Source organism: Daphnia pulicaria, chromosome 6 (genome assembly GCF_021234035.1).
Source record: "Daphnia pulicaria isolate SC F1-1A chromosome 6, SC_F0-13Bv2, whole genome shotgun sequence".
NCBI lineage: Eukaryota > Metazoa > Arthropoda > Branchiopoda > Diplostraca > Daphniidae > Daphnia > Daphnia pulicaria.
The window spans coordinates 19,507,566-19,565,199 of record NC_060918.1 but is presented as its reverse complement, the minus strand read 5'-3'; the positions used below and the strand labels follow the sequence as shown (position 1 = coordinate 19,565,199).

At 40.2% G+C, this 57,634-nt stretch overlaps 3 protein-coding genes and 1 long non-coding RNA gene across 12 annotated transcripts; 1 reads left to right on the top strand and 3 right to left on the bottom strand.

Moving 5' to 3' along the window:
• Positions 1–35,302: 35,302 nt before the first annotated feature.
• Positions 35,303–39,102, bottom strand: LOC124344586 (polycomb group protein Psc-like). Its single transcript, XM_046798183.1, has 4 exons — positions 38,777–39,102; positions 38,590–38,713; positions 38,377–38,529; positions 35,303–38,271 (listed from the first exon to the last, which is right to left on the bottom strand). The coding sequence occupies exons 2-4, from the start codon at positions 38,699–38,701 to the stop codon at positions 35,720–35,722; spliced, it is 2,817 nt and encodes a 938-aa protein (XP_046654139.1). The 5' UTR covers positions 38,702–38,713; positions 38,777–39,102; the 3' UTR covers positions 35,303–35,719.
• A 318-nt stretch (positions 39,103–39,420) lies between these two features.
• LOC124344453 (EF-hand domain-containing protein D2 homolog) lies at positions 39,421–43,443 on the bottom strand. Of its 9 annotated transcripts, none has more exons than XM_046797998.1 (9): positions 43,253–43,443; positions 43,160–43,175; positions 42,876–43,006; positions 42,596–42,761; positions 41,503–41,739; positions 41,343–41,388; positions 41,160–41,261; positions 40,683–40,817; positions 39,421–39,949 (listed from the first exon to the last, which is right to left on the bottom strand). In XM_046797998.1, the coding sequence occupies exons 5-9, from the start codon at positions 41,676–41,678 to the stop codon at positions 39,809–39,811; spliced, it is 600 nt and encodes a 199-aa protein (XP_046653954.1). In that variant the 5' UTR covers positions 41,679–41,739; positions 42,596–42,761; positions 42,876–43,006; positions 43,160–43,175; positions 43,253–43,443; the 3' UTR covers positions 39,421–39,808. The 9 variants fall into 9 exon arrangements, with proteins under 9 accessions (XP_046653954.1, XP_046653959.1, XP_046653956.1 ...); XM_046798003.1 differs by having other exon boundaries at positions 42,596–42,736; XM_046798000.1 differs by having other exon boundaries at positions 42,908–43,006.
• A 175-nt stretch (positions 43,444–43,618) lies between these two features.
• On the top strand, positions 43,619–44,716 carry LOC124344455. Its single transcript, XR_006919744.1, has 2 exons — positions 43,619–44,019; positions 44,118–44,716. It is a non-coding gene; the product is annotated as an uncharacterized LOC124344455 (long non-coding RNA).
• LOC124344452 (enhancer of split m7 protein-like) lies at positions 44,632–46,066 on the bottom strand. Its single transcript, XM_046797996.1, has 2 exons — positions 45,844–46,066; positions 44,632–45,727 (listed from the first exon to the last, which is right to left on the bottom strand). Exons 1-2 carry the CDS (start codon positions 45,910–45,912, stop codon positions 45,134–45,136), a joined length of 663 nt encoding a protein of 220 aa, XP_046653952.1. The 5' UTR covers positions 45,913–46,066; the 3' UTR covers positions 44,632–45,133.
• Positions 46,067–57,634: the final 11,568 nt, after the last annotated feature.

Below are 57,634 nucleotides of genomic sequence, written 5' to 3'. Positions count from 1 at the left end.
CGTGATTATCGTCAAATTTTGGTTTAATTTCATTTCTCGGTTGAAAATTATGAAAATGGTCCAAAATCCAGTTTTTTTCCATAACGTTTTTGTGTACGAAAATTCTTGAATTGAACCAAATTTTAAATTTCGTTTAAATTACACGTAATCGACCCTAAATTTCACGAATGTTACGTTTATTTCGACAAGAGATTTATGTTTATAGCACTATTGCTAACTTTCGTGAATCTTCCGGTAAATTGTCATTACTTCCATAAATAATGCAACCTACCACTTACATAAATAACCTAATCTTGTATTGTTACTCTGGAATAAGTTATTCTACAGGGAGTTACAGTGAAAAAGACCTTCATATATAATAGGAAAGGTCTCCAGTACGATTTTGACTTTTTGCACTATACATTATGGCAGTATTTTTGGGTTTCTTTTCAACACCAATACAATCTATCTCATAAAAATTGTAATCTTGTATCATTTATTATCTAATATATTATATTATCAATATATTCGATCGATCCAGCAATTTCACTGAAATTATGTTTGGTCAATAATGCTTAAACTTAGAATTTAAACCCATAAATTTTGCATATCAATCGATTTGCCTTGAAATTCAGCGTCGATTGATATACAGACATTGTGAAATAACGAAAAATGTTTTCTTAATTTTTCAAATTTGTTGTTCCAATACGCGTCTGCTGTTCCAAAATTCGCATTTTTCTTCCATTTCCTGGTAACAAAATATTTCAAAAAATACTCAAAATATTGAGAAAACAATATGTAATATTGTAGAACTTTTTGTTCCTTATCTTTTGGTATAATTATTTATAGCATTAGTTAACTTTTTCTCTAGATATTCTTTACAGCGCGATTTTTTCTTACAGCTAGCACAGGGTCCTAATAACCTTTTCGTAAGGGTCCAAAATTGAGTTCGTATAAGTTTAAGTCTCCAAAATAACTAGATATTCGTGATCCTAGTCACATTTTTGTTTAATTTAATGTGTTGGTTTAATTTCTTTGCGGCGCTATTTTTTCTTACAGCTTGTATACAGGGTCCAAATTTCTTTTCCGTAAGGGATATTGCGAGATTTGTAACAATTGTAATTGCAATTGTAACAAACCTCGTAAGTTATGTGCATCTCAAAACAACGGAAAAAAGTTTCATTCTGGTACAAAAAGAAGACCTTGGATCATGCCGTCTTGCCAGTCACCATTTACTTGAGACCGGATTCAAACATATCCAATACCTAAAACAGATAAAGGCGAGTTTTTTGTCTATGACTTTGATGGTTCTAGTGCCTGGGGCATCGGTCATGAGTTTGGTACAACCTGAGTCAGCATGCCAATATTTTTATGGAGGAATTGAGACACTTGAAGGGAAAGCATAATCGTCTTCACAGTCGTCTTGCTTTCGCTGTTGTTGTTGTTACTGGAAGATTTAACGGTAAAGGCTGATTCTGCTGCAGCATCTTTTTTTCCCTCTAGATATGCTTCTTTTCTCCAGCATACGTCTTCCCCATGGGTTGATTTGAATCTTCGGTGCATACAGAAGTTGTATTGAGGTCGTTTTGTATTCTCGTTATTCATTTTGAATCGAACCATTGAAATTTGTTGACGATGGGTCCCATTTCGTTGATTTCTGTTTTGAGGAAAAAAACGCTGAGTTTGACTGAAATCCGATTGCAATCCACGCAATTTTTGTCATATTTTCTTCACACAAATGGCGTGTGGTCAATAGGGCAATGGTCTTCTTACTTTCTTCAATATTATCCCAAAAGCCGATAGAAAAGATCTATAACTTGACGGCAGAGTCATCGTGTTCTTTGTGATTATTTGCCCGTCTGATACTAGTGTTCCGAGATCACTGAGCTGGGTAGCAAGTTCTTCTATAGCCGTGATGTGGCTATTGATAATTTTTCCTTGATGGAAGATTTAAATTGAGTAGGGGCAAAGCCACTTTGTCGTCGGTCATAAGAGTCCAAGGTGATGACTGTCAACAGCCGGATGGCGCAATGCAAATCCGGAATGGTGGTATTTGGAGTGTTTGGCACGACACGACCGCCAACTGCTCGGTGACTTGGCCTCAATCGATTTTCAAAAGTCTAAACCGTCAATGGGTGGCCATTGGGTAAGGCGAAAAATTCAATATTCCTCGAATCGCTGTAGTGATCTGATAGTGGAAAATAGTGTGATCCCAAACCGGTTCGTCTAATATACTCCCAAGACATCTAAATGTTCTGTCCTGCAAGGGAACTGCTGGTTTTGTTGTTCAAACCCTACGGTTGAGCGAGTTTGAAGGTGGCCCTTGAGCATTACATTTTTAAAATGTTCCCAGTTCCCGATGAAATAGGCGGTTCTTTGGATGATATGTCAATGTCGGTTTCATCTGTCTTTCGTCAAAGGAGAGCAGCGCGTGAAAAAACTGTTGCGGCCATAAAAGAAAAATGGTTGTCGACGAAACCAAAGTGTTGTGTACTTAATTGGGATTCAAAGCTTATTACTCTTATTTCTGGTCGAAAAGAAGAGCGAGTTGCAGTACTAGTCAGTGGCTCAGTTGAAGGGTAAAAGATATTGTTTTGTACAATTTCACCGAATACGAACATAACACCTTTTTTGTTTAAAGGCCAAAGCTTATTGGTATACCACCAATGGAAAACTCTACTGGACTGAATCAATCTCAAGCCGCCCTTCAAATGGCAAAAGAATGGCAAATAGAAGATAATATTATTGGAGTCTGCTTTGACACGACTGCTGGTAATACTGGTGCTAGACAAGGCGCTGCTATTTTAATCAAATCTGAACTTAAAAGAGCACTCCTGTATTTAGCTTGTTGTCACCATCACTGCGAACTGCACATCAAACACGCATTCACTGCTCTAAGAGGCGAACGCGATCGGCCAGATGAACCAATATTCAAGAGGTTTCAAAGTGATTACTCCAGTTTCGACATCGATTATTCAAACTTGACTTTATTTGAATGGCCAGCGGACCAACTATCTCGCGTCTGGATTCAAGCAAAATCTGTCTTAACTTGGGCAGAACAATGCTTGAAAGAAAATACCTTCCCCAGAGAAGATTATCGAGAGTTGGTACAGTTGACGGTAGTATACCTTGGGGGAAAGGTGACAAGTTTTCGGTTCATGTCACAGTCGATATATCTTTTGAAAATCGAGCTGCTGTCCAATTTGTTCCACATGTTGCCGGAAGAAAGACGAATTGTACATAGAATGGCTGACTTCATTGCATTGTTTTATGCAAATTTGTTTCTTCGTTCAAGAATATCTGTTTTCGCCCCAAACGATGACTTTCACTTCTTAGCTTCGATTTTATGGTATCAAGAAGAAGATGATCAAATCGCTACCGCAGTCCTCGCTTCAATCAAGAGGCATCTGTGGTATCTCGCAGAAGAGCTGGTAGTTCTAGCCTTGTTCAATGAGAGCCTGTCTGATTTTACCAGGATGCTGATGGCAAAAAAATTGTTTGACACTCGCCGGCCTACTTCATTTAAACCTGGCAAGCCAACTTTTCCCACTATTGATTTGGGCACACCTCCATTATTTCACCAGTTCATCGGACCAAGATCCTGGCTCTTATTCTCCATACTACAGCTAAATAGGTCTCAAGATTGGCTTCAATTGCCACCAACATTTTGGCCTCTAATGAGCGATTACTGCTACGCAAGGGATTTCGTCAAGAGACTTGAAGTCACAAACGATTGCGCAGAAAGAGGAGTCAAACTGATCGGCGATTTCAAGGACTACACAGATGAAGAAACACAGCGCCAGTTTCTCTTACAAGTTGTAGAAGATCACAGAAAGAATATTCCATCTATGCTGAAAAAAAATGTAAATTCTGTCAAGAAAAAATATATCGTTAGAGGGATTTCAAATAAATTTATCGAAAATTTGAGAAGAATTTTTAAGAGTTTTAATCACGGCGACCCTTAAACTAAGTCCGATGGTTTTGAAATTTTAAACATAAGTTCTTCTCATTCTTCTTAGTTATTTCTGAAAATGCCGAAAATAAATTCTTTTAATTAAAAAAAATATATTAAATTAAGTGAGAAAAAAGGTACAAAAGCTCGTTTTTTTTAACGGCGACCCTTAAACATTATTTTAAAAAAAATCAGTAAACAATTTAAGTCAAAAGACACCTCGAATTCTATAAGCCACTTTTATTTTCCAAATTATTGCGGAAGTGAAACACCCTAGGCGCCATACACGGCAAAACTCTTACAAAGGAGGATGAAACTCTTTTTTCGCTTTTTTTTGTTCGTCTTATCACGGCATTACAGAATATTCTTGAACATAAACCAAATAAAAGTACGGAAACTATGATTTGCGTTGTCACTTAACGAACCAAGGTCTCTATGATGACGGCTTATCTCGCAACGCAGCATCTAGCCTACCCTAACCTATTAGATGTTTCCAACAGAGTAAAGAGAGGCTAACTCACTTGCGTGGTCGTCCTATGCGGCGTCTAGGGTTTGTCGTACTAAGAGCCTCCTAGCTATGGAACACCAAATTAATGACTTTTAGGTTATTTACACGAAAAAGTTTTCTTCGCCTTGCGTGATCCACTTGAGCTTCGTCTAGGTTTTGTTTAAGTAATAAGATCCTGCTCTCTGTGGGACCTAACCTAAATGGTTATTAATTGCCTAAACATAAATAGCGCCGAACACAAGGAAAGAGAACGAAAGAGAAAACGACGGAATTTGTACTTTTGTATACAAGGCAACGTCGCATAAACAAAGCTCAAGCCAAATTTAAACGATCAATTTGATTTCAGCATTATTATGACTTGGCAACTTTGCCCCTTTCTTCTTAGAGAATCAGTAGTGCAGTTGGTCTTGAATCTTTGATCAAGCAAGTACACAATTTATGTTGTTCTTAAAAGAGTTTAATCTAACTTCATTCAAAGCATTTTCCAAGCAATAAAATATGGACAGAATGGACCAGTATTTTATAAGTTCAAAATATTTTATGGAAAGGTTATAAAAATAATTAGATTAAGTTTTGGTTTATTCAAGAGAGAAATGCAATGAGGGAATTCCTCAATCTTTGAATTTCTATCTACCAAGGCGTGAGTAACATCAATCCAGTAAACACCAGCTCTTTGAATTTTCTGTTCACCTGACTGATCCATTCCGGTTTTCGCCGATTCATTGCAAGTTTTAACTTGTATGATGGCAAATGGCAATATATATTAGCGACTAGTTATTCGTGGCTATATGAATGACGAAGTATGGAATTGACAGTGAAACAAAAGTCTATTTGAAAAGAAAAATCAGTTTGTGTATTACACTTCACGTACACTACATGAAACGGAATTGGAAAAGACAAAAAGCACCTCCGGGCCAATGGCGTTGGATTGTCCCTAAAAGAAAAGACATGCATATAATTTATCATTTCAAAAAAGATCATTACTAGGCATGGATTGTTTTTTGTACGTACCACTACTTGACAAGCGGTTTGTCTGGGCATTCGCGCCGATAGTGCCCTAGCACTTTGCACCTGCTGCAGGTCGCCCTATTTCTTTTCTGGTTTTTAGTTGTCTTATTCCTCTTCTTCTTTTTCAAATCAACTGCTGCAATTCTGTCAGCCATAAACAACATGTCTTGAGTAACACCTGGCTGTGCCATCCCTTCTACATCTTCCGCCCTAGCCCCCCCCCCCCCCCGTCTCGCTGGGGGGACTGACGGCTGGATGGATTGAAATTAAAACTTTCAAGAGTGGTCCGTCGTGATCCTAGTGGTTAAACTTGTAGCCGATGGTCAACATTGAAATATTCAGCGCAAACGAGCCCTCGATCTATTTGCATTTGAAAAATTCAGGTCAAATTTGTTGTTGAATATTTGAATATTTGATGTTGAATACTGCAAATAGAATACACTTGTTTGGTATGCAAACTTGTTTATTTTGTCGACTATAACTTCTTAGTCGGCGTAAAGAACAGAACAATGGGTCAAGCCCAACATCAACGTAAAAAAGGGGTGGAATTCTTAGTTCAGGTATGACTGACTGACAGATAGATGCAAATACAAGAGAAAATATTATTTGTTGAAAATAATTCTGTCTGCGTCTTCGCAGAGTAGTTCGGCTCGAGTTGGGTGTATCTCTAGCTCGACTTGGTCGATGCCGAGTCATTATCTGAGCCAAGCTCGTTCGGAAGTTCAGCGGTGGGTACTGGGCGTACCGCTTTCCCTAGAGAAAGAAAGAATTAGGGACTCCCCAGTAGGAGAACTCCAACTTCTTACCTTCAGCTTTAGCACGAGAGGGTGAAGCCTGCTCCGATGTGGTAGCTTGGTGCTCCTCCAAAATGGCCTCTTGGGTAAGTGCAAGTGAGACGTGTCCTATCTGCACTACAGTAGGTGACTGAGATGTCGATGCTAGAGAACAACGAAATATATTATCTACCCGTTAGACGGATTTTTTTTTTACCTTAGTCGATTCTCTCCACCACTGGGTGGAGAGTTTTGCCGTCGATGGTTAACGGAGGGTTTGTTAGGTCAAATCTCCCTTGTGGCACCTGTGGACGGATGGTTCCTCTCTCGGGTACCCACAAGCTATCTATTACTGACTGGGCCGGTGGCACGACTCTGCCTGTTGATCGTGTGTGGCGTCTCTGAACGTCCAGTGTTGCCGGGAAATCTTCGACGGGCACAAGGGTGTGGCAGTGCACCCCGTAAAGTGCACCCCCACCCCGACAACTCAGTAACACTCACCGTTGGCTAACTACGATAAATCCACAGCCAACGATGCCCTAGCGGGACTACAACGGAAAGAAGAAGGAAAAAGACAGGACATGAAGAGGAAGAAGACAGACAATAAGAGGAAACCCTATTCAAGATACTTTCTTACGTAACCTTTGTGATGACGTGGAAAAACTTCAACAGCATCGTGGATCCTACGTGCCTGAAACATGTTAACCTGACGGGCTCCGCATTCCTTCAAAAACCTTGCCCCGTCTTCAGCACTCTCAAACTCCATGATGACAGTAGAAGTACCCCGATGTCTCCTGCGACGATTCGGCTTCGCCATACTGAAGTCCCTTAGAGTTCCAAAAATATTTACAAAAAAATAAACACGGCTTGCTAAAACCGCTTCTGGAATATGTTCCAGGATGAAACTCCTGTTCCGTTCCTCCTTCGTCAATATAGCATTCCTCGTTGAGGATAAGGGAAATCTCCTGACGACTTCATGCATGAATGAGGCAAATTCCTTTCTTTTACGGCGAGAGTGATAGCGCTGGTCGCGCACATTTTCCATCTCATTTCCTGTCTCGAAATTCTCCATTTGATTAAAGGGGGGTGCACGGCTTCCAGGCACATCTTCCACGTCCAAGCCAGTGATTGCCGACAATTCTATCGACACTTGTTTCAGAAGCAGGCTGATGCCCACTGGGGCTGCGAGCTGCTTTCCTTTGCTAGGGTTGGTGCCTGCTGACACCAGGCCCTGCCTCACTTTGGGAGGTTGTAAATCCTTGACGTATGCTCTGTTGATCAAATCCCGTCTGGCCGTAACCAACGGATCGGCGGGGATCTGCCGTGTAAAACCACTTACCCCTGCGTGGGCTCGTGGGATCTCATGCCGATCGGTTGCGGTGTTGAGTTGGACAGCTTCGGCCTCGGTCCTGCGGCGCTTGATGTTAAGCGCTTTGCGTTCCCGCTCAAGCTTCGCCTCTTTCTCCGCGAACTCTGCCTCCGAGTAGATCAAGAGCTTTCGTTTTGCTGCGAGCTTTACAGCCGCTTTATGAGAGTCCACTAGTTCTGAGTGCACTTTAAGCGTCTCCTCACACTTTCTCAATTCTTGTTGGGCTTCCTCAGGTAAGTCCGGGGTAAGCCTGTTTTTGTTTGACGCTTCTCTGCCTTGTCGCACTTGAAGGGTGTACGGGGCTGTGAGCTTCAACAGATCGAAAAACGGGAGCTCAAAGAGCTTTGCCAACAGGTCCCAGCACGCTTTGGTGTCCCGGGCATCCACAAAACACCTTGAGGTATCACGAATTAACTCGATGGCTGTTGCCCACTGCTCCTCCTGGCTGTTACAGGTACAGTCCGGGGGTCCCATTAGAGAATGAGAGAAAGAATGAAATGTATCAGTTTTCAATTTTAGTTCCGGAAACCGGTGTGTGAAATCATATGAAAAAAAAAAAAAAACAGAAAATACAAAACTTGCATTAATTGCATCCCGTTACAATAGATGACAAACTCACATTTGGATAGTTGAAACAATTATTTGTCAGCAATTACAATTCAGTCACAGAAAGAGTGAATGGTGAGAAAAGATTGGAAAAATATTTAGGCACAGCTGTGCGTGTCAGTGACTGAATTCCCCAACCCTTCCTTCTTTTTCAGATACTTTAATCTGTGTACATCCACTTTTGTTATTTCAGAAATTTTTGCTAGGGATAATCCTAAATCTATTAGGAATAAAACAACAAAAATTTTAATAAAAAGCATAATAAACCTATATGAAATATTCAATATGAAATAAATGCTTATTCAGACAAACATTTATTTTCTTTTTCGAAACCACATGATTGCAAAGACGAACCCGAGAACTACTTATTGCATGCAAAGTTAAATTCTGCTCGTCCTTGAATGTGTGGACCCAATTTATTGCCATCTAGCAGCTCTTTACAGCATTACATAAAGCGAAATACGCCCCCTTCTATCTGCGTACTTCAGACCTTTTTTGCTCTTTACACGAGACAGTCGCACAGGTTATTTTTTCGATGCCTAAAAGTACCAGTGCGTCAGAGACAGTTTCAGATTCTAATAGTGATTCCGACGAGAGTATACAAAAATCTTCTAGAAAACGTGAAAAATTTTCTCGAAAGCGTGTCATGGCAGACCAAGAAGATGGAGAACTACGTCTCCCAGAAGACCCCCAACACGTGGAAGAAGAAGTGCCCGATAACGATGCCCAAGACGAAATTCCAATGGCGGGCCAAGCAGGTGAGCCCAAAGAGCCCAAACGACCAAAATTAGATGTAGACGTAACTGAGTTTAGAGTGTCTAGTACATCATCTAAAAAGATCAGAAAGTGGATCTCAAAATCTTTTGCAAAATCCAAGGCTAAGAAGCTAAGAGAGCGTTTTCAACCAAAATTTTCTTCTTCGTTCGAATTGCTTAACCCCGAAATGGATGATTCTGTTTACCGCCGCCTCAAAGAGTTGAAAAATTCGGTGGCCACGAAGGAAAAGATTGACAACAAGGAAATGGAAATGAGAGCTATGCAATTTAAGATTTTGGATATTGTAAGACCGATGTTATTCATCTGGGAAACTGCACAGGAAGAGACAGTACGCGACGCAGCCAAAGTAGCAATTAAACAATGGGCTCATGCCTTTTTTGCTTGCACTGACTTTCGACGAAATAATTTGCTAAAACAAACAAATCCATCCTTTGTGGCGATGCTGAAACGTGAGAAGAATTTCGACGAGAAAGAATTTGAAATGCTCTTTGGAGACACTTTTCTTAAGGCGTTGTTGAAAACGGCCAAAGCTGACGCCGTTTTAGCGGCTATTCCGAACGGCCGCAATGGCGGGCCAAGCATTCGCCCCAGCAGTGGTGGCAGAGGAGGTAGAGGATCCCACGGTACCGGAAGCAACCAAACAAACCGATTTACTGGAGGCCAACATCAGAACGGGCGCGGAGGCTTCCAATTTTCCAACCATCAACCGTTCAGTCATCGTGGAGAGGGCCGCGGCGGATTCAACAACGGCAGGTATGTACCTGAATTTGCTTCGCCTCTCACTCTAAGTATTCCAGTAGGCGGTAGATTAAGTCATTTCTCGTCACGGTGGACGAAAATCACAAAAGACCCGTGGGTTTTGGATTCGGTCACGAACGGGTTTAAAGTCGAATTCAGTTCCCCCCCATGCAAATTTAAACCTCAAAAATCCCCAACATTAGGTAAAATGCAAGAGAATCTATGCGATCAAGAAGTAAGGGCTCTTCTTGAAAAAAATGCTATCAGGCTATCCACAACAAGCGATTATGTTAGTTCGCTATTTGTCATTCCCAAAAAATCTGGAGGATTTAGGCCCGTAGTTAACTTAAAACCTTTGAACGTAAATATTCTGTACCGCCATTTTAAAATGGAAGGAACGGCCATGCTTAAACACTTGCTTAAAAAAGGGGATTGGATGGTAAAAATCGACCTTCAAGACGCTTATTTAACGGTGCCCATCCTCCCCTCCCATTGTCGTTTTCTCCAATTCGAATGGAAAGGAAGGGTGTACGAATTTACTTGCCTACCCTTCGGGTTATCGTCAGCCCCTTGGGGCTTTACAAAGATATTGAAACCAGTCGTGGCTTTCCTTCGTAAAAATGGAATTAAATTAATTTTTTACCTCGACGATATACTTATCATTAGCTCTTCAAAAGAACAGGCGGCAAAAGACTTCAATATCGCCAAGGGGCTTTTAGAAGACCTAGGTTTTATCGTACACCAAACGAAGTCTATAGCAACTCCGAGCCAGACTATAGAATTTCTTGGATTGATCGTGAATTCTATGAATTTATCGGTGTCCCTTCCGGGTACCAAAGTAGATTCTATTATTGATTTGTGTGCCTTAGCCATCGACAAAAATCAGATTTCGTTGTACGAAATAGCACGGATCTTGGGCAAATTTACTTGGGCCACTTCCGCTTTAAATTTCGCCCAGGCACACTATCGTAGTCTTCAAAGTCAGTACATTGATAATACCAAATTCAATTCCAACTTGGAACGAAAAATATCCCTATCTCAGGAAGCAGTGCGCGATTTAAGATGGTGGGTCGAAAGTTTGAAAGAAGTCAATGGTAAACCGTTAACAGTCGCCGATCCAGATTTAATTATTTATTCAGACGCGTGCCTTTCGGGATGGGGTGGCCATTGTAACGGTGTCACAACAAGAGGGCCATGGGGCGTAGATGACCAGAATAGACACATCAACGAGCTAGAATTAAGCGCGGCTTTTAATTGCCTCAAATCATTTGCCCCGCACGCGACTACCATTTCAGTCCTGCTATACTTGGATAACGCTACAGCAGTGGCGTATGTAAATAAAAAAGGGGGCTCCAGATCCCATAGACTTAACAGAATCGCTATCGATGTAGCTAACTGGTGTGAGTCGCGATCGATAGTTTTGCATGCTATTTATCTGCCGGGTTACCTCAATATCATTGCAGATCAGGAATCCAGGGGGAAAGCGGACGCAAGCGACTGGAAATTGTCACCGAATCTATTTCTAGCGATAGCGAAGAGGTGGCCGATGACAACAGACTTATTTGCATCGACATGGAATGCCCAACTAGACAGGTTTATCAGCTGGAAACCTCAACCGAACGCTTGGCGGGTGAACGCTCTAGCGTCGAACTGGTCGAATCTTCAGGGCTACGCATTCCCCCCATTCTCGCTCATCATGGATTGTTTATACAAGATCCATCAGGAACGGACGTCGATCGTATTCGTTTGTCCGATCTGGCCGAGCCAACCATGGTACCCCCTCCTACTAGAATTGACATGCGATGTGCCACTAGTCCTACCGCAATCACAGAACCTCCTCCAATCAGCTCAGGGACTACCCCACCCTCTAGTAGCGGCCAAATCAATCTGGCTAGCCGCCTGGAGATTATCCGGGACGGCTACCAACGCCAAGGTTTTTCGAACGAAGTGGCCCGACTTTTGTTGGGAGGACTCCGTTCCTCTTCACAGTCTGCATACCAATCCTCCTGGGTCGCTTGGAGTAATTGGTGTATTCGATTCAATCTTAATCCCATGTCAAGCTCTTTAATCAATGTTCTGGAATTTTTGGCCTTTTTGGCATCAAACGGGAAAGCATACAGCACGATCAACGTGGCAAGATCGATGCTGTCAACCACTCTTGCTACCATAGACGGAATCCAAATAGGAAAGCACCCCCTTGTTACCAAACTGATGGACGGAATCTTTAATTTGAACCCTCCAAAACCAAAATACCAATCGACATGGAACGTAGACGTAGTATTAGACTATCTTAAAACAATCCCAGATAATGAAAATTTGAATTTGTCCCAAATCTCACATAAGCTCGTCATTCTCCTTGCGCTGACTACTTTATTAAGGGTTTCTGAAATTGCGTCAATCGCCCGACAATCAATCACCTTCTTTGGCGATAAAGTCACCTTCAGCTTATCCAAGCCGCGGAAAGCGCAACATGACGGTGCCCTACATTCCCTTACTCTGCAAAAATATTTGGCCGAGCCAAAATTGTGTCCGGTTTCATGTTTAGGCTACTATATCTACCTGACAGACGCGGCACGTAATGACACTAATAGTCAGTTACTGTTAATGGCCACTATCAGGCCTTTCAAACCAGTAACGGGATCGACAGTCGGTCGGTGGATAAAATCCACCCTAACGGAAGCGGGAGTCGATCCCATTTTTTCAGCTCACTCCACCAGAGGTGCCGCAGCATCGAGAGCCGAAAAGAATGGTATTCCTATTGACACTATTCTTAAAACAGCCCACTGGGCTCAAGAAAGTACCTTTACAAAATTCTACAAAAGACAAACAGTAGACCCCTTGTTTGAGAATGCGGTACTTGGAAATTGAAGGGTTTAGTCTGTATCATGAGGAAATAGGAATACTTCAGTGAAGTGCTTTAAACTCACATTCAAGGACGAGCAGAATTTAAATTTGCATGCAATTTTAAATTGCTCGAGGGTCGCGTAGCGACCCGATGAGCAATTGTGATTGCATAAGAATTTTAATTGCGAGGAATTGAACGTATAATACCTCACCCACCCACCACTAACTAATGGTTATCTTTATCATTTCATTTCAGAGCTAATAGCAGAGGAAGCAACTACCGGAACGGCTCCAACCACTTTAACAACAGGAACTAGGCAGAGGAACAAATTACAAAAAAGTCTGAAGTACGCAAATAGAAGGGGGCGTATTTCGCTTTATGTAATGCTGTAAAGAGCTGCTAGATGGCAATAAATTGGGTCCACACATTCAATTCCTCGCAATTAAAATTCTTATGCAATCACAATTGCTCATCAGGTCGCTACGCGACCCTCGAGCAATTTAAAATTCTTCTTTTTCTGCTTTTTCTTAGGTGTTTCCGGGCAATCTTTAACATGGGGTTTTTTGAGTCGCAATTATGGCATTTACCATTCCTTTTTTTCCAGTCCTTTTCTTTTTAAATCCTTGAAATGATCAAGTGAGAAGAATCCGCCATTTTTCTTTAGAAAAAAAGCTATGGACTTGTTGGAAAAGTCTGATTGCAAGAAACCTTTGGTCAAAAATACCATAAGACAGCATTAAAAACTAATTCAATAGATGGATTACTCTTTCAGGTAAATAGTTATACTAATAGTATAAATTATACCTGATGAGCCACTTTGTTGAGCGACAGAAGATATACTTGGCATGGGCAAGCCTGGCACAGAATTTTGGCATGGAATGTTAACAAACCATGATGTTAACAAATGGGAATGAAAGAAAAATAGATAACTGTATGACGCACGTGTTCAACACGTGCGTAACAGGCACATCCTACTGAAGTTTTGTCATGGCTCTGAAATAATAAGCACATAATCACAAATACAATTAAATAAACTTACTCTGTAAGTACTGTTGGAACAACAGAAACGTTCTGAAATGCTCCTTTATCGTGAAAAAGACATTTACACTGTTAAAAAGATGGGAGCGACAGTGTCATACGACTGTATGAGAGAAGTACAGCTCATTTTGGCCATTAGATCCTCCAGTGATAGTACTAGCTTTGCTTGTCAATGCCTGGATTATGGGATTATGGGAAGCAAACGATATCAGTTAAAATTTTTTGGAAAAAAAATTAGCGGCGAGCTGCAGGAATTTTGCCAGCGACGAAAAGTCTTTTTGCAAATTTATAGAAGGCCAAGTTCCTTGCTTCATCTTTTGTTGTTGCAGTTACGTCGACGCATATTTTATCTCTTCCATATGTTGGATACTGCAGGCTGCAGTTGTATCTGCCTGCTTCTCTAGTTTCAGAGGGAAAAAAAATTCTGGGGCCAAGATAGCGTTCAACTGCACAACGTGCATTATGCACGCTGTAGTGGCCCCTTCTCCCCATATCCAGGCTCTGGGCGTATGCCTGTAAATTTGAGCCTGTGGTGACCCTACGCCCGTTTTGGGTCACCACGCCTAAATCAATAAGATATGATTCATAAATATGGTGGCTGCTTCCCTTCTATTGTCAGAAACGTAGTTATCTGTAGTTGCGTAGCGGGCCACAAATGGATCACCTGGTACTCTAGCTGTAGATAAATAACCATTTTCCGTTTCAAAACTCCTTATTATGGCCGCTGTCCCAACATGTCTTGTCAGGAAGTTAGGATTATGGGAACTTTCTCTAAGGCTTTTAGCTCGTCAGCTGGCAGGTGACGGAAAATTGCGTCCATACATTCGGCGGTGGCAGATCGCGTTGTATCTTCTTGATGCGACAGCATCGACAGCAGAGTGGCATAGATGGACTTACGAATTGTCTCTCTAATCTTGTCGCCGGCCAGAGTGATGACTCCTCTTAGGGCCTGCAGCGACTTTTCTTTGATGATCGCATCATCCGTCGTCGTTATCAAGTTGATCAAGACGTTCCCTTCTTTTTCTTCTGGGAGTAATGGACAATAGGCGCGAATGGCTCCTTTTTTAAATAGGTTGACCACCATCTTCATGTGCGCTGAAACTTATCTTTACCTGCATTGGTTGTACTCAACCTTTCTTTTGAAAAAAGATTGTGTGCTCAATGAGTTGCTACCTGAACTAGAAAAACTTCAAATTTTCAGTCGAAAAGAGAATTTATGACTAAATATAGTCCAGTTTTTGCCTACATGTTCCATGTTTGCCAGAGAGAAAATTGGAGATGAAAATTTTGAAGCTGTTTTCACTGACCAGCTGAATAAGATACAGTAATTTTAAAAAATAACCCATTTTCCATAGTTTTGCGATTTTCAATTATGTGTATATCATAAAGTTAGAGAACTATTTATTAAGTATTGTAATAGAATTCCTTATTTCAATTCTAAGAAGTTTTCTTCTAGACTCCTCTGGGAAGAACCTTTGGGTTATAACCAACGCGAAAAAAAAACCCGGTTTATTGCGAGACGGATCTTTGTCGAATAAAATTGACAGCCAGGAAGGATGAGACGGTGGCGATGAAACGATAACGGTTAAGAACCCAAAAACCTGGTACTGCTTGGGCAGCCCCATCAGTTCGAGAAGTTAATTGCAGTTTTGGCCAAAATTAATTTGAAAAATTATTAGTCAAGAGCAAAATACAATCTGAAGCAGATGGCTACCATTTAGATCACGAGGGATACAGGTGCGTATAAAAATTACTAGTTTTTATCATAAAGCACGCTAATTATTCTTTATGCTTAAGGCAACGCGTCGAGCCTGAACCTCAAATTGTTTATTCCTTGGATCGCAAAAGATCTCCTGGACTAGACGTGAATCTTTTTTCAATTTGTTGTTTTTCTACGAGTGGATTCATAGTTTCCATTAGTTATTTCATAGTTCTCTGGACTACAAGCTATCATCAATAAAAATAACAAAACAATCGTTCTAACTGCATCGCGATCTGGGGAGACTCTGTACTGTGCTGATTATGTCACTTGCATTATGTCTTACAGAAAATATCGCCATAGCTACCCTTTCTACATGGCACGTGCGTTTTGCCCACGTCTACGGTAGAGAAGTTAATTGGATGGCGTCTGGAATTGGCGTGAGTGGTATGATCATCTCTCCTGGTGAGTGAAAACTACATGTCAGTTGTCATGGATACTTGTGCAACTTGGCAAATGCACAAGCAGCCGTTCTCTCGTAGCATCTACACTGCCAACAATGTTAATGAACTTATTTTTTCTTATCTTGTCGGCCCACTTCAAGTCGAGTCCGTCGGTGGGGCACGTTACTATGTGCTAATCAAGGACGTATATAGTAATTACAAATTTGTTTATTTCATGGCACGCAAGTCTGAGACCGCTGATTGTATTTTAGAGTACGCCAAGAAAATCAAAACTCAAACGGGGAATCGCGTGCAAACTCTTGGCCGTGACGGCGTCACGGTTTACCTCAATTACTTCATCGAAATAGCCTTAGCTGATCTAAAAATAAACCTTCAGATAAGTGTGCCCCACAATCCCAAACAAAACGGTATTACGGAGCGGGATCATCGTTCTACGGTACAATCGGCTGGAAGCCTAACACTAACAAGCAATTCCTTTCAACAATGTTTTTTTTTAATTTAAATGGGACGGTCTACACATATGACGTCATCAACCTTTATCAATGTTGGCTTGGCTTCAAACCGGATGTCTCCGGATTTTATATTTCTTATTTTTTATCCCGAATGTGGTACGGCAAAAACTCGGTGCTAAAGCCACAAAAGGGGATTATGTTGGAGAATGTGAAGAGGATAATGCTATTGGTGTATACGTCAAATCCACGGATCGTACTCACATCTCTTGCCATGTAAAAAATTCCGCCTGCTACTCTACCCACTCACACTTCCAAACGGGTTCTTGTTCCAAAGACAAATTTCCTGTTCGAGATGGATGACTCTCTCCCATTTGATTGACTCATGAGTTACAATGAGGATTTTGCGCTAAATCTCAGTCTTTATATAACGAACCACGTTCCTTCAAAGGCGCTATGGACGGCCCTGATTCCATTCACTGGAAAGCGGTTGCAGAGGCTGAAATTTTATCTGAGGTCAAAAACAACACTTGGATCCTCACCCCTCGTGTACTTGGAGACGTGACACTTGGAGCCTCATCACGTGTGTATTCCTAGTGGATGGTATTTTAAAGTAAAAAAGAATCAATTTCGTCGTCTCTTTCGTCGCAAGGCTAGATATTTTGCCAAAAAATATCGCCAGGAAAAAGGAGTTGGCTACCTCGAGCTTTTTTCAACTGTCGTTCAATATGACTCCCTTCACCTAATCTTGGCTATTGCTGCTATGCAGGACCTCGAGATCGTTCTCCTTGATGCTATCACGGCTTTCCTCAATGGAATTGTTGAAGACGAAATTTATATTGCCCAACTTGAAAGGTACGTGGTTGTCGGCCGTAAAACTGAGTTTTGCCGTCTCAAAAAAGGCATTGATGGCATTTGTCAGGCATCTCTTATTTGAAACCAGTTGCTCTACGCTGCTCGTGTTCGTTTTACCTTTCCCAGAGCACTGTCGATCCCTGCGTCTACCATTGCATCACTCGGGACTCCTATCTCGTGATTGCTATTAGCAATCCAACCCGCTGACACTGGGTCGAAACAAAAATGAAAATGACATTGGAGATGACCCATTTTCTTGGGTTGGGTTCATTTTCTGTTAGGTTTTTTTTTTCTTATATAATTTATGATTATATTTTTTATGCTGAATCACTTAAGAATGCTATGGAAAAACTTATAATTTCAAATAACTTGCCATTAAAATTTGTCGAATCAGAGGCACTGTTAAAGTTGGTGAAACTTTTGAATCCCACTGCATTGGGCGTTATGGTCAAGGTAGACGCAATTACTGACCACGTCATAAAAATGTATTATCATAGAAACGATCAGTTAAAGGCAAGTTTGGCCGAAGATGCAGTATCTATAAACTGCACATGCGACGTTCACGATGAAATGACGACGGCACCAACTAGAGCTCTTAATCTCAGGTGTACCGCAAATGTTTTGACAAAGCCAGTAGTAAGTAAAAAAGAGCAGCGATTTCACTTTTTATGAATCAAATAAAGATCATTTATATGAAGATTGGTTCGAAATGATTTGATCTCATACCTTTCTGAACAGAGTTACTTCCTCTAAATGTACGAAAATAAGACTCAAATTATACAATAAAATTGTCTCACAATAAACTTCACTTATGTAACCCCCCCTCCCCCCCGCCCCTTCAGTAATACAACAACTAAAAAAGCAGGGAACAACCAGATAACTGTTTTCGGATCGAAACTCGCCATTATAATACCCACTAGGAACGTCATGTAAGCCAAGAATGAATCAAATGTATATATTCCGAAAGGATATTTGTTTCTACTAAACATTGAAGTAAAAATACTTCCACTATTAGGTTGTTCTGCAGCACAAAGGGTTTATGTGTGTCTCTTCAATTGCGTGAAAAAATTCTTCCCCGGAAAAGAATGTGTTTAATGGAACGGTTGCAAATCCTTTGTTTGTCATTTACACTTCCATGGCAGAAAAAGAAAAAAACTGCTGGGAGGAACCTCGAATTTTCGGCATAAAGTACAAACATTGCCTGAATTTTTTTTTAATAAGTAGTTTTTGATTGAAATAAAATCAATTTTACATTACGAAATGGACTGGGCTTAGAGTAAAGTTATCAAATGGAACAGAATAATTTTAATCCTTGTTTCGTGGAGATATTTTCCCAGAATGCAATCAAACAGGTAAAATGTCGAGAGATTATGGGATTTTCAACGACAGCGTATCAATCCACGAATGGAGAATCTGGCATCGGCAAAAGCGTCAAATATGGAATAAACTTCTGTCGTAAATTTTTTTGTTGATTTCCCCTTTTTCTGTCATACTATACCCTAATAATTATAGCGCCATTATTCTGCTCTCAAATTACTTATCAACTAATTTTTTGCATAGACAACATTACAGACTTAACTAAGCTTTAGTGATTATTTTACCCTCAAGTTGCTTAAAATCAATTAATTTAATTAAGCTAAACCATTATTTTATCCTCTAGTTGTTTAATATCAAAATTATTATAGTGACATGAAAATTTAACATTTCAAAAAATAGGAAAACTTACAATTTGTAGTACAATCATTCGGCTCGGAAATGGTGGGCCGTGTCAGTTGCTTTACCACCAGTATGTCTTCCAACAACTAAGAGGTACTTGTTTGGAATATGATTTGGTTCATTTTGAAGTTTGGATTTTCAAATGTAATATCCTTGAACGGCACTGAAATTTATCGTTTAATTTTCATTCTACACATACAATATTTTTTTCCAAAAAAAAGTTCTTGAGATCAAACCACACACAGATTACTCCATAACTTTATCTGCATACAGTAGTTTTTTCAACAATATGTCTTGGGAATAGTCAACCACGTAATTTTTTCAGTTTTCCTGTTTTCTGGATTGAATGAAACTGACGACATACCGACATCCGAAACTGCATTGTAGTAAACCCAACATGGAGTGAGGTACTGGTTGTTGTCAGTCGACTATTCGGCCCTTTGCTGGCAAAATCTTAGAAAGTGTTCATCTACCTAACTTACGTAACAAGAAAATGGACAAAAATTTCTGTCGTGGTAAGTCTTGCCTAATTTTTTTTTGAAAGGGTCTTGTTTGTAGAAAGAGTTTAGAGCAACTTTTCAATATCATCTTATTTATTTATTCTAGTTTCAAACTCCAGGTTTTTGTATCATCCGAGAAATTGGCATTTAGGAAAAAAATTACCCCATTTGGGGAATGTCTTTGCAAAGATCCGAAATTTGCGTACTGCTAAAGGCCGTAAAATCTCTGGCATTTCCATCTACCACCAGGAATGTTGCATTATTACGTGAAGGTGATGATTGATTGATGATTTAGATGTTTGTGATGATTGCGTTATGAGGTTACGTTGTAAAAGAACAATGTAATGTCCGTTGTTGCCATTTTAATTTTCAGATATATTTTGGTAAACGGCGATCGCAAAGCATTCTGTTCTAGCAAGATCCCTACTAACACGGCCCATCCATATGTATATCGTTGCTTATGTTTAATTGCCTAAATGGTACTGCACCAAGCTATTTGACTTCCCTTGTCGCGCGCTACGAGCCACCCAGTTCTCTTCGTCGTTTGTCCTCCCGTCCTGAGCTTGTTGTACCAAGAATCAAAACAAAGAAGTATGGCTCCACCTCCTTCTCATATGCTGGCCCAGCAATCTGGAACGCATTACCGTTTTCCGTGAGATCTTCTACAACGTTGGCACAGTTCCGCTCCTCCTTGAAAACCCATCTCTGTCGTGTTGCTTTTGAAAACTGAAATTTATATGCTTCCTCTTCCCCAAGTCATTGCCGTGCCTTTGTCCATATTATTTGTAAAAGTGCACGTTAAATATGTATTACATTATTATTATTATTATTATCCACTTAATGTAAGATGTAGGTAAATATGGGATGATCCAGGTCGTAATTGGGGGGCGGTAGTATAGCGTAGGTATAAATTTATTCGGATCTAGGATGGGATCAAATAAAGAATATTCATCGTAGATCCACCAGCGTATATTCATTAATATACTGATTGTACGTCAAAGTTATATACCCTGGGGTATGATTTTGTTGTGATACCATTTTGTACATACACAGAATGTGCATCACAGTATAACCATATTAGGTACACAGTGGACGGAAAAGCTAAAAAATATCTCAATTTCCATTACTCCCACATGAAGCATTCCATGGATATGCTGTTTTTATCTCCCTTATCCTTGGGAGTACGCTGCAGTCATATCCATGGTACATCGCTGTGTTAGTAGGGATAGGTTTGGTGAGTTTTTTTTAATTAATTTTATTAAAAATCATCCAACTTAGCAGTCAAAATTCACAATTGGAAACATCGTGCAAGTTGCTTCAAAAACGGTCGACTAACTTGCCACAATTAAATCCCTTATGCCTATAATTTGACGGGTGAGGTCGATTTGAAGTGAATCGCAATTTTATTTTATTTTTGGGGATGGGGGAGGATAATCCCGTCCATATTTAGTTTTTTACTTCTGCATTCTCTAGTTTTGACCGGTCGTAACATCGCTGGGTTTCGTATGTCGTAAGTGCTGAAACCACCTCGAAGCACGTAAAGGACGATTTTCTCCGATTTTTCCAAGGCCCGTCTCATTCTTTACAAGAGAGTCTGATGGAATAAAAAATGTGTATATTCACTGTGGCTGTAAAACAAAAAAACATGTCGAATTAAAAACAAAAATATATCGAATACAACTACGACACTACTAAAAAAGGGAAAAACAAACAACCGTAATATCTATTCCATTCTCTTCAGCAGGTTGCAATTGCAGATCTCCAATCTTCAGGTTCTCCTTCTATAGTGTTCTCCATCCTCGCCTGTGTCTCTTCCATGAAATATGATTCGTGATTGACAGGAAACATGTACTAAAAGAACGGCAACTTCTCTCATCATCAACAAAGTACCTTTGAATCATATTGATGTGCCTCTACGAGTTATCGTGCTATTGCCATTCACCAGTCATGAAACGGCTAACAAAAAAGCTAAAATAGATTAAAAATTATCGAAAGCCGACTCCATTGTTGAGCCGGAGAAAATTACTGGCCTAGTTAATTTCTAAAAAATGAAAAAACCGGATATGGCACCAATCATTACCATACATTAAAAAATTCGTAGTCCAGTAAAGTATCCGCAGACGTTTTCCGAATCAAAAAGGAATACTTTCCTCAGAAAGTGGACATTGGTGGAAAGTGGTATCTCATATTAGCCTTATAGGTGGGTTCAGTTTTCCAACATCAAAATTTATTTTACTCTCAAAAAGAACCTTTCTATTTCATAAAGATCTCGAAGTTTCAAAAATCTTGTTATGTAAATTTTGCTCTTCAAAATTGCTTCAACATACAAAATATTAAAACAGATGGTAAAGAATGAAGACGATTGTGAATGAAGAAAGACTTTGAAAATTTTTATATATTCTGCTTCATCTTCATCAATCTCTGAGTATTTGTGTGCCACATTTGGCATTTTCTTTCAAAACAGCATAAATACCTTAGTGAGATGTCCCAGGTAGCATTGGATGTCATTGGGATGTCTATTTGATATTCCCATGTCATTTTGATGTTCCTGTCAATTAGTTGACATGAATTTGAAATGAATTTGTTATAAATTATTTGACATCCCATGTATGATACGAAATGGATAGGTATGTGACATTACATTTGTTAATGAAAAATTATAATCTATTTTCTGATATTTTTTAATGTATTATTTACTGTACAAAAATTGACATCAATTTTTGTATATGCAAATCACGTGAATTTGACATTAAGTAATTTTACGTAAATTAAAAACATGCGAAAATAATGTGTAAAATTTGACATCATTTTTAAAATATCATAACGACATGTTATTGGTATAACGTTTTCCAATATAAATTTTTGAAATGCTAAATTGACGTGAAATTGATATATTAATATTGACATCATATTTCAAAAAAGAAAATAACTTGCTATTGACATGCTTTTTTTTATATCATTTTTCGAATAAAAAATGGACACGTACTTTAAGTGTAAAATTCGATATCATTTTTAAAATATCAGAACGACATGTTATTGATGTAACGTTTTCCAATACAAATTCTTGAAATGCAAAATTGACATGAAATTGATATATTAATATTGACATCATATTTCAAATAAGAAAATAACTTGCTATTGACATGCTTTTTGTTATATCATTTTTCGAATAAAAAATGGACACGTACTTTACAAATTTATGTTCACATCGTTTTTCTTTTACAATTTATGCTATGAAACGGAAAATTAAATGATGTACTATTTTTTATATAACATTTTCAAATAGAAAATGGACATCTTAATAAATAAATTAATGCTATTGTTTAACATCGTCCTTTTTGAAATATGAAACGCACACATTAATCTTCCACTGCTTTTACCAATAACATATATTTTTTTTAACTGCCCAAATAAAATTGAAAGGATAGATCACATGAAACTGACGTGCAGTGAACCAAAATTGTGTATTTTAAGTATGTCTTTGTTTAGGGGAAAATAGTTACCGAAAGCATAACCCTATCTCAGAGATAAAAATTTTAAGACAATAAGTTGCTGGGAATTTAAAAAAAAAATGGTTCAAAAATGAAATCATAGGTTGTGAAGAAGTGGAAAAAAAACAAGGCTTTTTTCGTAATTTAAGGAAACACATTTCACAACATCCCTGCAATCAGCAATTGGCATAATAATGTTATCTCCTTCTTCATCCTGTTCATGTGTGTCACAGACGAAGATTTTTAGAAGATGGGCCTTCATTGGGAATTCATATAAATTAATGAAATTTCCGCGTTCGTCTTTTAAGCAATATTCTTTGAAAGAAAGAAATCCTTTTGTCTTTCCCTCTATCTTCAGGACCCGACATTTATTACTAATCACAAAAGAGTCAGCCTGCCTTGCTTTAATTGATTCAAATGAAATGCATATGGACCATAATGATGTTTTATAACATCACCCTCAACGAAATTGTCAAAATTATCAAACATGTCTTTTGGATGTTTATTGATATTAAAAAATATTTAAAATGAAACATTAAAACGATCAATGTTAAAAAGGGTACCAATTTTCTGGGTTTGTCAACCACCAAAAATAGGTGAATGTACGAAATTGTGACGCTTTTCGCCAATTTCGGGGTTTTACGCACCAATTTCATTTTTTTCAAATTTAACTACAAATATTTGGGGAAAATTACCCCCAAATTTTTGGGCATGGCTAGACATTTAGGGAGTGCATAGGCCTACTTGGGACATAGATTTTAGTCATGATTAGCAAAGCAATCCCGTCGGCATCCGGCGGGCAGACAATGACAAGTTCAGCTTTTCTCTATTCTCTAAACTATGCAGCAGCGAATAGAATTATTTCAAGTACATTTAACATGTTTATAGTTTATCCATTTTTATTTTTAATCGAAGTATTTGCAAACTACTTGTCAAGTAGATCAATTTTCATTTATACATATCACATTTTCCAACTTGAAATATTTTCAAGCATGCATCCCTTTCCTTAAAAATTATATCGATTTCTAACGTAAGTATTCTATCGTATAATATTAAGTCTAAGTACTAGTATTTTCGACAAACACGCCCGCTACCCTCTAACTCTTATTTTCTATACTAACAAAGACTATAAAACTTTCTAAGTCCTTACGTACAGGTTCAAATGTAATTCATAAATATATAACAATCTAATAAGTCAATCGGTCAAGTGGTTAGCGAGCTGAGCTAGGATGTCAGAGGTTGAAGGTTCTATCCAGGCCCAAGTCGTATCTTTTATTAGTCTTCTTTACAACCCCGAACGTTTCGTATTGCGATACGATACAAATTTTTCGGGTTTGGGAACCCCAGATCTGGTTTAGCGAGAATTTAGGGCGTTTAACCCCGAAATAGTTGTTAAGTTTTTTAACAGTGATATCTAATTCATGCATTTTTATTGATATCAATGTCATGCGGTTTAATTGACATCCAATTAAGGCAGTGTTTTGTATATCTTTGTTATAAACATAATTAGACGTGGTTTCAATGTCATACGGAGGTAATATATTCAAACGTCATTTTCATGTGACAAAATTGATGTTATTTTTTCATGTCCAAACGAACTTCGTTGGCGCGACAACATTGATGTCCAAACGATATTACTCTTTTCATTCTTTTTTTGTCTAAAAGTTGATGTCAAAAGTATTTCAACAGCACATCAAAACGACATGAAAATTGTTACCTGGGGTATCGTAATAACAAGTGTTTATGTTTGTGGTTGGTACATTAGGGGAGACTGGAGTAAAACGGGACACCGGGTCAAAAGGGACAGTGGGTGGAAAAATAGTAGATGTTAATAAAACTTTAAAATTTTTTAGTATGTTATGTAACTCGGTATAATCTACTTTGGCAAGAAATTTGGTTGATTTTTGTCAATAACTGTATGAGTTATTGACAAAACTAAAAAAACAGGTTTTTTTTATAAATTTTTGTCTCCGCCATTTTATGTTTATAGAAACAAATAAACGATAACGGCATGTAAATGTAGTATGGAAATGAAGCTGAATCATTTCTTAATCGTTAGAAACAAAAATTAGAATTTTAGATCAATTAGTTTAGACAGTATCAACTTTTTAAAAAAAGTGTCTAAACCGGGAAATCGGGACAGCTGTTTTTGGCTAATTTGGGACAGTTACGGACCAATCAGCGTACAGCATTTTTAAGAGGCTCGATTTCCTCACCTAGCAACGCAGGATGTCCTACTGCTTCATAAGGAATTTTGTTTGTATAAGAAAAAAGGTTCATTAATAAAATAATCAAATTGAAACATTTATAAACTCAAAGAGTCTATGCAGTGGAACACTTTTTCAATTTTTTTCAATTTTATTAATAAATTTTAAGGCGAAAACGGAGGACGTCCCTCACCACCCACCCCAGTGTCCTCACTTACCCCAAAAAATAGGCTCCTCCCATAAATCTGAGTAAACTTTAAAGGTCTTTTATGGGGAAATGGTTTATTATAAAATTATACAAAAAATATGGGGGGTACATTACAATAGGGAATACATAAAAAAAAATTTTCAAAGAAATTAAATGATTAGTTGGGGAGATATAGGGGGCAAACAAAAACCGTCCCGTTTTACTCCAGTCTCCCCTAAGCACTACATGGCATTGTAGGGCAATTTCTGAATGTAATCCTAAATGACGTCAAACAGATGAGTTTTAAAACATAAGTTTTATTGTGTGAAACTTTACATCGATTTTGATATGACAGATCATCTATTCAGATGATTCATCCATCAGACAGGCCAGCTATTGTTGGGGATGATATGGAGATCAGTTACCAGAGATTCATCCCCACTCATGTGCCTAGTAGCACTCGAATCAAGGTCAAAGTCTTTTGAAATCGCAGTCATCAAGCAACAAGACGAGATGAGGGAACAATCAACTCTCTTCGTGGATGAATTAGATGGGTATTGATCGTCTTTAGGGTGTTGATCGTTTGTAGTGAAAAGAACTGGACTTGGTTTTCTCGCTTTCATTTGCTATACGGGGGCGGCATTCAAATTCAAGATGGCGGTCTTGACCGCAGTATGATCACGAAACAAGATCTCGATTAATTCCATTACTGATGTGGCCTCTTGACTGAACTCTTCCCCCTCAGAAATGTTCTGTTTCACGCGATTCGTTACCAATCAGGGCAGAATTCCCCTTAGAATTAGAAAGGGGCTGATTCTCCGTAGTCACTGAACGAGAGTTCTTGACTTGTTGTTGAACCTTCCATCTTCCCCAACAATACGTGCACGCAGTGCCTCCATTGTTCTATCACCGTCTGGAGATTATCCCAAATAGAGGTGATAATTGCAAACTGTTCAGGTTCAAACTGTTCTACACAAAATTGTAGTAAAATAAGATGGTGTTTAGTCACCTCAATTAACCAGAAATGTTGCGCAATTAAACTGGATGAGAATAGTGGTGGCATTACTAGGTAGTAATACCTAGTATTACCTAGTTATCTAGTAATACCTAGTTTTTTTCAGCTACTTTACCTAGTTTTCGGGAAAATAACTATTACTAGGCATACCTAGTCCGCCGCGCTCCTTGCGGAAGCAAATAGAAGGTTTTATCTGTTGGCCTTCATTTTAGACCCATAGAAGTCATATCAGCCTTCATATTTAGTGGAACCAAGCTGGCTTCCGAAAGGGGCGCGGAGGAGAGTACAATAAAAATGGCTGCCAGACAGAGAGGGAAAAGGGAAAAATGAGCCTCTCAGGAAATTAGTCATAACTCAACCAACAAAATCCGGAAAGAAAATTCCTTTTGGATTTTGGTGGTTGACATAGCAATAAACCTTTCTATAAAATTAGTTTTTACTCTAGCTCCCCCGCTTTTCCGAAAAGCAACATGTCCTCTCCGACTTAAGACAAGGCTTTGTCTGAAACTTTTTCATGTAACAGACAAAGACATGTCTTAAGTTTTCCTTATTTTTATTACATTGCCTCCTTATATTTGTTATACATTTATTTTATCCCTTTTCAATTCACAGCATAAACGTCCAAACGTTTATATTCCCTTTCATAATTTTCTAAAAAAAATTCTGTTTTAACAAGCGATCCACGATTCAAGTAGACCGAAATCATGGAGGGGCTTTCCAGATCTAAATCCGGAAAAGGCCTTAAAAATATAAAAAAAATATTGGCATGTTTGTCTTCGCACGCCGGATTTACCTGCGTTTTTAGAATTACAAAATTCCCACCCGTTTAGGAGTTATTTAGCTCTAAAGTTTGGGTTTTTTGAATTTTGTCAGAAAGTGGGGGGGCTTTGACATCCATTTTCGGAAAAGCGGGGGAGCTAGGGAAAAAACTAATTTTTTAAAAAGGTTTATTGCATACTCAAACACCGAAATCCAAAAGGAATTTCCTTTCCGGATTTTATTGGTTGAGATATGACTGATTTAGTGAAAGGATAATTTAGCTGGTTTCCCTCCCTGGCTTGCAGCCATTTTTTCGTACGGTCCGCTGCGCTCCTGGTGGATGCCAGCAGAAGGTCTTATACATCGGCCAATAAGAATTCTGGGTTCACTATATATGAAGGCCTGTATAAATGCAATGGGTCTAATGTGAAGGCCGATATATAAGACCTTCTGCTGGCTTCCGCCAGGAGCGCAGCGGACCGTGCGAAAAAATGGCTGCAAGCCAGGGAGGGAAACCAGCTTAATTATCCTTTCACTAAATCAGTCATATCTCAACCAATAAAATCCGGAAAGGAAATTCCTTTTGGATTTCGGTGGTTGAGTATGCAATAAACCTTTTTAAAAAATTAGTTTTTTCCCTAGCCCCCCCGCTTTTCCGAAAATGGATGTCAAAGCCCCCCCACTTTCTGACAAAATTAAAAAAACCCAAACTTTAGAGCTAAATAACTCCTAAACGGGTGGGAATTTTGTAAATCTGAAAACGCAGGTAAATCCGGCGTGCGAAGACAAACATGCCTATATTTTTTTTATATTTTTAAGGCCTTTTCCGGATTTAGATCTGGAAAGCCCCTCCATGATTTCGGTCTACTTGAATCGTGGATCGCTTGTTAATGGTATGGGTGACATAAAAAATTTCAGACAAAGCCATGTCTTAAGTTTTCCTTATTTTTATTACATTGCCTCCTTATATTTGTTATACATTTATTTTATCCCTTTTCAATTCACAGCATAAACGTCCAAACTTTTATATTCCCTTTCATAATTTTCTAAAAAAATTTCAGTTTTAATGGTATGGGTGACATAAAAAATTTCAGACAAAGACATGTCTTAAGTTTTCCTTATGTTTATTATATTGCCTCCTTATATTTGTTATACATTTATTTTATCCCTTTTCAATTCACAGCATAACGTCCAAACGTTTATATTCCCTTTCATAATTTTCTAAAAAAAAATCTGTTTTAATGGTATGGGTGACATAAAAAATTTCAGACACAGCCTTATCTTAAGTCGCAGAGCATATGTTGAGGGTTGCAAATTTTGAGAATTTTTTTCTTTTTAACTTAGCATTTCTTTAAAAAACTTAAACCTTAGCGTAAAGCAATTATCAAGTTTACTTCAAATCCAAGAATCTTTCATTTAAAAAATACTTCAGACAAAGCAACGTCTTAAGATTTTATCTATTTTTACGAAAACGCTATTACCATGTAATTTTGGGGATTATGCAAATTTTTACTAACTAAGAATTTTTTAATTAAATGCAATTCCTTATGAAGATTCGCATTTAATTTAAAAAAATCTAAATAAACTTAAAATAGTACCGAAGTAGAAAAAATAATGTGGCTAAACAAGGAAAATCTTTGTGTTTTTGTAATTTAAGTTTTATTTAATAAAGAATAACACAACTTATTTCTTTTTTAGTAAAGCAATCTTTATTGTTGATTTTTTAAAGCCAAAAAAGAAATTTAAAAAATTCAGACAAAGCATTTTCAGAAGAATTACCTTGTTGTTTCGATTCGTTCGTTCGGTTAACGGTTCTTTATGGGAACCCAAAACCGGCACTTTTTCATAATACAAATATTTTCAAAATATTTATATATAAATCAGAAAACAATTATATAAATAAAGATGTAAGATTAAAACTGGTAAAAAGTATTATATAAAGAATTATGATTTTCACGAAATTTTGACTTGTCTCAGTCATGGCTACAAAAACATAGGTCAAAACAATATTTATCCTTAATAAAGGTATACTTTAATGGGATGTGAACCATGATCCTCTTCATCATCAATCAGCGCTATAGATCTTATTGCAATTCAAAAGTAGTCAAGAGTATAGGATTAGTCAAGCATAAAACAATTTCTAGTTCGGCTATAGGCCACAGTGGTGCGCATTGGCGTAAGCTGCGCACGACATTTGGCTATGTCGCGTACTTTTGAATTGCAATAAGATCTATAACCACTACATTAGTTCTTGTATAACATGGGAAACTATTTTGAAACGGAATTGATTGTTGTGTGTCATTGTTTTTTGCGTGAAAAATTTTTTAATCGCGATATTTGGTCGTTACCAAACCTAGGCTTCATATACTCTTCCCCCACACACAGATGATCACGAAAAACGATGTTGTTTGAAAGTTGGACTTGAACCATTTTCCTTTAAGTCACATAGCCAGAGCTATAGCCATTATACCGACATCAGTTTCCCTCAAGCAACCTTTTCATAATTGCAATGTCCTCCGGCGGTAAATTTGGTTTTCACGCATAGCCTCCGGCGGTTTGCACGACAGAGGTTCACGCATGGCCTCCGGCGGTATATTTGCAGGATAGAGAAATCCCGTACACACCTTTACATGACCTTGACATGGCAAGTCTCTGTAAAAATCAAAACGAGGGAAGCTATTGTGGAAAGTGGAATTTAGACCTAAGGTGGAAAAGTTGTAGTCACAACCGCCAGATGTCACCAATCGTTAAGCAATTATTTTAGCAGTTTTTCATTTTTTTACGTGAGTACTAATTAAGTAAATGTATTTTTTTTTCTGGTCGCACCGCATATTTTTAGTCTAATTGTTAAGACGAAAAAGTCCGAAATCTGCGTAAAACGCCCGAGTTATGGAGTGTTACAGACAGACAGACAGACAAAGTGACATGGTTTTATTTTGCCCTTCAGGCTCGCAAAAAAAAACGAGCAAGCGCTTAAATAACGCTACTTAATGCGCGTCGCTCTAAATTATTATTATTATTTTATTTAATCCGAAGAAAAACTACTGCGGCTGACTGCAGCGAATGGTCAGACGAGTAACGCGAGCCCGTCCGTTTTTTCAGTGCTTGTCACTGGTCCGTCCGCTATTTAGCGCTGTCGCCCGTCCGCTGTTTTCGGCGGCTCATTAATATAAGCGAAAAATAATCCATTCAAATGTTTTGCGCTAGATCTAGCGCTTTCTAAGCGCGCGTGGCGCTAGCGATTTGTTTGCGATAAACTTGCGCACGATGCGCTAAATATATATTTAGCGCAATTTATTTCATTGTATTATTTACGAAACGCGCAAGCGCTTCGTTAATTTAAATAAACGGTTGTGACAGGGAAAACGATTGCGGCGACTGGACAAGTAGCGGACACGCGTCCATAATTTTCGCGCTTGCCTCGAGTCCGTTTATAACTTACGAAAAACGCAAGCTTTAAAATGAATGTTTAGCGCTTCTTGCGCGATTTGAGCGTATTATTTTATCATATATTTAAAAAAGCGCAAGCGCTTAAATAACGCTATAGGCCTACTTAATGCGAATCGCTCTGAATTAAATTTTTTTATTTAATGCAAAGGAAAACGTCTGCACTGACTGGTCAGACGAGTAATGTGAGCCAGTCCGCTATTTCCGCTGGTCCTTTCCGTTGTTTATTCCGCCGTTCCTGGCGGATGACAGTCGAAGTTACGCTTTCCTGGCCTTCACTTTAGACCGGGGGACATACTGTGGGGCCCTTTCATATAGTCTAGTGGCCAGCAATATGAAGCCCGAGGTGCAGAGAACTCGTATGCTTCGGCTGTCATCCGCCAGGAACGCGAGGGAGAGTGATAAAAAATGGCGACTAGGCTGGGTGGGAAACTTGTCAAAATTACACTTTACTAGATTTGGAATAACTCGGCCAATCTAATCCGGAATGTAAATTCCTTTTGGATTGGTATTAAGGGATGGCCGAGCAAACTTTTGTGAGAATTTGTGTTTTTTAAAGGGTAGCATTTACCCAAAAAGCGATGCCAAAGACACCCCAAAATTGTTAAAATTTGAAAAAACCCAAACTTTAACATAAAATATCTCCCGAACGGCAGGGAATATTTAAATTCTGCAAACACAGGCGAATCCGGAGTAAAAAACTGGATATGCCTGAATTATTTCAGATTTTCAAGTCCCATAGCGGAATGGGAAAAAATAGGGGGGTCCATGGATTTGGTGCGGTTGAGTGGTGGATTGCTTGTTAAAAGGAAATTGAGATAGCAACAGTATAGATATACCTTTTATCTTTAATCCCCCCCAAAAAATTCTTACTTCAAAAATGTGTTTTATTATTCAAGTTTTCCCAAAAGCTTTTTTTTGGGGGGGGCGGGATATTTGGGACGTTAATTTGGGGTGAATTGGGACTAAAAGGGAATCTGTAATGGGCGGAGCTTAGCTCAGTGGCAACACTGAAAAAATAATAATGTTTAAACAAATAATTTTTAAACATACAGAAAACCTAAAAACATAGTGAAAAACAAATACTAGGTGGCACATATAATCTCATGATAGTTTTTAAAATTAATTTATAACAATAATTTAGTGCTAAATTTAGAGTGTTTCGCCCTGTCCCATATAAACCCCGAATTTTTCCACGCCGACTTTTTTTTTCGCAACTTTAAAAATCGGTTGTGGGTAAACTAACGACTCTAAAATAAAATAAAAAATACTGGAGAAAGAAAAAAGTGAGACAAATACAATAAAACATTTATTTTACAAATCAAATTATTAGGAAATGCCCTACACGAGAAAAACAAAAACTGGTCCAAATAACCCCACTCTTCCCTATGGAAGTTAGTAAAACAATTGGTATGATAATTTGAAGTTACATTTTCTAAATCAAAACCAGTTTCAATACTACAACTTACAGCAGCTGACCATTCATCAGCCCTATCTACACACCGGTTTGATATTGCTTTATGAACATCATTAGATTTAACATTCACCACAGGTTTTTTAGCTTTTTTGTAAGGATAAAATATCATCAGAATTTCCACAAAGAAAGCAGTTTTTGTTGAAATCAAAACGTGATGGAAAATCTGAAACTACTTGTTCTTCGTGGTTGACTGAGAAGTTTTGACGTTGTTGAAGGGTATCACTATTTTGAATTTCCTGTAGAATTTTTCGTTTTCTACAATAGTTTTTCTGCAATTTCCGGGAACGTATTGCCCTTCTGATGTAATAGGAATGCTGTTGTAAAGGTTGACCCAACACAATCATTGTGTCACTAATACGAAGATACTTAATAACTAAAGAGGCTTATTTACTCACAATGTTAAGGCACAAATGATGAAGACAAACATGAACGATTTTGGTTTAACCGTGTATTTTTACTAGTAAGACAGAACAATAGGCCTAACATAAATCAGACAAGAATAAACGATAGCGACAATTTACTTGAGTACAAATGGTAGGCGGCGGTCGAGCGTCAGGCTAGTTGATGAACTAGTAAAGGGTCGATACTAGTTTTAAAGAAGATTTGACAAAACTTAAATGGAATTGAATTTAATACAAGTTATAACAAAACAGTACGAAAAGAGGAGCGAATGCCTCGGTAATATACGGGTAAAATGAGAGAGAGAAGTGCTGTACAAAATAGCTTTTACATCGGGGTTATAACCTCATGCCGGCTGCGTTTTTAACACGCAGAGCATAGGGAAAACAGATTTAGACAAGTTTAAAAGGTATAAAATCCTGCCCGACCTTGTCAAAAAGAGGCAAAACCAAGTTCAGACGAGACAGACAAAGTTTATATAACGACTATTTCTAGAGTTCCGAGAAGGGTATAACGAGCCACAAAATATAATAAAAGATAAAGATAAAGGGATAAGAGAAAAACATGATGTAAAATGTAATGGAGTAAAAGATGATGATGATATTTGTTTTAACGGTGCCACCGAGGGGGGCTGCTAAAGCGCAGCCCACGTCTTCGGATTACGGGCAAGTAAGAACGAGCCCTTTGCGCACCGAATGGAGTAAAAGATAAAAGGTTAGGGAATAAGAGAAAAATGTAATTAAAGTTAAACGCGCTCTTGTCGCCCGGTTGAGTCTTGCTTTTGCGCTTCTTGCTAAATCGCTTCTGGCGGAATAAGCGCGGCTGGCGCTGACATCTAGTAGTCAAAGTTGGCGTTTGTTTTGCAGCAGAAAAAATGGAACAGATACGGGAGTGAGCCGAGCGTTCTGTTACACTGTCACCCCTAGTCAATATTGCTGAGTTTAATAAAATTGCTCCCTTTCCACTCAGAACACTCAACATTGATAACTTATCAACACGACATCTGTCGTGGCAATAAAGAGAAAATTGTCTATTGCCACGACACACCCGATACGCCTATACTTCCTCTCTAGTCCCTCATTTCGTGGCAATAACACAAAATTTGTCTATTGCCTCGAAATAATTTTTTTTAAAGTTCGACATTCACGCATGTTGGGTTAGGTTAGGTTAGGTTAGGTTATATATGTCAAGTTTTTTACTGTTGTTTTCTAGCAGTTGTAGCCGAATAGTTAGCGATTGATGCCACCATGCGATAGCATGGCGTTTGATTCTCGTCGGGAGGGAATTTTTTATTTGCAGATTACAAAAAAGGTTGAGTTTCACGGTATAATTGACAAGAAAAATGATGCGGGAAATATGCACATGTAGTTTTACCCTAGTTAGTAGTTTTCCTAAACATCTTCTGTGGAACTTAGTACGAAAACGCATTTCGTGGCAATAGACAAAATTCGTGTTATTGCCACGATATGAGAGATCAGAGAGGAAGTATAGGCCTAGTTTCGACCGTCGCGCCACGACATATGTCGTGGCAATAGATCTAACCTAATAGGAAAGGTACACTCTCGGCTTTCCCCAAGACCGGCGGGTGTTCAGTGAAGGGTCCCAAGATTCCCCGCCAGGTTCGCTAGTAAAGGAGGCCCCTCGCCTCTCGGGGGTAAAGAGTGGTTCGAGGTTGCCATCTTGGTTAGCTTTTACCCCCGGTTTGGTGTAACCTCAAACAAAAAGCATTGACAATGTCCATAAGAAAGTGTATGAATGGAAAACCAAAGGGAGAGTGAAAAAAAGAGGGACCGAACCCTTTCTTCCTCACTCTATTCATCCCTTCCTTGACTGTCCTTCCTTTCGTACCCTTTTCTTATGGACAACGTCAATACTTTTTTGTTTGAGCAGGTTGCACCAAACCGGGGAAAAAAGCTAACCAAGATGGCAACCTCGAACCACTCTATAGTAAAAATTGTGGTTTTTTGTTCGTTATCTGTAAAATTATCAATCAATGCGTCCAGAAATTGAATGAGTTTAAGCTTTATGTGATTCCCTATCCTTAAATACCTAATTCATCTAGATTAGGCAATTTTTTATATGTTTAATTCGTGATTGAAATTCACATTTTTTTTTTTAATTGCGCCAAAAAAATCAAATAAAATGTATTTTTTATTACTTATTTTTGTTTATTCTATTTTAATTAATTTTAAAATTCATATTTAATATTTTAAAATAGAATAAGCAAAAATAAGTACAAAAAATACATTTGATTTGATTTTTTTGGCAACAACGGTAACACCTGACCTCTACCGACATGCAGAAGCATCGCTTCAGGAGGGTTATTATAGGGGAGTTCAGTCTTTCCCTTGTAGTCTATGGTTCAACTTAGATAGCCCAGCAGCTAACTTTTTTGGACTTTGGACGCACCCCTGGTCAATGGCTCTGGCAAATTTGGCTGTAAGGCAGTTCGCTCCGCGTTGTCTCGTCTTGCATTCGTCGCAACCATTCAATTAATCTAGTTAGTATCAATAAAAATAAGAACCGTTCTATGATCAAATCAAAACAAACGATAACGCCCAATTTACACTAAAGAGTAAACGAGCCACTAGATGTCAGCACGTGAAGTACTTATATTGTACAGGGTAGTTTTCACGGAAGAACTCCTTGCTAGATTTTTTCTTAAAATGCCTTTCTTTTCAACGTTATCAATAACGATGAGAATTAGCCAATGGTATGGAGTTGGAAACGCTTAATTGACTGACCTATAAATATCGTAAAAAAAAGGCAAATTCAAAACGCAGGAGTTTCTACCAATTTTCGCCCACCTACCGCTACAACAAACCCAACTTTTGGGCCTATTAACCGGCTAATAGCCGCTCTAATAAGGTAAATCTCTAAAGGATCTATATGGGGGAATTATTCTGTCATTACTTCGTCGTCTATTCCGTTGTTTTTCGCTGTCTTTCTTGACTTGAGTAAACACGTTAAAGGACACCTGTCAGCCTGTAAAACAGTGCATTGCTGTTAAAAAGTCCAGCTTTATAAATAAATGAATAATAAAATCGCATTTGCAAAGTGTATTTTCATTAGTTAACACTAGGATTACAAAAAAATGGGAAATAAACTAACGCGCGAAATACAGTGACAGTTTATGAAGGCATTGAAGACCTTCGTCTCCACTCATTCATTGTACGAAATATCGCACTCCTATACAGATTGAATGTGACGACACACCCGTGCGCACAGTTGCAGATGAAGAAAGGTGAAACAAAAAAACAAACAAGGGATGACAAAAGGTACCGCGTTCTGAAATCAATAAAACGGTCTAATGATAAATAATAGATCAGATCTTACGTTTATATTGAAACTCATCTTAGGAAGTGAGCGAAGAAGAAGGATACTGTATGATAAGACTATGTACAAAAAATGACACTGTCACGCACACTTCCAATCACTGGTGAACTCGTCCTCTTCAAGAATTAAGATGGAGCCGGTGCAGCAATTTCCACCTTTGACTCGGATTTATTTTCGAGTACCACATTGGCATTATCCGTTGTTGTCTTGTTAATCGAACCCTCTAATGGTGACGCTGCAGGAGTGTCGGCTTTACCACTGTCCGCATCCCCGATAACTTTACCATTTTCTTTTGCAGGAGAATGTTGATTCTCACTCGTAGAATCAACAGGTTTGCCATCGGTGGATTTAGAAACTGGGCCGCTTTTGACGATTTCCTCCTCCATCTGAGGGACACAACTTTCCACGACGGACGTGCAGTTTGAAGCTGCAGGCGAGGTCGATTTTGCACACGATGATTCTTTCTCAACTATGTCTTTAATTGGGAGAAGCGTAGGTGGTGAACGTACGGAACTTGGAGTCCCGATGGGTACCAAAGGAGGAGGTGGGGCAACATTTCGTCGAGGCACAGTAGGTCGCAAACCTGGAGAAGATTTCCTTCCCGCTGCCGAAGAGGAGCTGTTGGATGTGGTCGTCGTCACCGTGGGAGGCATCGACGGATGAAATCCTCCGCCACTACTATTGCTACCAACAGATGAGGACGAGGAAACAGATTTTGGGGAAACAGAAAGCGGGCCACCGCGAGCGGACATGAAAGGTCGCGGGACGTAAGATGAATGGTAGAAAGATCCAACCAATTCACGAGGAAGATTCGGTAGCAACGGAGACAGGCTGGATGGGTAAGTGCATTGTTGCAATGTGTTCAAGTTGAAAGTTGGTGTAGGAAAGCTATTCGACGTCCTTGGACTGATGGATTTGTGCATTTGTGGAGATGGGATAGAAGACGACGAAGACGACGCCGTGGAAGAGGGGAGGGATTTTTTACTATCCGGAGCAGGAGGAAGCCCCATGGGAGAAAGATACGGGTAGTGAGGGTGAGATGCTATAAAGCTGGATATAAAATGAGCTGGTGAAAGTGGAGGTCGATTATTAAATGGGGAACCAGGTCCTAATGCAAGTGGAACAGGGCGATTTGGCACTCCTCTCGCCAGATTCAGCCAAGCTGCAGCTGGAAATCTGAGCTGCTGAACAGAGCTGTCACCCGAAGATGGAGATGTTGTTGTAGAAGCCGCTGAAGAAATAGGATTTAATAGATGCCTCAATCGAGCAGCAGCATCCTCGGCTGCTAAATTAGGGGATGGTTGCCTTTTCGATTGGGAAGGGACAGGAACAGAGTAAGGGCGAATTGGATTACTTCCAATATCTGGTCGGGGAGATGGAGCTTTTCCTTCTTTACCTTCTCTCGACGACCTTTCTTTATCAGTTGGCTTCTTAGGACTACTGGATGCTTTGGTCAAGTTGACGGCCACCTCTTGGACAGGTGATTCAGTGACGGATGCGATAGACGTTCCTGTAGCTTTGCAAGTCCCTCCGTTAGTGTCGGTAGGTTGCGAAGCGTTGCGCACTTTGAAGAATCGAGGAGTTTTTAATGGACTTGAAGGTGTTGCCCTTTTGGCGGGAGTTGGAAGCGTTTGCTCTGCGTTAGCCAAGTTTAGGCTACCACCATCATTGCATGCTACTGAACTAGATGGTCTCTTGGTTCCTACTCTGTTCACATTTTGGTTCCATGAAGAAGATGGTGGTTTTAGAGTTTTGTGGCCAGTAGAAGAAGGGATTTTATTGCGGGCCGATGAAGTAAGATGAGATGCAGGAGGATTACTAGCGGTATCCGAACTAGTAGTACCAGTAGTAATAGTAGGGTTTTCGTTAACGGTAATTGTCGTTTTGACTTCAACAGAGTCTCCTGTTTTGACATCGACAGATGGTGAACAATTAACTGAAGTCTCTCCGTTTAAATCGGCAGAAATGTCGGTGGAAACAGTGACACACACCAACGGCGCTTCGCTACTTGCTTCTGGCTTAGGTGAGGGTGCTTTTACCTCTTCAGGTTTCTCGCTGGAGGTATTGGGAATTGTAGGCTGAGTTTCTTCTGGAATGCCATTTTTGGCATCTACATTTGGAACACTCATAACACCACATTCGCTGATTTCAAGTTGAACTTCATTCGTCATTTTCTTATCCTCTGCTACAGCTTCTTCTTTGATTTTCTGTGGGGCTTCTTCGCTACCATTGGTGCCGTTAGTCAAAGGACTGGAGCTTTGCAATCGTTGGTAAATGCGATACTTCAGCCTCATAGGGCCTTTCCGCCGCCAGTTGTAGATGTAAGCTAGATCCACCAGTGAATATTCGTCGCATAGGAAAGAATCTCCGTAGAGAATATCTAAAGCGTGATTCAAATCTAACCCATATTTCCCCCGAATAAGACGTTTGAGGAGGCCAACTGTAACAGCAGCGGGACATCGAAGAAACCGTTTCCCATTCAACTGGCTTTCGTTTTCTTCTTTCACATCTTTCACATCTTCCCGACCTTGGAGGTCGTCTGCATATTCCAATGAAAGGCAGATGGTTTCATCAGAGGAGTAAATGTACTGTTCTGTCACTTCACCTCTGTCCTCTGGATTTGAAGGCAGCTGATTAGGGTGTTTGCTGTAAAATTCTCTCCTGAGCCGCATTTCATCTTCACGAAAAATTTTTGAATTAATTATAGTCAAATTGAATACTTTTAATGGAAATAATATTTTTGTGCCTAATTCACATCACACTTGTGATTGTGATAACTTACGTTGAAAAAGCCCAGGGACTAATTTATAGACAATATCTTGAAGGGTTTGATCTGAACGGATATTCAGAAGAGGCTTTGTTTTATGGACTTGCACTTCACAGACTGGGCAGAATTTGTTGGTCTCCAGATATCTGACGATGCAGGACTTGCAAACTGTAAAGAACCATTAAAAGTTATATAAACAAGATAACTGTTTTTGTAATATGCACTTACAAGAATGAAGGCACTCTATGATAGTCGTTGCTTCAATGTAATAACCTCCACACAACAAACATGTCAAATGTGGATTTAACTTGGTGATTTGTAATTTGCTGACTTGATGCATGACGACTGCAACCTGTCAAAATAATTAAAACATTAACAAGTTCTTTCACAATCTTAAAAATCAACACAATTGTACCCATAGAAGATTTATTGGTGGTAAAACTATTAGATGCAAAAATTTTCGAATCTGGGGAAGTTAATATGAATCCAGGAAGAGTTTTCCGTTTCAAGGTCGGTTATGTCAGCCAGATGTATGTGGTGCACAGGCAGGAAATTGTAATCACTTCACTAAATGAGTCAATCTTTTAGTTAATGACGATGAAAACTCGTTAAAACAGCGAATATTGCAACACAATTAAAATTTTTGTATTTGTTGACGTGGGTAAAAAAGAAGAATTTTCATGATGTACCCAAAGCGCCACTATGCGGCCGCCGCCATGTTTGTCCTTGGCTTCCAGCCCTCCCAACATAGAGAGTTTAAAGCGTCGGCTTTCGATTGGCTCGATACAACTAGCCCCTCCTACTCATTTCAAAGTCCCTCGTGGATCAGCCCACTATTTATATCCGGAGTTGGATAGACCATATATTGAACAAATCGAATAATTATTCATGAACTGACGTCATTCTGACCATTTGACATTCTGTTACCTAATACTATAACGAAGGAAATTACTTCAAGGTTCAAAAGAATCAACGAAATGGAGTGGAAACAAAGGCACAAAAACGTTGCCGGCAGAACCTTATTTTTGGAGAAATGACGTATACAAGCCATTACATATGTAGATTCAAGATCCATGTATTATTAAATCCCGGGTACAAAACGTCAGGTCAGCGGAAATGTTCGTTGTAAAAAAAAGCAGCAAAATCATGAAAATATGAACGGAAGATTTTGCTACAAAGATTGTTTTTTTTTCTTCTGAGAAATACACATGCAAAATAAAGACTAGTTAGTTATGAACGTTCGAGTAGTTAAAAAAAGCTGAAAACTCCGTTATTTCTATCATTATTGTGGCCGTGGTGAAAGTGGAGTGCGATATTATTTCCGATCTATATAGTCTATCGTTAAAAACGTATGCGTACATGCTGATCAACTGGCGGAACAGCGCAAACAATTATTATTATGCGGACGGCCCGAATCGTCATATTTTTGCTATCTTCGAACGTCTCTTCAGTTTTGCTGGCTGAAAAGAGAAGCTTTTTCTTTGAATTCGGCTCGGCGTAATTTCTTCTGCTCCAATTCGCGTTTCTTCATCTCCTGTTCCTCTCGAATCTCGGCCTCGAATTTGCTCGTTTTAGTTAATTCTTCAATCTATTACAAACGAATGGGAACACATTTTCCAATTAGACAGGTAGCACGGCAGACTTAAAACTACAACTAACTGTTAAATGTTTTTCAAATCTATCTAACGGTTTTTTAGTCAACAACGTAAACGCCAAACATGTTTCTCTTGTCCAATCTTTTGAACGCAACAAGACATTTGTTGTCGAGAACGCTACGAGTTATAAATTTTTTAAAAGGGAATATGCATACGCTATTTCAACAAAGGAAACAAGAGGCTGAGAAACATTCTGTGTTGTTTGTTTAAAACATGTCCCGTTGGTTATCTAGCTGGACAACGCTGTTTATTACAGTGAAGACATTTCACGCTATATTGCAAAGCTAAAAATTGCGTGTTTTCTCCCACCAGGGAAGATCGAGCATTTCCGATTGTTTTATAGTGACTCATCTAATTTGATCAAAGGCTCGTTTGTTTTGCTTTACAGACAGAATTTGTTGCATTATCTACTTGGATAGGGCCATGGATAGTTCGCGTGCACTTACAACGCTTACAACACGATTCGCCTATTTGTTGTCAACTTTCCAGTAAGTTAAACCCTCTCAACATAAACTTTTGAATCAATGAGTGACAAAAAGAATTGAAATGCGTGTGCAATGGGACAAAAGCAAGAGCGATGCTTTATAGACATGCAGGGCAAATTAGAGAAACCATGTTTAAAGAGAAAAAAAAAGTAATGAAGCCGAGCATAGTTTACGCTCTCACCTTTGATTCGAAGAAGTTGGCCGCTCCATTAACACCGACTTGTCCGACATCAATATCCGTCAGCGCTGCTAGACGACACAGTCCGGAATCTTCGGGTAGCTCTCCGGCTGCAGCCTTGCGGAACACCAACAGGAACTGAGCAATATACCAAACAAATGTTATTTTATTTCTATTGCTGAATCATCATAACAGCGCTATTGACAATGGTTGATCTAGCGTCACTAGATGGCACAGCACAACTGGAAAAGGCGGTAAAAAAGAAAACTTGGCACTTATTTTCTAACGATGTGATTAAAAACGAGTTTGTCAAATTCATGTCAACACGCCAATGCCATCTTTATCGAAAAAACACGGAGCCAATGGCCATCCATCACTTGTAGGAAACGCATTGTCGGCCAATTCAATTACACAGCGTTTGAGAAAACGTTACAACTACCGTAATAGTATATACTTCGTTTTTTAAAAATTATTATTTACCTCTCTGAAGCTAAGCTTTCCATCCTGGTCTTCGTCGACTTCTTTGATCATAGCTTTGAGACTTAAGTGGGTCTGGGGAGCAGCCAACCTCTCCATGGTCACCTATTTTCTCAGGGGAATAAAGAATATGATTTTTAGGGTGTGTTGACTAGCATTTATTTCCAGCAGTAAAGTCAATAATACCTTGAGCTCTTCAAGATCCAGGTATCCATCCCCGCCGGCGTCGTACCTGTCACACCAGTCAAACATCTTCATTAAGCATCAAACATTTTTTCTTTTTCTTTTTTGAAAGATAAGAGATCGTTGTCACAATTGTGGAAAAAAGAATGAAGAATGCTCATACTTTTTGAAAGCTTTTTCATATTCCTTGATCTGCTTGCGGCTGAACTCTGAGAATTCGCTGTAGATGCTGACACCGGTCGTGCGGTAGGTATTGGTTACCTGCTGGCCTTGCTCCAGCGCTTCGTTTCGGTCTAAGCGTCGCGTCAGCTTGGCAGTCAATTCGTTATCAGCCGGCATGTTGGCTTCTTCTCAAGTGTCCTCTGCCCGTCTCGGCTTACCTTACTTATACTTAATCAGTCTGCGTACAAAAAGACAATCAAAACATCAAAGGTATTATGATGAATGGTGAAAAGCTCAAAAGAGAAACGGGAGAAGGGGGCCGACGTCAGACGTCCTTCGCTCCCATACAAATCAGGAAAAGGCAAACAATGAAAGGATATAATTGCCTTTTTCTATTATAATTGTTTGACGTAGAAATCAAAAGGCTAATTTAATAAATCTCTTTTTTTCTAGTTTCGTCCTGTCAATAACCAAGACCCAGCCAAAGGGGGAAAAAACAGAAAATAACAAAATTCTGAAACTGACTGGACAACAACGAGGGAAAACTATCAGAATTCCGGCTACTGACTACCCTACAAAAGGCCGTGGCAAGGCGTGAGTTTCTCTCTATGTCAAGTCACGCGACGTCAGCCGAATAATCTTCCCTCCCAATTCTTTCTCTATTTTTTTTTTTTATTTTTTATTTCTTTCGTTCCTTTTCTTTTTATCTTCTTATCACAAGACGACAATCGCCTTCTTTTTTTCACGAGCGGGGGTCACATCCGCACTGTTATCGATTAGTAGTGTTTCGTCAATGATGGCGCCGTCATCCCCCCACACACCACCGGATCTCCCACACATTTCAACACACTTCTCGGATACATCTATATAATAATGCGTCACACTACATACTAATAACCCTTTCCTCCCGTGGAAGATTCGACCCCATTCGGCAGCCACCAAATTATTCACAAAAATGAAACAGATGAACTAGTTTTTAAAAAACAACAAATTTCATCATCGAAGATTGCCATAAATAGAGAAAAATATCAACCGAGAAAGTGGGCTAACAAACATACGGACAAGGACGAAATTTGAAATGTAAATGAACTTACCGGCTACTCGGACTGGGAAGACGTGTCAGGTGGCGCTGCGTTGACGAAATGGAATGGCACACTCTGCGATTGTCGTGGCTTTTCCTTCGAGGAGGCCCCAGCACAGCAGCCGTTCTCCGTCACGGGGGGTGTGTGCGATGTCTGTCGTTTCAATGTATATATTAGCCTATGTACGTGAAAAACAGCAACGACTTACTCGACTGCAAATGCTCTCTCTCTCTCTCTGTACACGTACACACACAAATATACACACAACCAACAAGCCAGAAACTATACGTACGATAAACAAAACTTTGCTCGCAATGCACTCACTAAATGGAGTTGGCCGGATGCCAGCCGATAAGTTTCCAACACAGCCAATGCGATCACAGGTCGAATACTAAAGTGCGATACGATTGTCGACGAGAAAAACTATAAAATTCAAGATCCTATCAGTGGGAGAAACATGGCCGCTCAACCCAGATAATAATTTGTTTAAAAAAAATAAACGAGTGAGGAAACATTGGAATGAAAAAGGCAGCTCAGTGAGAAGAAGCAAAACGTAAAAGAACGACCAACTCTAACCTTAATCGCACGCAACCTACATGTGGGAGAAGAAGAAAACCACAGAGTGAGAGAGAGAGAGAGATAAGTGTGGCTTTCCAGTTTCCAACTCACCGGTAGTAGGAAGTCCAAGTGTCGACTAAACACCACGGCTGCCGAAGTGTGAACTGTGAAATGTGAACTTGTGGCCGACCGACAACAATGCAATACCCAAAAATGAGATTTCAAATAATATTTAAAAAAAAAAACGAGTTAAAGCAGCCGATTGCTGTGCTGGGAAAGGAGTGAAATAGTAGCAGAGGTTAGACCAGTTGTGTGTGTGACTCAGTCTAAGGAATAAAAGTGTCTTGTCGTCGTCTTCTCTGGGGGAATTTCGTAATTGTACCTACGTCTGTTGGAAACAGAGGGAGACAGATATTTTACCTATAGCCTCGAGCATGATATGCAAGCTCATTGTGAAAATTCAGCCGAGGTCAAATTGTTGTTGAGCTCAGGACGTGTGTGTGTGTGTTTTAACCTATGTGTGTCTTCCGTCTGACGCACGTAATTATAAATCGATTCCTAGATGGCAGCTCTGTGTCTATCGAACTCAAATGCCAACATCATTTGCATAACAAACATTTACCCGATTAACTATTCATTTTATTCAACGACTGTATTCGCACAATAGAGTTTATAATTTTGTTTTTGGTAATCCTATCGACTTTTGAAACGCTAGCAATGCTCAAGTCAGTTTGATGAACTCGTCGGAAGCGGGCGCGCTGTGCAGTTATTAGAAACGGGGCGCGGTTGTTGTTATTATCCACACGCTGAACTTTCATCATCACGTGATTAGACTTTTTTTTTGCGCTCGCGCGATCAGCAGAAAAATGACTCACCAAGTGCGTTTGAATTACAACTTTTTCCTTCTTTATTTTCATTTGATTTACAAAGAAAATTAAGGAAAGGCTAAAATTCTCACGTCTCGCTCTTTTTGCAGATAAGAAATGGTGGGTCGAGCCCCAAGTGTTTACATCTCGTGCCCCAGGGAGCTTTTTCTTGGCTAAAAATCAGCCCAAGGAAACTTTGTTCCAGACTTTGTGTGTTGTGTTGACATTCGTCGACTACGTGGCGGCAGGGTGGTGGTGGCATAACTTACGGTTCGCGTGTCATCATTGCCCCCCACCCCTGTTGCATGGGAGTAGTCAGCAATCTCTTTTGTTTTTCTCCTCCACGCCAACCTTTAGCCGGCCTCGTTATATTTACTTTGGGTAATAACAACACACAGCAGAAAGACTTGGAACCGGAGAAAAATAATAAGATCAAAGGTCTCTGACATGTCAAGTTTTCTTTTACGTTTTTACTTTTTTTTTAAATCTTTTTTTTTTTAAGTTCGCGGTAAACCCAGATCTAACTTTGACCGCTAGATGGCGTTAAACGTTTGAATATAAAATAAAAGAAGAGAATTGTTTTTGTAGTTTGAAATAGGATTTTTATTTCTCTTGGTGGATCGAAACGTGTTCGTCCTCAATTTAATTTGTTTTTGCATGAATTTAGACACACAAAAAAGGAAGATCTGTATCACAGTTTTACAAAGATTAAAAAAAAAACACACATTTTGACATGGAGAAACTCGGCTAAAAAATTGAGTGCGGCGAGGACACGCTATTGGCAAAGGTGGTGAGATCACTGGTCTTGCCGACACGTTATTTCTCCTCTACCAATCGGAAGAACAAAGTGCAGAACACGCTACGGTACAAGAGCCAAAACAAAAAATCGAGAAAGCATTTCGAAATGAAGTCAAGTCTCTCGTAAAGTTGCGACATTATTTGTTTCGATTTTGAAAGACTTTTGACGTCAGTGAGAGAGAAAACGAATTTTTGTCTCGATGATGATGACGACGATGAAATGATGAAAATGTAAAAATGTTATGATGGAGAGTCTTATCACAGCGCGCCCATTCAGATGATGATGATCGGTTCTTGTTTTTAAAAATGAAGCGTGTTGCGGAAGAATCTACCACGGACGCCAGACTGAGCTGGTGGACGAGGTCTTGGACGACGGGCGCTCCATGGCGTTGGTGTCGCTGCCGTAGCCGCTGGACATGGGCGACTCCGGGCGCCAGCACATGGTCTGCTGCTGGAGCTCGTGAGCGTCGGTGATGGAGTCGGGAGAGTCCGGTGGGCTGTAGGAGCGGATGGGCAGAGCCGTGGTGATGGCGGACGGTACGGGAGTCGAAGTCAACGGGGTGGTGGTGGTGGGAGCATCCAGTCCATTGAGGGCGTGACCGAGGTGGGTCATGAGCCGGGTGCCGAGCGTGACATCGACGCCGGGAATGGCAGCCAAGGCGACGGACACTTCGCGGGCGCACTGGGTGAATCCGGCGCGGAAGCGATCGCTGGCCACTACCGGATTGGCCGCTAGACGGCGTTCGCGGCGCAATTTGTGCAAGTGGCGAACAGTGAGCTCCAAGACGTCGGCCTTCTCCAACTTGGCCATGCCGGCCTCGCCGTGCTCGGCGGCCAAAGCGCCGGCCATCAGATCTTTCAACTCATCCAGGCACCGGTTGATTCTAGCCCGGCGTTGTCGTTCCAGCAATGGCTTTGTAACCTTTAGAGAAAAGAGAAAAAACCGTTAGATGATTTGTTTTGAGTTGTCAAACTGATTGTCATCGATGGATGATTTCATCGATAAAACAGTTTGTTGATTGGTTGTCGGGAATTTACCTTTTTGTACTGGACGGTGCGGGAGATGGGGGTCTCACTGGCGAAATCGAGAGTCACAACTGGAGCCATTTTGTTTGTTCGGTTGAGGATGTTGAGTAAGTCAAAAAATTCAAATGTTTTCACTCGAGTTAGTTCGAGAAAAAAGGGAAATTGTGCTGGGAGAGCGGATGATGAGATGTGCAAGACTTGAGAGCTGGAAAGTGAGTGATGTCGAATGTGGTTCGGTCCCCAGCTTTTATAGGAGCCCGACCCCATGGCAGAGAAGCTCCTCCTCCCTCCTGCCCATTTTGGTGGGGGGCTGTGCGGGTGGTGGTGATGAGGGGGAGAGCAGAGCTGGGAGCCCCACTTGGATGGCTGGAGCGCTGAGCGTGGGAAACCGAATTTTCTCACGGGCCCCGGTTCGGTGTGTGCGTGGCTCGTGGCCGCCACCTGCTGCCCTCGGGCTGTGTTATGTCTATTAAAAACGCACCCGCGCGCTAGCCCACGACTTCTTCTTCTTCTTCTTTTAAAATAAAAAAAGTGATTTTTTTTTCTTTTCTTTTTCCTTTTAAAAAAATAAAATTAAGTGCAACACACACAACAAACGGCACCACCTCTATCGATTGACCATTGGCCTTTGACTTCCGTCCAATTGTTTTCGGTATTTTTTTTTCTTTTTTTTTCCGATGATAATAAAAATTAAAAAATAAAAGCAACGGACTCTGTTGATCAATGATGGGGCTGGTCGTGTGTACCCGTCATTATGGAGCAACTTGTCTATTCAAAATAATAGCCGCCTCTGCTGCTTCTGCTGCTCTTGTGTGTACATCGTCTCGAAGTATAACAGCATCCGTAGCCGGTAGCGAAACAATTGAAGGCCGCGTCAAGGTGATTAGCATAGCAGAGCATTATCAAAATAACAACAACAACAACAACCCCGGCCAGCGTACATAGAAAAGAGTAATAGTGGTGCCGAGAAATCTTTTATTGCGTGATGGAATGCGATCGCCCGGTCTTAGATTTTCATCCCATGTCTTTGGTGCTGTATAACGTCATAACGAGACTCTGCATACGGCGAGTGCCCTGCATATACTCCCTGTGTGAGAACACAAATGGGCAAAGAGAGAGGGAAAAGAAAAAGGGCATCGAGAGAATCGCCCAGTGAGTAGCAGCACCTGCCGTCTTTTCCCACGGAGAAACCCGCGCCATCACAGAGTCAAACCCCCAACATTTTTATTTTTTATTTTCCCACCGAAAAAATTTCCATTCGACCTTCTCGTATTGACGCCTTTTGAACCGTTTGACAAGTTGCTACGCGGGCCGCAATTGCGCATTATTGGGAATTTAATCGATGGACCTTTGAACTCTTTCGTTATAGACTAATATTTGAAATGAGTCAACATCGTCGGCTGTGACATCAGCACATTTTTTCAAAAACTGTGGCCTATCGTCTGAGTACGATGGACCTTCAAGTCGATCAGTTGTCCTTATCATTTGGTGTTGTTGTTGTCGGATGGTTCCGTTCCAAAGGGCGAGCTGCCGTATGCACACAGTCAGTCACGACGACGGTTTTTCTCTAAAATAACACACGTCAGCCGATTGATCCTGATTGACACGTGACACGGATTTTCACTTCTTCTTTCTCTTTTCCTTTTATACTCATACGCTTGAACTACAAATTGTATAATTCCGAAAACACGAAAATCCATTAGAGACGAGGGGCAGCTATGTAGACGCGACGATAATAGAGAAATGATGACGCAATGTTATTCCCAATTATATCTATCTCTCTAAAAGCCGGTTTGAAACCGTCTCGACTGGTCAGAAATGAAACTCAAATGTATTATATTATAGGCTATACATATAGACCGACATCACAAATCAACTTTTGTATATATTCATATCGGTGGCTCTATGCCTATTGCACATCCATAATGGATGAGCTCGTCTATACTATACGATATAGCCGCCCGGAGATATTATTGTTATACATCCAGCGGAGGCTGGATACTACTATACTACTAGATGTCTGGGCGGTGTTTCTATGTCCATCTCCTTATAGCCGAAGTAGAGAAAAGCTCGACCATCAGCATCCAGTTCTAAGGGGAAAAGAAGAAGAAGAAGATGAAAGGGAGAGCGTGAGATGTGTGTGTGTATAGATGTGCGCGTGCTGATGAAGAGGGGAGATGCGCAGAGAAAAGAAAAGGAGCCTGGGCACGAGATGGAAAGACTCCTGATGCGCTTCTTAGGCGGCGGCAGGCTCCCTCATCCTTTTTTAAAATTTCTTCTGGGGGGAAACAGCCGACAACATAGAGATGAACAACATATATATAGGGAGAGATGTGCTGGATGGGAGGGTTGTGTGTGTTAAAAGAAGTGGCGCGCGGACGGACGGACGGCCACCGTGGGAAAGTCTCGAGACTCTCCGGAGGGGAGAGCCCCGACCATCCACACACACACACACAATGATGGGCTCGTCCTATGCGCGCGCTCACGGCTCGTGTCGACTCATTTCACCAACACATTATCATTTTTTTTCCTTTTTTTTAATCTTTATTCTTTTAAATTATTTCGTCTGTTGGGCAGAGATCGGCTCCCTTTTTTCCCCCTGAAATTTTATTTTATTTTTACCTGTCTCGCCGTGTTTCTTTTTTTTTCAAATGTTATTGTTCTACGATCTCATTTGCATATGCAATGAGCGTACAAATCGTCCCCTTCCATCTCTCCGTCAACAGCAATAAGTTTTTAAGGATTTCTTGTACATATATAGAGAGTTGAACACCCGCTCTTTTGGCTTTGAAGAATTCTAAATACATTATAGCTCTTCTTTTTTTTATTTATTCATTTTTATTACATCTTGATTGTCCTTTTTTTCCCGAATTTGTTTCCATCCATCCGTCCCGCTCCGAATATCAAAAAGAAATTAGACAAAACCTCTTTGGGTTTTACGCTTTTTTGTATTTTTCAAAAATGATTATATACGCCAAACAATGAATAGAAACGAATCTTAAACTTATACAAGGAAACTTTCTTGTAATTGATCTCTTATTATCAAAGGAGCCGAATTAGAGTTGCATCACTGGAACACAACAAACTGGTATATACGCATCTCTATACAACCTTGGCCATCATCATCATCAGTGTTGGTGTGGTTATTCCATTCGTTCCGGAATTCCGCTTCATTTCCTTATTCTTGAATTTGATTTATGTTCCTTGCAAAATCGCTTGAATGGAAATAAATACACACACAGGTAATAGATGCGATTGTGCGCGTATAGGCCTATATTTTTCCCAATGTATCGAAATGATGCAGCACGAGAGTTCAGTCAAGAGGAAAAAGGAAAAAGGAAAAACAAAATACTAAATCGTATCCTATGAGAACTAGGGTATACACACTCACCGGTAATTCCTTCCGGATGCAATGGAGCGCGCGCGCACGTCTCTCGAGATTTAACGTGTGAACGGATCGAGGGAACGTGCTGGCGCGCTCGATCAAAACAAAATTCCGCCATTACATTCAAGCGCGACAAATGATATATCTACCGGAATCGACTATCATTTATTCTATACGTCAAACTTGAGTCAATTCCACCATTTTCCAAAATGGCGGCTCATCGTGAAATTTAAAAAATAAAAAAAAAGTGTCCGCGTCGCAACATGTTTTTTATGGGAAAGCATTTACAACATAGCGCCTATAGTAAATAGTTGTGCGCAGCCATACAGTTTTGCGAGCTAGAGAGCGAGAGAGAGAGTCGTATGGCGCATAGCAATAGATATATATAGGGGAGGGCTATGTATTAACACATTCCTGATGGCCAGCACATGTCGAGTCTTATCTGTTTCAAACAAACGTGAGGGTTGCGGGCTGTGTTTCCAAGAGTGTCGGATAACCGAATTATTTCTCTGCTGCTCTCCCCCGTCGTCGTATTTTTTTACTATACACACACACAGCACACCAACCATCAGCTATATAGCCAAAGCCGTGGGAACCGAAATTTCTGCTCCTGTACTATACTGTGCTGTACATAAGCGCGCCCCTTTCTCGCCGGGTTGCTGATTGGGGGAGGGAGAACTTTGAGCGCGCGAGCTTCTGGATCACAACACGGTCTATTATCTATATAGTACTCTACACACGTAGGCTATAGTCTATAGTCTATACTATAGATGCGTCTGCTCTACACACACACATGTGGGGCTGGCTTTGGCTCTTTAAGGGCGCATACCGAAGGACGCGTCTATAGGCCAGCAAAGCCAGCACCTGCTGGATCGCTATGTGCGACTCATCGGCAGCACATCCTCTCGACCGAGTTTCCCACGGCCGGAGCAGAGGAGGAATTCCCTCTCTCCATACGGTCGTAAGGCTGCTGATATGTACGTGCTGGTGTTATTATATCTATGATAGAACTCGATCTATAGTACCATCATGTGTAAGCACAAGTTATGCGTATAGACCACCTGTTATATATCGGGGGGGCTCTCCCCTTTTTAATACCAGTCGACTTGAATGGAATGTGACGTCAGCATGGGACTTTTGGGCTTCCGCTTTTCCATTTCCCAATCTGAAATGAATAAGAGGCGGTTAGAATAGAAGAAGGGAAGTTTATTTTGGCGCGCAATTCAAAAGGAGGAGGAAGTATAGTAGACCGGCGCAGTCATAGTTATTAGAATATACACAAGACAACGTGAGAGAGTTGGGGGCCAGCCACATCAAGTTAATGCTCAAGTGAGGGACATCTTGCAGGAATGTCTCGGCTACCAGATGACGCTCGGCCCGGCTTATAGGTCGCCCGACCTTTTTTCTATTATACATTTATACCTGTTGGTATATTTCCAAGATGTGTGGGTGTAGTAGTACCTTCCTTCCTATATATGTCTACCTGCGTTTTTTCCCTCTATTAGACTTTTCGTGGTAATGCGGAAGATATAATTTGACCGTTCCGGGAGGAGGCGGGGGGCGCGTATAACCGCCGGATTTCGGTTTCACTCTTTATTTCGAAACCTGACCGCAAACTCTGACCGTTGAAAATTTCCATTCAAACTTTTTTTCTTTTTTCGGGGAGAGTATAAACAGCCCATCTATGCACGTGCACATCGTATAATACTAAATGCTAACCCCAAGTTACAATCTTGAATGACCAAATCAATGAGCCGCATTGAGCCCACACAGTTAAACTATAATAGTTATAATGGCTCAGTTGAATTTGGTTAAAACTATTGATTTGAAACTAAATCGAACCGCCAAAATCATTTTGAAAACTGTCCGAGTTTCTGCAATGATGCAATCATCATCGTAGACTGTATAGCGACTCATTCTTCCATGATACAGAGCAGGCTAAAGTAGCCTAACCAACAGTTGATGAAATACGATCATGATTGAAATGCGCATATTCATTTATTCAATAACACGAGTATGTGGCTAGTGTTACTTGTGCTGCATACATTAACATCTCAAGCGTTGTCAGCACTGTTTTACTTGAGCGTCTAGACTGTCTACCATCACGTGTCAAGCGAGCCTATACACAAAAGAAACGAGAGCATCACTGTGTGTGTTATGCGCTCGCATGTGTAGTCAGCCTTTCGCGCCAAGCTTCTTTGAAAAAACAGCAGCGCTTTCTTTTGTTTTCTTTCAAAAAATGTCGAACCTCTTTGGGTCTTTTCGAATGGCCCCCATATCACGTGGTGACTGCCGGTTTCAAGTTACCAGAAACGACTTTTTTTTTAAAACATTTCAAAACTCGCGCCAGAAAGTCTTTCTTTCTTTTTCAAACTTCCTTGAAACTGTTTGTAGTGTTTATGTTTTGTTTTTTACCAAATGAATAATAAACAAGAGAAAATGTTTGTTTTGATTGAAATGATTTCTTTATTGAAAACTGTTATCACGGCATGAAATTTATAAGATTGTCGAGAGGTAGTGAAACCAAGGGAAGACATTGGATTTCTATCACAAAAATAATAAGAGCGAAGGATGATGATGAGAATTGGCAGCGATCGGATGATGATGATATCACAGCAGACAAGCCCGTTCGTTGTATACATTTGGATGGGAAATTCTTCTTCTAGTAGAGAAGAGGAGTCTGTCGCTCGGCCTTTTGGGGTTGGCTGACGACGGAGCAATCCCTCCAGCAAATGTCGGCGTCGGCGGTCAAGCTGCTGCTGCTGCTGGATGTCGTCCAGAAAGTGCCTTCTTGTTGGGTGGGTGTGATGGTCAAGTGGCCCTGGATGTGGAGGCTGACGGGAGCGGTGGTGATAGTGCGACGGTTGGCGTATTCAGTCACGATCAGCTGGCGGAGTTTGGCTTCCAGGGCTTCGTTGAGTGCGTTCTCGTCGGCTTCGTGCTGGCAGCAGTCGACGTACTCGGACGACTTCAGCTGAGATGGATGCATCCACGACCGGTTGACCGGAGTCATCGGCTCGGCCTTCTGGTTGCTGGTGGTCTTCTTGTTGTGGCGTTTGGTCAACAGAGGCTTGACCAAGTTGGAGACCTTCTTGGTGATGAGGCGAAGCTTCTGGGTCAATTTCGAGTTGAAGGATTGAGACACCATTTTTGAGCTTGTGGTTGAGGAATTGAGCGGAGAGAGTGGAGAGAGAGAGAATGTGATGTTTTCACTCAGAAGAGAGGAAAGCGAATGGATGGTTAGTGGCTGGTTGCGGCGCCTTTTTATACGCGGCGGAGCTGGGAAACGCCAGCAAGCTCCGCCCACCGGCTCGTACCCCTCGGTTGTTTGGCTCGTGGCAGGTGTGCGGTAGGAGCCGCACGCTCTCGGGCGTCCCTTTTGTGTATAGACGCATGTCATATGGGGGTGGAGAACGTGGGAAAGGTCTCGCGAGTTGGGTTCTCACGGCTCCCAGGCCAGCAGCAGCAGCAGCAGCAGCAATACTACATAGTATAGGGAGAGAAGGGTCGATTATCTTTCCTCTCTTATACCACCCCGTCGATGGCCGTCCGTCGTCTAGCTAGCACATAGTAAACAGAGTAGACACACACACACAACTATATAGATTATATTCTCTCTATAGTATAGCCCAGACACACACACATGGTAGACCCTCATCTGGTCTATTCCAACATGGTTATAAGGGGTAAGAATTTGTTCACACGGTCCTCCCACGCCCAGCTATATCCCCATCACTGAAAAAGTGAAATGTCTAGAAGAGGTCGTCCAGGGGTTTCCAATTTCTGTTTCTCTGCTGCTTGGCTGAATTTCTGGTGCTCAAGTCCCTAGTAGATATAGGTTCTCCGATGACAAGAGCCTTTTTTTTTCGTTTGTTTCAATACACAAAACTTTTCTCCCCCTAACCCAATCCCATTTGAAATTTTCGTTTGGTCATGCAGGGGCAGACCTTTGACCTGTTGGATTTTCTCGAGTGGACGAGTACGGACAAGTCACGACAAGTTCCCGCCACTTTAGCCCTCTGGCTCTCTTGGAGAAACGACAGATGGCAACCGAAAGGGAAAAAGAAAAGACGAACGCGGATCTATCCAACGAAGGAAATAAGAACCAAGGGGGTGGGTATAGTAGGAAAAAGGGGCTAATCTCCATATATATACTTGACTTGCCCATAGCTTTTTTTTTTTTACTATTTACTACTACTACTACTAATGTATACTACACCACTACTTTGATTATGGTTATGATGATGACGGTGGACTACCTTTTTTTCTCTGTCTGAGGGGTGAAAGAAAATAGGTTCACCTCTGGGTCGAGATGGACAATAATCGTAAAAAATAAAAATTTGGGGGCAAGAAGGAACGAAAATATCAAATCAAATAAATGCGGATGTCTTTAAATCTAACCCTTTTTTTTCTAACCCTCGTTTTGGAATGCGGCTGTTAACCCTTTCAATTTATTTCGATGAAAAGCAAGTACACTATATAGCATATTTCGGCTATGTAGGATAGGATGGTGTAGCCTATTTTCTATAAAGAAGATTTTTTTTCGGAAATGAATCATGTCGACAGCATCCATTACGGGAAATGGGGGTATATAGCTGTGGTGATTTATAATATTCTTCCCGTTTTATTTTCTTTTCTTATGGGATATATTTATATACCAGCATCCTTTTCTCATTTTGTATATGACTGGTACAGAGTGTGGTATACTATACAGTTCTACTGCGCATATTGTTTTGTTTCGAATTTTATTTATGGCGGTTTTATGACGGGGGGGGGGGAGTAAATGAATAGCGGATGATTCATATCCCATTCGTATACCCCGTATTCTTCTTCCGGGTCGTAAAATCTTAAATCCGGACAATCATAATCCCATAATATTTCCTTCATTTCCTGCTGTAGGCTACTACGGTACTACACTCATTAAAGAAATAAATGGACTTTGATTTCCACACACAACAAAAAAACGACCCCCTTTTCTTGAAGAAATAAAATTCGAGGGGGTTTCTATATGAACACCGTAATAAAAGAAAAAAAAGATAAGAAAAGTGGGGAAAAAGATGATAAAAAATTATTAATTTTATTTCTCCCCCTTTCCTTATCCACTTTAAAAAAATTTCTTTCAAAATATCTAAAGAGCCGTGACAAACTCTTTTGGTCGTTGTGGGGTTGTTGCTGCTGGAGAGAAGTAGTGTAGTGCTGTACTAGTGCTGTACATTGTAAGAAAAGACGACGTGGCGACCAAATGTTTTCAAATGTTTTCAATAGGTGTGGAATTGTAGATGGTCAAACTGATACGTTTGAATATCGGACACTGGGGCGAGAGAAACTGCCGAAAAGAAAAGGAATCGAAATGAATAGAACGAAAATAATAAATCGGTGAGGTTGGTGGGAGATGTATATTCATGTGTATATGTGATGGTCTTATAAATATAGACTGGCCGAGTTTGCCCTATGTAGGCTGTATAGCCTGTCTATATGGACTTGGGCATTCATCACAGTTCACCAGTGTGATTCTGTGTAACCATCGCGAGGGTGGGAATTGAACAAGTAAGGAGGGAATATAAGACGTTTTTCCAAACGGGCCTCTTCTTCTTCTTTTTCTCTCTCTCTGCCTATTCAAATGCCAATTGACTAGACGCCCTTAGACGTCTGCCCTCCCGTCGTGTTCCAGCCTCTTCATTGTGATCAAAAGCAAAAGAAAAACTGTCCCCCCTTCTTATTTCACCTCTTTTCTCTCTATAGGCCTGTACGTATATAACAGCAAATGAGGCTGTTTCGATCAAAAGGGCGCCCCTTTTTGCACCCCCGCGTCTCTTATACGTGTTATAAAAGGGCCCATATAGCCCAGCATGTATAGGCCTATATACCTGGGCGAGAAATAGAATATAGCCAACGGCACAAGGCAATTAGACGTCCACTTAGTCCACCCATCTTCTCTCGGCTCCATTGGGGTTCACCCAGTTCACCCCATATTATTCGAACCCCACGGGCGGGAACTTGAAAAAGATTTGAAAAAAAAAGTCTCGCGTCGTTTCCAGTTGAATGGCTTTTTATATATTTTCCCTAGCTCCCCCCTTTATCTTCTTTTCAATGGGATATGGCGAGCCCTTCCTTATATATTATGGGGCGGCCAGATTCAAAAAAATAATAAAAGATTTTCTTCTTGTGGTGTGTGTGGGTGAGATGGTCGTCGTCGTCTTGGTTTGGTGGACGCGCAGTGTTTGTGCACGTGCAGGTTCAATAGAATCGACCCCAAGTAGTCCCTCTATTCATTTCTCCCAAAAGGGAAGGGGGGACGATATATAATATAAGAAAAATAAAGATAAATACAAAATGAAATCTAAAAAGGACAGAGAAAAACCTTTTCTCCGCTTCAATCTCTTTCAAGTGTGTGTAAGAGCTACAAGGGTCGAAAATAAGATGAAAAGATTTTTTCCTTTTTTTCGTTCCTTCGCCTTGATTGCACCATTCGATACGCTATGGTCAGATATATCCGTCTTGATGGTCATTGATTCGGTCGATTCTAAAAAAAAAAAAAATAATAATAAAACATGGCTGGTTGAATAGCCGCTGCGGGCCTTTCAATCTGTGCTGTGTGTTGCAGCAGAGTATAGAATAATAGTCAACCGCGCGTCCTATTAGACGCCAGAGAGTTCTAAACTTCTCTAACCCGAATCGGAGAGGAGGTCATTTCAACATCCATCGATTTAGACACGGATGATATGCCCTGATGGGCCTATTGACGTGTCTATATGTGTAGTAGTAGCACTATACAACAGTGGACTATACAGAAGCTCATATGGGAAAAGAAGAAGAAATCGGCTATTTCCTCTTGCGGGTGACCGGTGACCCATTGAAATTGTCGCTGGGCCTAAATAATAAGGTTCTCCTTTTTTTTCCCTACGTCTTGGGGTCGTTCTTTTGATACTAATAATAAGAAAGGTCTTATAAAACATCATTTTCGGATGGTTAAATACATATAAAATTGTGGGGTCCAGTTCTTTTGGAAGCTACATTATAACCTATTCGCTTCTTCATCCCATTCACCGATTTCTGGAAATGGAAGACCAGCAACTCCTTTGATGTTTGAGACGCTATAGATAGACTCTCTAGGCCTATAAATTAAACATAGAAATAGTGGGGTATTATGTATGGAGTATGGATATGTATATTCGATTCATTGAGTCCTCTAAACGGTCCCTTTTATTCCTTCTTAAGTATATAGCTAGCTGCTGCTAGCTGCTTTCTGTTGGTCTATAATCTTTTAAGAAGGTTCAAGTGCGCTGGACGATCACCGCTACTCAAGTGTTTATTTGCGGATCGATTGATACCATAATGGGTGACTAGAGAAAAGAGGTCAAGATTTGTGTTGGGAAACCATCTCCTCGCACATCACCTGGACATTTATAATGTCTATCATTTATTTTTTTAAATCTTTTCCGGCGGAATTAACTTCAATTCCGCGCTATATATATAAATTTTTAAGTCTTATAAATAATCCGCTTTCAAAATTCAAGTTCTTTCTTTCGCAATTCTAGAATGAAAGAGAAGCTGGCCATTTTAATGAACTTGTTAGCGATTTTGATACGGGACCATATGATTTATAATAGCCAAGTACCGTATCAAATATGTAAAGTCGATGAACCGGATCCGTCGCGGATTTCCCCCCTTATCCATAATAGCCCATGTCTCATAAAAGGAATTATATACCACCACACTATCACTGTGCGTACTAAATTTCCACAGGTCCGGCACGGATGCTATTTCGTCTAAACCATCAAATGATAAGGTCCACCGTGTCTGATGGTGTCTCCAATGGACGGTGGAATTGAGTATGTCGCGATTTTCCGTCATCATTTCATTCGCCCAAACTGCCAATCGATTATGCCCGCGAAGAATTTAAAAATGGACAAAATATAAAAAGAATAAAATGGCGCGCGGATGATGCGCTATTGCTGGAGAAAAGGAAAGAAAAACGAATCAAACGGATCTTTGCGAGCGTTGCCAAAGCGGATCCGTTCAGCTTGGAATATCTCCTCAACAAATCGACAAGAGAGAAAAAGTTAAAGGGCGAAAAAAAAAGAACTTTTTGGCTATTTTCTATTGACTGCTGATGCCAACTGTGGATATGTATTATTGACGGGAAAAAGGTTTGTCCATCCTCAGGACCGGCGATGAGCGTCACCATCGAAATAGTCTAAGAAGAATATCCCCATCACACCGACACAGCACAGAAGAAAAGAAAAGAAAAGAAGAAGGGGCTAAAGAATCAGGGCCTTTACAAATCCCCCACACGTGCACTCTTGATCATTTCAAAGTTGTCCTTTTTTTATACTACCGTTTTCAATGGACTCTATATGTCTGGCTGGATGGATGGCTGGATGGATGGAAAGGAGAAACCCTCGAAAATGCGGCGTG

Coding starts and splice junctions, on each gene's coding strand:
- LOC124344453 (XM_046797998.1), bottom strand. CDS start 41,678: ATGCCGGCTGATAACGAATTGACTGCCAAGCTGACGCGACGCTTAGAC. Junction 41,389..41,502: donor TATGAAAAAGCTTTCAAAAA/GTATGAGCATTC, acceptor CTGGTGTGACAG/GTACGACGCCGGCGGGGATG. Junction 40,818..41,159: donor GAAAGCTTAGCTTCAGAGAG/GTAAATAATAAT, acceptor TATATTGCTCAG/TTCCTGTTGGTGTTCCGCAA.
- LOC124344452 (XM_046797996.1), bottom strand. CDS start 45,912: ATGGCTCCAGTTGTGACTCTCGATTTCGCCAGTGAGACCCCCATCTCC. Junction 45,728..45,843: donor GCACCGTCCAGTACAAAAAG/GTAAATTCCCGA, acceptor TTTTCTCTAAAG/GTTACAAAGCCATTGCTGGA.
- LOC124344586 (XM_046798183.1), bottom strand. CDS start 38,701: ATGCATCAAGTCAGCAAATTACAAATCACCAAGTTAAATCCACATTTG. Junction 38,530..38,589: donor CATAGAGTGCCTTCATTCTT/GTAAGTGCATAT, acceptor GGTTCTTTACAG/TTTGCAAGTCCTGCATCGTC. Junction 38,272..38,376: donor AGTCCCTGGGCTTTTTCAAC/GTAAGTTATCAC, acceptor TTTTTCGTGAAG/ATGAAATGCGGCTCAGGAGA.